We start from the raw sequence: 72089 nt of genomic DNA on the forward strand, positions 1-72089 counted from the left end.
GCCCAGAAGATGATATAACACTCGGTGCAATTCGATTGTGGCCTCCGCGATTGAACCCAAGCAGAGAGTGCAATTTCAAAGCATGTTGAAACTATTCAAAACACCAGTGTCCCGTTAACGGCCCAGGATAATGAATTCCATGGTGGTGAGGGCCTCAATGTGTGGGAGACTCGGAGCTTAGCTAAATAAACCTTGTCTGGCTGAGTGGCCCCACTGGTGCCCGGCCCTGTGGGGACCAGAGCCTCTCACAGGTCACTGGAGGGGCTCAGTGTTAATAACAGCCTCATCTAGCCTCAGCTCACCGTCACATCCACAAGCAACATCCCACAAGCCACACCTCGACTGTGGCACAAAGGATAGGCTACTGTCAGCGAGGGCATTGTCAGTGGCTCAGCTTGAAATGACAAACTGCGTCTACAGAGGGTTCACGTGAGTTGTGCTGCTCGGAGCTGATAGCAGAGATCACTGGTCTCCCCGTGGTGGGAGTGACAGGCTCTGATTTTTTCTCTCTTCATTAACTATTCACATTTGCACCTTATGTGCAGATCACCATCGCCCCTCCACGTGAGTCTTCGCAGTTCAAAGGCAGCGTTGCTTGGAAGTGTGCACGACACCCCGAGAGTCGCCGGCCTCGGACACCTGCAGGGCGCCGGGTGCTGAGAGCTTGGGCGTGTTTGGATCAGGGACTGAACTTTTCCTCTGAAGATGAAGAAAAGGTTTATGGCACGCTCCCGTGAGAGTGTCTCTGCTCTTTGAAGCTCCTGTCTTGGTGGCTGCTCTTATCTTGGGAAAGGATTATTTTATCTGTCTCTTCTTCTTCTTTCCATCAACCTCAGGTTTATCTGAAAACCTTTGAGGAGATCTTCTCCTTGCCCTTGCGCTTTCACTCCACTCAATTCCAGTTCTCCCCCTTTTCAGGGTGCACCCATCCCTGTGTTCACCCCCACTCTCCTCTCTGCTGCACCCCACTCTCTTTTCTCTTTTTCCCCGATCTCCTCTATTCTACCCTTCCAACACATGACAGACTGTGTAATTAATGAGCATCATAAACCTCTCTTTCTATTAGCTACCCATTAGTAAACCTGGCAAGCCTGTCATTTTGGACAAAAACACACAGCTCCTTCATTTGATCCCCACATCAAAGGGGGAACCCCACTGTTTTCGGCTGAATACACTAATTGTGTCCTCGTTCTGGATGGGGCTACACCCCCACCGCTTCAAAAAGGCAGCCAGTGCCGAGTGCAGATAGTAAAGAGAATTACAGAAGCATAAAGTATTGATTCAGGCCTACATTTGGAGAAAATGAACAGTCATTCAGCGGCGCGCCTGAAAGTCTGCACGAGTGTGTGTTTATTTTCCGCACTTCACTTGCTCTGCTCAGCTTTACCGTAGACACATTTAGCAAAAGAAGAAATGTCAGTGGGCTTAAGGCCTGTTATGAGGGTTTGACATGCTGCGGTTGAGATGAAAAGGCATTTTTAAGTGGGGTTCTCCTATTTTACACAACAAACCAATAATATAAAGTACGGGATCAGCGATATTATTTCGGAAATCTTAAGATAAATCTAACCAAGGAAGACTTTTTTTTTACTCTCATGTTTGCATATGTAGTCTTCGATTTAATGTTGTGTTTATGTGATAAAAGATAACAACACACTTAAAAGTCCTCCTTTAACTTGCCTATGAGTTTTAGTTTGATGCTTATGTGTAAACAGCACAGTTTCACACACACACACACACACACACCCAATCATTTTGAAGATTTAAATGTGTGTTTTAAAAATAAAATTAGTAACAATTTCCAATTTAGAATTGTTAACCACATCCTCTCTGCCTTTCATGTGGATACATGCAACATTGATTTGGAATACAATGCCATTAACAACGACTGGGGCATCCAATGCTCTCAAAGGAAGGAGCTGCTTCCTGTTAGTATAAAAACATCAAAGGTGTCATTCGCCGTATATGGTTGCATGTGCTTTGACAATGGTTTTACTCCACTTAGCAACTAAGAGAGCATCATTGTTAAGCTGATCATTGCAGCCCAAAATGTGTCCTGGAATATAGTATTTCCAGGTTGTTTCCATCACCTCCAGTGTGCAGAATGGCAAACGCATGCCAAGCTGTCTTTCCCTCCCCAAAGACCCTCTCGCCCGACACATCTCACGCTGGGCCACCACAATGGGCGAGTCACCGGCGCTGCAGGAATCACCACTGTACTTCAGTCACGATTGTCTTCTGCCCTTTATAACATATATGCCCTTTTGTTCCTCAAGATAAAGGCAACAGTCACATGTTGGAGCTCCGAGCGCCCAGCAGCTGCTCCTCTCTCCCGCTTCAGGCTACACATCCCCCTCCTCACCACCAGGCATCATTCCCTCCGGTGGGCTCTCCAGGCATCAGGCCCCTAACATTGTTACAAGGACATAAACACAGACAAACCATTAGATCCCCGTCTCAATGCCCCCCCATTATGCCTGAATGGCGGGTTTTATGGAGGAATGAGCTATTGGCCACCAAGGTAGGAGCCCCCCCAGGTCAATAAATACCTACATCAATCAGGCAGGTGCCTAAAGAATTTAGCTTTTGTTCTATGAAGCTTCACCAGCACAAAGGAAGAATTTCCAATGGATTTGATGAATGCCTTAATAACAGGCAAATATTTCCCTCATTTATCCCAGATTTGATGAGGTGTCAAGCTTTAATAACCATGTCGAAGATAAATGGAGATTGATTGAAGGTTTGGTGGTCTATGAGATGGAAGTCTTGCTTTAAACCCCCGCCACCTCCTCTCTCGCAGGCATCAAAGGCGAAGCTTGGAAATAGGGCCCGCAAAGCCATCTCTCCGTTGGCCTCTTCAAAGGACAGGAAGTGTGTCACAGGGACAGGCCTTCTTTCCCAGCAAATTCGGGCGAGTTGCTATAATAACAAGCTCATCTGTGTGTCTGTGGCAAACTAGTTCAAAGGGGAGTCTGATTCCTCTTGGTAATACTTGTGATGATAGAGTCAGGATGCGGAAACCTCTGTTTAGTGGAAACGCATCTGGAGGGATGCATTAAAGACGTGTGTCCAGTGAATAGTCACGTCCCTGAAGATGGGAAAATCCTTCACTGAAATTGGGGCCAGGTTACGTTTTTGATCTTGACTTCCCCGGAAATCAACCCAACTCAGAAATATTTGCATATCCCACCTTTGGCTATTAGCTGCCTCTAAATATGTAGGAATTTAGAGGCCTTCCTCTGTAGATGGTGGAGGAAGTCTCCGGCTGGTTTTGCAGTTTTTTTGATAAGCGATAATACATAGTTTTGAAGTTAGAAAGTCAGTTTTTATACCAGAACATCATTATTTCTAAGCAACACTACTGAAATAGTTTAACGTTTGACATTACAGTAGTTAATAAGTGTGGCAAAATACATCAAAAGGCTGTATCTGTACCTATTAAATTACATTTTTAAGAATTCAATACATAACACTTAAATATAGGGTGGACGCAGTGGACTAGTGCGTTGGTGTTCGGATCAGAGGGGCACAGGTTCAAACCCCACTGCAGTCAGCATGTCGACACTTCACCCCAAATTGCTCCTGTAAGTTGCTTTGGATAAAAGCGTCTAACAAGTAACATGTAATGTAATACACTTAAAATATGAGGGTTTTATGTAAAGCATTCAGATAGGCAAACATAGATGAATATTGCTTTCTGTTCATGGCTTAAGGGTTACAATATTATGAGTCATTTTGATGTTGTAACTCTAATATCAATATGTATTTTTTTGCTAGGATGTTAGAGAGAATTTCACTTGTCATATTGTACATTATTTTTAAAATGATTTGTTCATCCCCAAGCCTATAGTGTCCTGTATGTCAAAGGCTTTCTTTTTTGACGCTGTCAGACACACTGTAACTGACGTGTGCCTCCTGAACAATGGTGGAACAGTGTGGGAACTACAGGAACTGTGATTGGTCAGCATGGGCTGCTTGTTTGTTGTCCTACAAGTCTCTGATGCATGTAGAGATTGCTGAGGTACCGCAGCACACTGACAGATTCTGCTTTTAGTCTTTTGTGAAGGAACCACAAATGGCTGAGGTTTACCAGCAGGGGAATTTTACACTGCTTTGCATTCATCGAATTACAGAATTTCCCCCAGTGTTCGTGCCTAAGACAGGGACACTTTTAGGGTTTTTAGGGGGTATATTGGTTGTTTTCTTTCTACTGAAGAAGATTTAAAGATATTGTATTAGGTTCTACGTTGGCAAAGTGCTGCTGTGACTTATTTCACTTTAATGCTGTTTGCATGTGATGCCAAAATGGATAATTGCTTAAAGTGCATGTCGTAAAATGCATTGAAGAAAAGGTAAATTATATAGAAATGTCACACACACAATAAAATCAGCTTCCCTTCTACAGACAGATGGACAGATTAACAGATAGCCATCTACTAATGTGATATATGTTGCTATTTAAGCAGTTCTTAAACTAATCCACTTGCTTTTACAGGTGTTGGGTTTTGAGATTATGTTCTATAATCAAACAAATCCTCCCCTAAAATTTAATCTGCCGCTTTTAGACATAAAAGGAAAAGATACACCATGACACAGAAAGGACAAGAAGAGGGTTTTGATCTAAAATTAGAAAAGCCAGCATTTGAAAAACATGTTTTTTCGCAACTTGATTGCTATCACAGAAAGCACTTCCTTCTTAGCGATACTATCAACCTGCACCAGCTGACAGTCCTCAGAAAACCTTTGTGATGAAAATGTGTTTTATCTCATTTGAATGTACTGTATTTGAAGATGTTCTGTCTGTTGCACTGTAATGTCAAACATGTGCAGTTCTATTATAAAAACCTACAGTACATCAACGACACACACTTTTCGTGTTGTGTAATTTATTGGATTATTGGAGATTTAAAGACGATTCGAAAGTACAAACCAAAAGACCTTTAGGAAACGCTGAACAGAAAGGTTAAAAGGTTCTATACTTTCTCATTTTAATACACTGAAATTAGGATTCATTGTGTGCTAATCATTAAGGAAAGACATGATTATTCTTTTCCTTTGTTGTGTTTCTTCAGGGTTGGTTTTCATTGCACTTAGGGTTTCTTATCTGGGATCATTCAACAGTCACAGTTTGAAGATAATAACCAAGACAAAATGTGCATGGAAAAGTGTTAAACTTAATTAATGTTGGGTCCATGGATTGATAGATGCCCACTGTGCGAATGTATCACCGTCACATTGAGCCAATGACAGCATGACATGGCACAGTTGCTTCTCTGTCTTTTATTATATAGCAAATACTTCAAAAGAATATTAGCCTGTGTTGATCTCCTGCCTCAGTCCAATAAGACTGTGATGTCTAAACCTTATTCTCATGCCAAAGACCTCAAACAGACGGACTCACGCTGACCGCAAACATGTTCGATTATTCTGTCCCCAGGAAGCCTGTCTGAGAGGATTATTGCTGCAGTTTATTACAAAGAAATAGATATCGAGGGCCCAAAAAGTGATTTACATACTGTACACCATGTGGCTCTATCAGGTTTATTCATTTTCAATTATAGAAAAACCCTTGAAGCTAATAATTAGTGACATTGGATGTGTAATTTAATCAATCACAGAAGAGCCATGCTCCATTGAAGCAACTTTTTACATCTTATTTCTACGTTTTTGTGGCATATTTTAAAGGTCCCCTATCATACTGTTTTTCATCAATATATTACAGGTCTCAGATACAAAACATGTCTCTGAAGTGTTTGGCTCCAAACACCAAACAGATCATTGCAGCATTACCCATAATCCCCTCTGTTTCAGCCCTGTTTCCAAAGTGCTGATTCTCTGTCTGTTACTTTAGATGAAAATAAGGAGCCCCTCCCCACGCCCCTCTGAGAGAGATTTGGTTACAAAGAACACAATGGTGCTCTAGGAGGAGATTCAGGTGATAAGGGGGGGGGGGGGGGGGGGTTACCTTGGTTGGTGATTGGCTAATGGTTACTCAAGCCAAAACATCGTTATGACATCATAAAGTGGCCAAAATCTGATCAGCTCATTTTCAGACAGGTTTTTTATAGAAATGGATCAAAAAGAGAGAGAATCTTTGTTCCTGAAACTTTCAGAGTCTCTTTCCACAGAGGGGACACATGTTGATGTAGAAGAGACATGAAGAAGAGGGGACACATGTTGATGTAGAAGAGACATGAAGAAGAGGGGACACATGTCGATGTAGAAGAGACATGAAGAAGAGGGGACACATGTTGATGTAGAAGAGACATGAAGAAGAGGGGACACATGTTGATGTAGAAGAGACATGAAGAAGAGGGGACACATGTTGATGAAGAAGAGACATGAAGAAGAGGGGACACATGTTGATGTAGAAGAGACATGGAGAAGAGGGGACACATGTTGATGTAGAAGAGACATGAAGAAGAGGGGACACATGTTGATGTAGAAGAGACATGAAGAAGAGGGGACACATGTTGATGTAGAAGAGACATGAAGAAGAGGGGGACACATGTTGATGTAGAAGAGACATGAAGAAGAGGGGACACATGTTGATGTAGAAGAGACATGAAGAAGAGGGGACACATGTTGATGTAGAAGAGACATGAAGAAGAGGGGACACATGTTGATGTAGAAGAGACATGAAGAAGAGGGGACACATGCTGATGTAGAAGAGACATGAAGAAGAGGGGACACATGTTGATGTAGAAGAGACATGAAGAAGAGGGGACACATGCTGATGTAGAAGAGACATGAAGAAGAGGGGACACATGTTGAGAGAAGATATGAACAAGTGGATTTTGCATAATAGGTGACCTAAATTGAAGTTAAAGTCTTGGGACCCCTTCAGGAACCTCAGTTTTGGGAAACACTGAGTGAGTTTACATGCATTAGTTTACAGTGTGGGCTGAGGTGTAAATCCTGATCTTCTGTGAAGTGGAATTAAGGTTTTATTGATGCTTCATCTGCGCTTTGAACAGAGAGGGACCATCATCAAGTCAACCAGAAAAAGACGCGGCGTACCGGAAGTCTCTACACCAATTTTCAAAACAAAATCAAGAAATTAAAAGAATTCACAACAAATGGGCTGATGTGGAGTTATTTCTAGAAGGTTAGTTTAGCTTACTAGGACTTAGGTTTACAGTTAATTAAAATGTGCAATGATTAAATAGTAGGAGTTTAAATATAGGCTTTGTGGACTAGTATTTTCTAGTTTATCATTACATTACAAGTTACTTGTTAGACGCTTTTATCCAAAGCGACTTACATACTCAGTACTGTGGACAATCCCCACAGGAGCAATTTGGGGTGAAGTGTCTCAGGGACACAACAACATGCTGACTGCAGTGGGGTTTGAACCTGTGACCCCCTGAGCCCAACACTAACGCACAAACCACTTTGCCACACGCCTCCTTACATTCATTAAACAGATTTGAAGGTGTATTGTCACATGCAAAAAAGATTCAGCTTAGTGGTTGGCAATACAAATATTTAGTCTCAAACTTCTCCAACAATGCCACACACACTATACTTAATACATATAAACAGATAATGAAACAACACAGTGCAAGTGACAGAAAGTTGCAATAAAATGCAGGAATAAGTAGGCTAAGCTATACATCAAATTCATGTTCATTGAAAAGTAGCCAGTATTACATATATAAGAAATTGGCTTTTGTGTATAATGATATCACCACAATAAGAGGAATCATGCTGCAATAAAGGAACACATATGAAACTATTTTAAAGACAGTTTTAAAAACGATTAAGAAATAATAAAGACACGCAAAGCCTACAAGGAATATACATACACAAACATCAAGAATATGAGAATATAATATATGCAGTATATCAGAGTTAAGTGGCAGAGCTGTGCAGGTATTAAAGATGTACTATATGGCTAAAACCGATTTAATATTGGATTATTTTCATAAAAATGTGTGAGTATTTGGCCACATGTGTATTTCAGTTATGCTAATCATTGCTTTGTGAAGCCAGTGTCTTAATCAATTAAGTGTTTTATTGTGAAAGCGTAGACCGGAAGTTCTATATAGTCCTGTGTGTGTGTCTTCTCTCCGGATCAAAGGCTCGTTTGGCTCTCAGTCTTGCGGTCCTGAAGCTTCTCTGAGCGCAGTCTTCTGACTCTCCTCTGTCTGGATATTTGTAGCAGGTTTTCCATTTTTCTCCTCTGGATTATATTCTTCTGATGGTTTTCAACTCCATCTCGATGCATAGAAATGGGTAAACTGCACTCGAAACATGGTAAGGTTTCTTATTCCTGAAACAAATCACAGTTCTTGTGCTGCTGCGATACTTTCCAGTATTCATTGTCTGACTTTCTTTCTCTCTAAAGCCGCTATTTGTAAACCGAGGGAGAGCCCAGAAGGTAAGCGCTCTTATATTTCCCTTTTATTATCATAAATTCTCACATTTCGGTCAGTTTTGTGACATTTAAAAAAAAAGTGTCAGCTCATTAGAGAAGCATTACAGCGAAGACTCTCTGCAGATACCGCTTGTGGAAAACACGAGTGTAGCGCGAACAAAAAACATACTTTATAGCTGCTAAATAATACGCTTCTTTGTTTTCAGGCGACAGTTTTGTAGTCAATGCCTGTTTGGCGAGAAAGGGAATCGACGACTGGCTCGTGAAGCAGAAATACTACTGCACGAGCTCTCGCCTCGAGCCGCGGGACTGTCACCACAAGAATAACTGCGGTCTGACTGCACGGGTGAGTCCACGAGGTTCACGGATTTATAGTGAAGTAGCATAACAGAAACGTGTGAAATTGTGCATGTTTGTGACATTTATCATAAGGACTGGATTTATTTTGTGCATCAAAATGTGCGTTTGAATGCTTCTCACTTTATCTGCAGTTTTGCATGGGGAGGCTACACTTAGTCTTGAACTAATGTGTCTGTTACTTCACTAAAAGTCTTAACACTTTCTGTTTTGTTGGACAAACTTTAAGCAATGTTGAAGAGGGTGGATATATGTTCATGTTTTCAGGTGGAAGAAGTACTCAGATATTGTACCATAGCGTAGGAAGACTGTTACAAGTAAACATCCTGCATTCAAAATGTTACTCAAGTAAAAGTACAAGTGTATGAGCATCAACATATACTTAAAGTACCAAAAGTAGTAGTACACATTATGCAGATTGGCTTATAATACATGCTCTGATTTGAGTTATTGATGCATTCATGTGTTTATCAAATCTTGCAAAGGGGAAGCAAGTTTTGCAAAAGTAAAACTATGAACCTCTGATTCATAGTGGGGTAGAAGTACAAAGTAGCAAAACAAGTATCTTAAAAGTCTACTGAAGTACAGTACTTGAGTAAATGTACTTAGTTACTTTACACCACTGCATGCAGCTACAGTTAGTCTCAAACTAATGTGTGACTTACTTCACTAAAAGTCTTGAAAACGTTCTTCTTGTTGGACACACTTGTAGCAATGGAGAAGAGGGTGGGTATATATTTATGTTGCTGATTTTAGACATTGAATTAGTTGACATTCTGCAAGTCAGTGACACACTTTAAGTTGACAGTTCACACATAGCTGCAAAAACCACAAGCTTGTAACTCTTATTTGAGTATCCTAAGGACTCAAAAGCTTTATTGTCATATGCACAATATGTACAGCTTTGTTGTTTGCATTGAGCAGCTGTAGTGCCAGGATCTAACAACAGTGCAGCATTAAGATATACAAGAATCAAAGACATTAAATGCAAGAAATATGTGCAATTGGTGCAAGTAAAAGTGCACGTTATATTAGAACAAAACAGCTGGTCCCATATCTGTTGTTTTTGTGTTTATTTTTGTCCAAATGGACGTTACCTCTCTCTCGGGCCCTCATGTAAGGAACACATGTTGGTGCCATCCTATGCACTGATCTGAGGTTTCTTATTGTAGGGAACAATAGATCAAGACTGAGTTGAAAGCATTGCAGTGTGACAGTCTGGTGACAAGTGTGGATTGCAAATGCTGGAGAGAAATGTTGGAGGTCACGCTTGTTTTGTATTTTGGCATTGCCGTAAACACCGTGCTGTTGTTGTCGAGTGGGGAAATCCTTTGGAATGGCTTCAGAGGAGCCTTAAGCCTCTTTGGTTAGCGAGGCCTTCATCAAAGGCAGCATGTTTGAGGAATTGAAGCCCATCAAGAAAAAAAAAAGAAATCAGTTTCTCCACCCACGATCCAGACACTTTGAGCAGAAATGCAATCATCCATTTAATGCAACCCAGAATCCAGGATCTCTTGCATTTGGACACATCAGAGCAGCCATTATGTTGGGACTCTGATTTGATTTGACATCTTGTGGCGTGATTGTCTTTTCCAAATGTCCTTTAGGTGCGTACCAGTTTTTAGAATCCTGTTCATTTGCATGTAGCTGCTTGTTGAAATACTCTTATTTTCCCCTTTCTTTCCTTCTCATTTGCTTTTTCATGACTTTTGCTCATTCAGCATGCAGCAGTTCTTGTGGAAAGGTCATGTTACACCATGCATTTAAAGTGATTATCATGCGTGCAAAGCAAGACACAACTGCACATGCTGGGTTGAAGAAAGAAATTAGCCTTTGGTTTGGGGAATTCCTTGCATGGATCAAACTTGAGGAAGTTAAAGGCAACAGAAATAAACTCATTCTTTGGACCCAAGTCAGGTCCAAAGTCCTCCATGGTTTTGTCTTTTGCAGCCAGGGGGTTTTGATAGCAGCCATGGTGTTGCAGGGTGTGTTAGTAATGAGAGATGTTGCGGTGTTTTTGCGACTGCCAATTAAGTGTGCATGACGTGCGAGCGATGGAGTGTGGTACATGTGTTGGAACTTTTCAACTGGCTTTACATGTTGCACCCACATGGTGTCAAAGTTACTAATCCTGACATGTGCCCAAAGCTGCAATAAACGTCTTCATGTAGTAATAGGATCCGACTGACTTCAGGCTTTGTGTCTCCGGGCCATTCTTTGGAGATTGGCTTTATGAAAAACACCTGAATCTGTGTTTACTTTATACAGCGGAGAAGCCGTGCCATTGGTTGCTTATATGTCGAGTCGGCTGCATACGCTTTGGGCGATTTAAGCATGTAAAACCACATCATTAGCATACATTATTACCCCAAAAAACTAATATTCATTACTTTGTTCCTGGAAAGGTTCTGCTTTTCCAGTGGTGTGTACAGTTTTGGCTCAGGAGCCCCTGCTGAAATGGTAAAAATGTGGAGTTAGTAGAGCTCAGTTTCTATTAATAATTCAAGTGTTGGTGCATAAGGGCTTTTGAAGCTTAGAGGGAAAATGAATAAAAGACGAAAGGTGTTTCCACCATAAATATGTATTTGGTGGTTTTTCCTTTGTTGTTTAGCAATTATTAAAACTAAATCCAAAAACTTTAATATTTAATGTACTAGTTCAAACCGTGTGTTTGCTTCTTGCTGTACTTCTTGTGTTAAAGAACATATTCATGAAGTCGTGGTTTGTAATGAGTGGAGGGTAGCAGAAGCATTTACACATGGTGCATTTGACATTGAACCATTCAAACATCCAGGACTTTGGCATTCAGACTTTAATTGAAAAGGACAACTCCATGTTCAGTGTAGACACACATGGCATGAGAATTGGTGATAGATGATATTTCCTCTCGTGCCACCATTACTGCAGGGTCATGTTGAGCTGTTAAACATAGACATCAAGAAGTGTTGTTGGTGTCAGATCTCACAGTCTGCTTATTCTGTGGTTAGATGGGACATTTTAATTTTGGTGGTCTAATGGATAGTGAGGTGGGCTGATGATCGGAAGGTTGCGAGTTCAAATCCCGCCTTGAACACCACTACTAGTGTGCCCTTGAGTAAGGCACTTAGCCCTCAGTTACTCCAGGGAGAATGTCCCTGTGATTGGTCATTGTAAGTCGCTTTGGAATAAGGCATCTGCTAAATTGTAAATTATATTTTTGGGAGAATAAACCCCACAGATCCTCAACTCCGGTGTGTCTCACTCATTAACAACGCAACACAGGGCAACAAGAACGTTGTCTACAGTAGCCATTTTCTTATTTGAGGGGGGGGTGGATGCGTGGGCCACCCGAATAGGTTAAGGGGCCTTTGGCTTTTCTTGCTGGGGGGTTAGGGGTGCGGTGCCCCCACAAATAGAATCACATTCTGTGGGAAACACTGCATTCAATGTGTCGGAAGATGCCAATTTTGCACAAAAAAGGTCAAACCAATAATGAATTATCGAAATATTTTTCTGTTGATGGAATTATTGATTAGTTGAGTAATTGCTCCGTGTCCTGATGTAGAATTTTTACATTTTGTTCAAGTTAGAGTTCTTGAAGAAGATGTACACACATGTTAAGAGCTCCCAAAGTTTCCACAGTATTGATGAAACCATTTCATTTTTCAAAGGATTATAAGTAACCAAACTTATCCCTGATTTTAATGAATTTAAGCCTCAATTACTCCCCGTGTCACATTCGTTAGCCGTATTAAAAGTCTTAACGCTCTGTAAGAAGAAGTTTAAAAGCTCGACCCCACGGTGCTTTCAAATAAAAACAGAAGCTAGAATGTGAGTCAACTCTATGAGCTTTAAAAGCTGTCCATTTTCTAAAGAATACCTGGTGAGATAGTTATTTATAGCCGCTGTTCTTTGAGCCCCCCCTCCCAGCTGAACCAGGGTCTGGGAGAATGTGGGTCGGGTGTCAACAGTGGGGAGTCCACGCTTGGAATTCTTTTGATGTGAACTTTTCCAAACCATATTCCCAGTCTGATACGAGTCACTTTGAAGGGCTGCTAAGAGTTCGTCTTCATTAATGGTTTTAAAATAGTGGCACAGATAGATGGAGACGTAAAGATTAACTGGAGTTCTTTGATGATGTTTCCATGCAGTCAGATGTTTGAGTGGTGTGGGCAGGTGGGTCTCTCAACACATGAGATCCAGGTCATGTGAGCCTTGGCACACTTTCTCCCCTGTGTGCAGCATCGTGTCTACACCTACCCATAAATGTGATATGTTATGAAGTATTATGTCGCTGATGTGGGCACTGATAGGCTTCTGACTTTGGAGTTCTGACATTAGATGCTTCTCTTGGCAACAGATGAATGATCGGACGTGTAATTAAATAATGTCTTTTAATGGTTAAAACTCACAGTTACCCCCTTTTCTATTCTTAAAACTCCCCTCCCCCCTCCATCTGTTTCTAGCGTTCACCCTGTGGCCTTGTGTCGGTTGTGGCTGATGAAACGAGACTGCATTTTAAGTGGGCCACGTTGGGAGGTGTTTGTAGTGACAGTGATGGCTCCTCCTCTGTCAAGCCCTACCCTTTTTTGTTGTAAAGAAAGCTACCTCTAGTCACCCCAAGCCGCTGCTCTTACAATTCCAACGCTTGTGTATATTTTTTCAAACTTGTATGGAAGCGCAGACAAAAAAGGTACGACAGAATTCAACTCGACAGTGAAACTTCTGCCCCCAACCCCCTTGTCTCCCCGTCTGTTGCAAGCCCTTTGATTATTATTTTTTTGAACATTTTTTTTTTTTAAGGCCTCAAGCTTTTAAACGCATTCCCTCAGCCTCCAAGACTGATAAAAGACATGGCAGGTTTTTGCGCCCCCTTCGTCTTTTTCGCTTCTGCTTTTTCTCTCCTTGTCGTTTCCACAAAGCGAAAGGCTCTTGTCTGGAAGCTGAAAGCACCTTTCAAATGCAGACTCCTCTTCCTCTTTCTCTACTTCTTTCTATCCTCTCCCCGTGCGTTTTCTTTTCCCACCGGCTGGCCTCTTGTGTGACGTATGCCCCTCTCCCACCGGGCTCTACCTCCTCTGTGCTCCCAAGGGACAGGAGGGCCTGTTGTTGGTCTTTGAAGAGGCTGGGAGAAAAGTTTGGAGCCACACTCTAAAGAGAAGAAAAGCCTCAGCCTATGGAGAGGAGGGGTAGCACCTGGCTGTGTGATTTCTTTTTTGGTTTTCCCATGAGAAGATGGCGTGGAAGGGGCTGACGTCAACATAGCCGAGGGTCCGGGACGTTCAGGTGGCTTTAATGTCACATCCGGCATCGTGTGTCACATAGATTACTTAAACCTGGAGGAGAGTCTCCTGTGGGACAAAGCACAGCGGATGATTTGGTTTCTGTGAAAGGCGCCTTTCGGAAATGTTTCCTGTGAAAGAATGGCTGGTTTAGAGTAAGTTAAAGCCCCAGTGGCACGTTGACATTTGATCAGGTTTATCCACTTCCTTTTTGGTGCTAAAGCATCTCCTCTCTGTCTGTCTTATGTGTTTCACAACGGCCAGATTACATCACGTACTTTTTTTCTGATTTGAGTAAGAAGCGCAGTGTCAGTCAGTGTTTCTGTTGGAGAACATTGGTGCTGGGGAAGATTTCAATGTCCTTTCAACAGACTTGTGCATAAAGAAGATATTACCCAAACCTCATATTTAACCCTCCATATTCTTATATAAAATAAATAAAAACCAATCCAAACACGACATCATAATATCGTAGACGTCATACCCTGATATCAATATTGAGACGATTTTGTTGGTTTGACTATTGGTGAATAAAATACAGACAAAATGAGATGTTTGATAAACAATCAGTAATGTGAAGATAATTACTTAAAACGAAAATACAGTTTTGAAAATGACATCACTTTGCTGTATTGTTGCCTTTACCAGGAAAAGAACACTACGATATTTCATATTCAAAATCCAAGACAACATCTAGTCTCATTTTGAAATATTGATATTTCCCCCAGCCCTAGTTTAGTTGTAGAGTTCTATAAAGTACCATAGCTTGTTTAAAGTTTGTAAAGCAATGACTACCCATCACTTGTAGGTGTAGGAATAAAACCATGTGTTTGGCATCTGAAATGAAATGGGGCTCATGTACGTGCAAATCTGTTTGTGCATGTGCAGTATGTCTGGAATCAGCTGTCCGGATGCACTCCAGAGATCAAAGGATTCTGGGGGAATGTGCTCTAAATCTCAGGGGATTAGCAGCTCAGATTGTGCTTTGTTTCCCAAAATATATGCTCGCTATACGGATAGCTGTTGATCAAAGTGTCTCTCGACACCCTGTCACAGATACATTCAGGCTGGAGGGGTTTGTTTCACGCTTGAGGGTGGCATTTATTTCACAGCTCTAAGAAACGGTTTGATTTTCAGGACGTTTGGCTGTTTAGTCCTCCTTTGTTTTGAAATCGGACTCAGATTGAAATGGCTTGCAATTAAGAAGCATATGCCCCGTGTGTTGTATAAACAGTGAGATATTCTTGAACTCATAATCAACCTGAATAAAGAGTTCAATCTTAATGCTTATGTATTTCAGCCTTTGAGGTGTGTATACTCTAGACATGCTAATTCCTTTTGCTTCAGGAAACTGTTCCTTTCCACGTTTGTCTTGAAATATGAAAGGAGAGAGAAACATTTCATTGTTCTAGAAAGTACATGATAGATAACGGATGGTTTCATGCAGCTAGTATGGTAGAGCATAGACATCTGCAACAAGGCAAATAGGTTTTATATAAAGTATAACATTGATAGAATAATTTAGATTCTTTAAAAGTTGTTTGGGGCTTTTTGCCTTTATAAGAGTGATGGGACAGATGGACTAGAACATGGGGAAAGACACATAGATAATGATGATAGTTAGATATGGTGATCATCAGTGTTTCCGCCAGACCAGGGCTGAGAGGGCGGTGGGGGGGTGGGGGGTGTGACGTCGTGTCACGTGACTTGAATTGAGCCGTCCCTTATAGATACTGTCTCTTTACGTATGCACACACACATCATTTTGAATTGCGCCGTCCCTTATCTTATCTCTTTACCGTATCCCCTGCCGACAGGGACACCCCTCCTGGCACGTCCTTGGAAGATGCGGCGGTGTTTTGTTTTTTTCCGTCACAGGAACGCGCTTTGCTGGCGGCGAAAATAATCCCATCAGACTCCTTTGCCCCTCCAACAGAGCGATGTCCTTTTTCCTTTTCGTCATTTCAAGCGATAAAAACTCTCGATCTTCTCTCAAATTATAATTGTTTTGGACGCCCTCGGCTCGAGTTCAGGGCGTTCCGAGCTGAATAAGACAAGACGCCCCCCTGGCGGAAACGCTGGTGATCATTATTTTAGCACATGTGTAAAATGTTATAGTATTTCAGGACTTTAAACGGGTGTTCAGTTGCTGCATATTTTAAAACATAACATTTTTAATAAAAGCCTTTTTTAAATTTGTAACTTTAATGTTGCTTTAGTTTGTTGTCTCGGATTTGCCTCACTACTTTTACTTTTAGTTATTTACCTTTTTTTGTTTGTTATTTGTGAAAGAAACTTGTTTAGATAAGTGCTCGTAAGATCAAGTTTATGTAACGCGGATACCCTTAAAAGTAACAAACTCAGGACCCAACCCTAGTTATGACAGAATTGCTGTGTGAAAAGTCAAACATCTTACGTTGTTATGTTATGTAAAACAAACAATAGTCTGTAATAGGTTGGATATTTTGTGCGTCGTATTAGAAAAAGCTCACCCGGGCTCCTGTCGTGACGCTGAGCTCCTCTTTCCATTTAAATCACCCACTTGGAAGGCTCTGCTGAAGTGGGTGTTTAAGTGTTTAAACCCTGGATAATTCTCTCTTGTTTGTTTATCAGATCTCCTTGCGGGCTGCGCTCTGGCCCTTGCAGTAAGTGCTGAATAATTTGTCTGAGCGCCTCTTAAACAAGACGTGATCAACATCTGCATAAGCTCTCATGAGATCGGCACATGCACGTAGGGCTGCTCAATTCATCGTATTTTAATCGCAATTATGATTATGGCTTGCAACGATTACGAAAACAACGTAATCGAAATAAAACGATTATTTTTTTCAGTTGAATTATACTTAAAGTTCAGGGTAATCAACTGTTAAAACATACTGTTCACATTTTTTTTCTCCAATAAATGATGTTTTTAAAGTAAATGGATAATCGTTTTTAATAATCGTGATATCAATTATTGACCCAAATAATCGAGATTATGATTCGAGCAGCCCTACGTGCACGGGATGTGCCACGAAGCACACAGACACATTACACATTTGTTTACCCTAATATGGGAATCCATTCATCACGGCGAGCAGAGGCCACAGCGTGATTCCCCTTCACTTGTTGTTCTTGCGAACGGGTCGTATGGGAACCACCAGTGCTGGACCTATCACGATCCTGCTGTTGTATTTATCCTCCTTGTGTTTGAGCGCTTTGGTGACCAGGGCAGTAAGGCCACCTGAGGAGGAGCAAACGCAGGAAGTGGATTTAGGTAAACAGAGGTGGGAGGGCATTGTGCCTCCCACCGACACAGGTTTCAGGACTCTTCAGCTCTTCCTGTGGCGCCAGGGCTGGAGGAGGTCTGGATTGTCTGTTAGGGGATGTTTTTGGTGGGAGGAAAGCCAAACAGAGGAGCGGCCTTGCTGAAAGGAAAGCTGTCCTACCCCGATGTGTTTACGCTCCACAGGTGCCGCAGCCTAAAGAGGACCTCACCCTGTAGACTCTCAGTGAAGCAGGACAACCCTTTGCTCCTTTAAGGGCCATTTGCCCCACACACTCCCCCAAACAATTCCTTGCTCAAGTTTGAAAAAATAGCATCCTTGAGTCAAGATGTATGAAGTTTTAGAAGAGTGCTTCGACATAGGCCTCTATTAAAGTGCTCTTGTCCTTAAGCATAATCACTTAGTCTTTTACTTTTCTTTTCTCGTAAGCTTTTGTCTAGGGTTTTTCGACTTTGTGTCTTCTAACCAGCCACCAAAATAACTGGTGATTGCTGACGTATTTGTGCAGATGTGTGTGAGAGAGGGATGGCTTCGTAATACACACTTCCTTCAAACTTGACAGAAACAAAATGAAGCCTAAACCATCTTTCCCGCTTGTCTAACAATCACCAAATCACAGAGTGACAATAAACCCTTAATTCTACTGAGTTAGATGTGAACATGTGCGGCTCTACACAATATTTATCCTCACTCTCTATCCTTGCACAAAACGGATCGACTCGCTCTTTGGGGGAAAACCATTAATCCACAAATACAATGACAAAAATTGCCCAAAGACCAATCACCAATAGCTCAGATTTACTTGTACCTTTCTTTTCATCCCAAATGGTTTACAGAGAGCCGCTTCCTGAATGCTGATGACATGTCATTCACTTATATTCAAGACCAATAGAAGTGATAGTCGTTGAATGGATCATTGTATGCCTTAGCTTTCTCCTGTTTCCTAGTTTCTGGATTGTGTGTATTTCTTTTGATCCTGAGAGTTACTGTGTGTATGAGCATCAGTAAAATGATTTTGTAGGAGCTGAGGAACTTCTCTGCGCTGCAAGTTCATTATGGTGAGCTGTGACACAAGCCACTAATTCCAGAGAGCTATGAATAGCAACCGGCCCCTGGCATCAGCGCACTTGTATATAGTTGAAGTGTCTATTTCTGCTGCTATGTTTACTCGCAAAGTTGAAACACTCTCTGTAATTACAGAGATTTTAGGTCTACAGTTAAAAGGTCAGATGTGAGGGATGTTTAGAGGTAGTGGCTTGTGGCTCGCAAGATGTCTGCTCCAACAGCGTGTGTGTAAAGGCTTGAGTGTATGGATATGTGTGTGTGTGTGTAGGCAGAGAGGAACAACGGCCACCTAGGTGTTGAGGTCGGTGACATCTGGTCAGGTTTTCATCTTCATGCCACTCGACTCAACCACATGGAGCTCCGCTGTTTATTGAAGTAGTAACTGGCACTGAATGAAACAGGAGGGTTGAGATGTTGTTACTTTGCAGGAATAGTAAGGATCTGATTATAATATCACCTTTATGACGAATCAATAGTTGGTTTTTCACTGTGTGTACCAAGACTATATTGTGATGCATTATTAAGATTAAATGTAGCTTCTCAAGTATCACTGAATACAGCCCAAATGCACCATGGTTAGACACCTGCTGCTAAGAGCTGCTAGCTAACATTACCTAGCTTTCAACAGGCTGATTTCATCCTGGATTTTTTGTTTACTAAGAAGCATTATCAGGGAAACAACCGGCATCGTCTGAAAGTAACAGAAGTGAGTTTACTGCCTCGTAAACACATTTACTGTACCAAAGAATCGCGTGACATCCCTATCTGGTTCAGTAGATAAGATAATATAATATTAGCACAAAACAATGGCTATTATTTGCATTCCTTTGTGTAATCTTAAAGGTTATGTCTGGACCAGACCATGGTAACCACATTGAAGAGAAGACGTTGATGTCTTTAATTTAGGACCTACTCTCTACACCTTTCTCTTTAAGGGAACTTCACGTGAGCTCCTATTTTCAGGCCATCTAATCTGTTTAAAACGCAACAAAATATTGTTAAAACAAAGGATGTCCTATTTTCTCGAAGCTACTGACATGACAGGTTACAGAGGAGTTTCTCATTTGGCTGTGGTTAAAGGGTTTAAGTGGCTGTCACTTTCTAGCTACCCTCGAGGTAGACTTTCTGGCTAAAGCCTTGTTCCTCCCACACTTAGCAGCACTCGAGCCTGGCGTCTGAAGCCACCCAGACAACTGAAGGACTGTCTCTCCTCAAAGAGAGCTTTTGACTAATGACTTAGACCCTCTAAGACACAGTGGAGCACACTCACTGTTAAACACAGCACGCATGGAAGCAGGCATGTTGCCAACTAGTCGCCTTTAATGTATAATCCATCCAAATGTTGCAATAATGATTGACACACATGTACACTCTGTGAGCTCATGTCAACCTCAGCAGAACTTGTTTTTTTGCAGAGGAAGTTAAAGGTTCCAGTCAGAGCAATCTAATTTCCTTCATGGAGATGAGGTGTGTCATTTTGCATAAAACTCCCCCTTCTTCTCCTTCTCTCCTCTACTTTTCTCATTCTTTGGAACGGAGCTTCACTTTGAATTCAGAGGGCCATAATGTTGTGATTTGTTACTCTTGGCAGGCGGAGACTACCTGTAAATCAAGGCCAAGCGACAGGCTGTCTCCATTCCCCTCCAAACCATAGCTTCCTCTTGGGAATGCAAGGTCCCAATGTGGAGTTCATTGGCTGGTGGAGAATGTGTTTTGTGGATTCACCTCAAGCTCAGATTCCCCTTTAACTCTCCGACTCCCAGGGAAACTTGAGGATAAAAACAGAAATGGCTTTGCTTGTGCTGTCTGCTCACATGTTAACTTAAATGCCTTCTGGTAGAGTCCCAAATGACGTGCAGTTGTCCTCGCTTGTATCTCAAATTCTGCTGTGTTTCTGCCAATTTGACTAAACCCTAGTTTTGATTTGCCTATTAAGACATGAAATACTGACCTTTGGGAATCATTATTTTGATGTTCTCAGGGTCTTTTATTGACAAAAACCCATAATCATTCCCAACATTCGGACGCCAGATCAAGACCCTTATGCTGTCACTTTTCAACGCACTGGGAACCTTTTTGCGACCTTTCAGTTTAGACATAAAAAAAAAAAGGTTCGGCTTTAAAAAAAGTTTATTTTTGACGAACCAATCCCTATTATTATTATCACATAATAGAAACCTAAAAAGAGTGTTTCCCTCAGCCCAGCATTTGTTCAATATGCTCTGAGCTATTGTGGGAACTTTTCAAAAGGGAACATAGTATTGAGTAAGACATTAGGTCATGAGAAAATTAGTCCTTGACGGTAGAAAGCCTTTAAAAAGTTTACTTAATTTGTGTATACCAAATATTGAGCTGGGAACAAAGACACATCAGAATTGTTGATGTTGTAGTTGTTTTCCTTTGGGCCCTAACTGCTCAAAGCGACGATCAGACATCGTTGAATTTAACATTTAGGGGATTGAAATAAAACCATCCATTGCTGACATGGAGCTTGTTGTGTTACTTCAGGTACCAAGAAGAGCAGGGAGGGTAACATCCATGGATCATTGTTGCCTTACGAGATATAAAACAAGATGCTTTTGAAAGTAGTAGCCCTAACCCTAACCCTACTACTGTGTATTGATACGTTATGTATTGTACTGGAGACCACGCCCACCCCAAACTCCCTCACCCTAGCTCGCAAACTATTGCTTATTGCTCATCTGTTTTGTGCATCACTCGTGTTGTCTTTTTACAACCACTTTTACTGTAGGAGAACATTTGTGATTGAAGCCCAATGTTTTTGGTTGTCGAAAATGAAATCACTCTGCCTTTAGTGTATTGTAATGCTGGAGGGGTGATCATGCAGTCGGACTTTTGATCTTGCCACCTTGTATCCTTCTTTTCTCCGAGACAAACAAAGTGATAAATGTTAATAGCTGTTGTAACATGTTTTTTAAAAGCTAATAAAGGTTGTTACTTTGAGAAACAGGTAGGCTTTTAGCGCCCGAGGGCTGGCTGAGTCGTAAAAGCTTATCTTTGCAGGTGTAAAAGTTTTGTAAATGGGTCATTAAAGTGTTGGCCAACTCCACACATAAAACACAAAAAGGGAGAGGGAGGGAGATTACTTCAGATCAGCATGTTTCTGAAGCGTGGAGATGAAGGCTGTAAATCTTCGCTAATATTCCACTGAGCCTTTCAGGAGGCAGCCTTTGATGTGGGTGAGGTAATGTGACCAGCAGTGTTTGCAACGGTAATCTGACGTGCAGAGATAAATGGCTATGCTATCCACAAAAGGAAAGGCACACAATCACAGCACTTGTGGGTCCTGGAAAAAAATAAACAACATGTGCATGGATACACACACACACATGCACACACATTACAGACGTGTCGTTGCAACCTTTTATCCTGCAGTGTTGATTTACACTGACATGCAGTATAATTTGACTTAATATATAGTATGCAAAGAATAACTCTACTGAACCGCACCTCCTCCGAATGCAGAGCTTTTTTCCTCAACCTCTCTATCTGGTGTGTGTGTGTGTCCTGGACTAGAGTTAACACGTTAAGCCCTCTGGCATGTGCTGCCTCCTCAAACCCCTGCAGTCTCGGTGTTGCTGACCACGCACACTTTAATCATAGCTTCCTCCAACCTGCCTGGTGATGGATCCCGACTCGGCGGCTATCATTTCCTTCCTGGGGTGCAGGGAGAGGAGAGGGTGTGCCGTGACTGACTGGTGTCAGGCATGGGGCCGCAGAGTCTGGAGAGAAGGTGTCTCTCTTTGATGTTCCCTCCGAGACGTCAAATTACACGTTAGCCCTCTTCAGTTAAAGGACCTGCTTGCACCAATTATTTATCCAGTTTGTCGTCGACTTCGCTCAAGAATGACTATCTCTAGAGGTGGTGAAAAATAAAGTTAAACAAAGTGGTCAGGATGTGGAAGAGAAAGCTTTAATGGTCGGCCTACCTGTGGGTTCAGAATGACGTTGTTTTCAAATTGATGCCAATTTACATCTGATCAACACTTGAATTGGGATTTGTTGGGGAAACTAACGCTGCTAAGCTGTGTAGTATTTCTGTATGTTACAACGTGTACTAAATGTACAGCGAGGTGCTCCAGATTAAAAGCATCCACCAGATATCTGTTGTTGTGTTAATCGGCATGTCAAGGACTCAAAATCAAACGCTATACATTGGGTGACCTCAAAGGCATTGAGTTTCTTATCAAAGCCATAACACTGCCTTGTAAAACACAGCAGATATGACTACCTCTTGGCACTGCGTCTGAGCTTAGTTTTGTTCCTTTGTTTGGTTTTTGTAAGGCTCTGACCCAAGCATCGGTTGTAATGGAGCACATTTAACAAACTGTGTGTGCTGATAAGCCTGATGGTCAGGAAAAAAAACCTGATTAATCCTGTTTGGCTAGAGAGAAATGCAGAGAGATATTCATTTTCCACGGCTCTCAGTCGGTAGGTGTTGTATGAAAACGGGCCTCGTCTCCCCTCGTTCCATAAATGGGACCGTCTCGCGTCACGCTATTATCTGAGATCTTTATTTCATGTGTGAAAAGTGATCCCCTTTGAAGCCTCACTCAGAGGCAGTGCAGCGCTTCACTACCTCACATCAACACTCTATCTTGGCTCCATCTCGAGGCGTCATGTTTTACTGCTGCGCGGGGCTTTGAATGGGGCTGTTTAATGCTTCTGGAAGGTGAGGAGCACTCCAGCGTAACGAAAGGCAAAAAAAATAACTGGACCGGAGTTTAAACTGCTGTCTGATGACGACCGGTGGTCCGTTTAGTGTTTTTTTTCGTCCTCCCTCCACCACACGTACCTCACATTGCAGGATAGGCACCGCTCCAGATTCCAGGAGTTGTGCTTCGGTGCTTTGAAACGGCCTCCGGTGTATCTCAGTTTACTCTGCGGGATGGTGGAGAAGGACGGGTATTTCCTCTCCTGAGGTCCTCCGAGAGTAACACTACACCTATAAGCTCATTTGCAGCTCTAAAGCTAATACCGCTTTTTTGTTGTTTTACTTCTGGGTTTTCAACATCGAGGCCATGTGTGATGTCTATAAATTCCCATGCTATACGGCTGTTTTCGTCATTAGTAATTCATAAACCTCAGCTAATGGCTGCTATCCAGGCGAGGCAATCATTTTATTTGCCAACTAACTACGTGTATCTTGGTGCAAAGACATTAAGGCATTGTCCAGTACTGTCCCTTTTTATCGTTTGATGCTAATCATCGTTTACTATACCTATCAATCTACACATACGTAAAGATATTGGACATGGTGTAGCTGTGATGAATATGACACAAGTGAGGATAATCACCTCTCGCTTTCTGTAATGCTCCACTCCCCCCGCTCCACTGCTGTGCGGCTTTAATGTGAGTGTCAGTGACCTCAGCCGTCTCCTGTTTGAAAGACCCAGGGGGAAGCAGACGTGTCCTCGGAGAAGCACCGCCGTTATTCCCCACATCCTCCCTTGTCTTTGTCACTTTTCCTGTCTCGCCCACTTGGCTAAACGCTCTTTCATGTCGGCACCACTGCTCCAAACGTTGCAATCCTGAAGGTGTTTTTCTTGCGATGGGTGAGGGGCAGAGCAGGAGGCACCGAGGCACCGAAGCGCAGTCCTAATGAGATTTTTCCTGGGTTTTGATGGAGCGCCAGTAGCGCTGCCATTGCCCCAGAGGCCTGCCTCCACTGAGCCTTGGCGCGCGATCAGGGGGAGCTGTCGTTGGCCGCATAAATTGTCCGCCTGTGTGGTTGGTCGAGGAGGCAGACAGCGTAGAGACCAAGAGGCCTTGTGGGACTTTCCCACAATCACATACAAGTACATATTACTTGCACTTTAATGTACCCTTTTACTTTCAAACACTCACAGCAGGAAAATTGGCCCAGTGGGTCCATGTCTGCAGTGCCAGAGAAAGGATGAGGCAACTTTCTGCCTTTACTCGCATGCACTCACTGTCTTTTTAACTTTCCCTCTTGCTCTCTTATCACCGTACAATATGGACCCTGCGATGCAAAATGAAATGGCAAAAGCTTGTTTCAAACTTTTCAAAACTGACTTTATTCAGAGTATCTCAGCCGTTCAGAGTTCTCATTTCAGCTGCTCTACATTATTTCCAGAAACACTCGATCAATATTATCAGTATTCACCTGGGTTATTCAACATTATCACACTATTTGAAAGAACATAACGGTGGTCAAACTGCTGACAAGGTGTCTGCGAATACCTTTTTAAGGCTGTCAAATCCAACTTGTGAAAAGCAACGTTGTTAAATATGGAATTTTCACTTAATTTCCTTAAGAATGTGGCCTCAGACCGCCTGGATCTATGGACATACATTTATTAGGGTTTCTGCCTTTATATCAGCAACACTGCATGCTGGATAGTCACAATACATTGTTGTTAAGTTTACTGCATTGTTATATCTTTTGGCTACATATATTACAAGAAGACATGTTTGCTTTCGTAAGCTATCATAATTACATTGCACCTTTATCTAAGTGTATCAGATTTCTGTGCTTTATTGTTGAGAAAATACTTTGGTCTAATGCATTTTGAAAGTGTGTGACATGCAAGTAATCGTCAAAATTGACATGCAAGTATTCGTCAAAAAGATGCAAGTGTTAATGTGTTTAATGTCCATAACTATGTAAATGTATCCTGTAAATATAATGTATGATGTCCTTTATTGTTTTATGTTTCATGTGGAACCTATATGCTGCAGGTCTCCCTTGAAAAAGAGATCTATGATCTCAAGGGACCAATCTGATTAAATAAAGGTTTGAAATGAAATGAAGTGTTCCTCGATCAAGAAGAATTGCAGATCAAGTGCTTCTTCTCTTATTTACAACTGTACACCAAGATGAATTTTAAACTATTATTGATTATAGGTTCACTATAGTTGACATTATTCAACCCAAAAGCCTGGTGTAGATTGAGTTTTCCTTGCTACACTATTTTCGAGCTGACATTTTCATTAGTAAGGAAAACATACTAGAGTGGTCACTCTGGTGCTTGTTCTGTAATATTATTATTCTTATATACGCTGTCTTTGGTAGATCCAAATTCATTTTTATAGAGTGCGCCATGGAAGACGTTTGCCAAACAGTTCTTATGGCCAAACCAAACAGGCCGTTAAATGGGCGAGCACAGTGGATGGGATGTTGTCATGGGGCAGGCACACTGTGTTCTGTGTTATAGCCAAGCAATAAATCACTTTATGTGGAGTTTAAAACACTCGGGGGACATACAAGCCCCTTGTCCTAAAATCCCCCGAAGAAGCTCCCAAGGACCTGGCTCTCGTTGAAAGCAGAACGCTTTACGCAGCGGTCTCCACAGAACATTTAACATCATGTCTGGAAAATTGTTTTATTCGGTCCCGGGTGCAGCAGAAAAATGCATGTTTGTGTCCTGAAGCCAACAAATCTGACCAAATCTGCAGAAATAAGTGGAGGTGACACTTTGCTGTATAATTTATAAAAACAGTTTGGGCTAGAGCCGGGCAACACATCGATTATGATATGAGACTATATCCTGGGAGATTTAGGGTTTCTTAATAGCGTAAGTGTTGTCTTTCACTGGGTTTAAAGGCAGCTTTACAGCAAAGCAATGTCATTTTTTTTTTAAATGTATCTGAATTCTGAATTTTTTAATTATTTGACTTTACTCACTTTACCAAATCCATTTACTCAAGATTATTTCTTTCAAATATCATTGTGTAAATCATCAAATGTTGAGAAAGCGTCTCTGTTCAACCCTATAGTGTCAAAATATAAATATCAAAGTGTTTGGTAAAAAAAATAATTGTTGATCTTGACACCAAGCAATATATAGATTATAAATTGCAGCAAAATTATCAAATTATTCAACACCCAATGTAAAGCAGGCTTGATAAGCAATCAAATGACAAAGATGATTTTATAGCACAGATATTATCAGTTGTGAGGGTACCACTTTATTTTGTTATGTTTAAAGGTGGGGTAGGTAATTTTGGAGAAACCAGCTCGAGTGCGCTAGAATTTGAAAATACACAGCCGGAAAAAATCTGCCACTTCCTCACAGAGCCCCTCCTCCAACACACACGAACGCGCACATGGCCAATGAGGGCACGAGATAAGTTTGTGCACAGATGGAAGGCTGACAGGCAGGTAGGCCATCCAGTTACTTTAGCCGGGCCGGCTCAGATAATTGGTCGTGCTTTTTACAGCGCCACGGCTTCCACAGATGAAATGTTTTTATGTATTTATTGTCAAAGCATTTAATATATTCATTGCTATCGGGATGTTAAGAGCATTCCATGGAATATAACAAAAAGTGTATCTCGAGCCGGTTTCTCAAAATGACCTACCCCACCTTTAAGCTGTGGTTGAGCCAATAGGCTGGGGCCCCTTTGACCTCAAAATGCTCTCCTACAGTGACCTCTGACTTTTAAATTAGCAAAGGGTGGAGAAGCCCATCATTGCTACCTTACTTCACCAAAAATATGAATGGCTCTTTTGTTGATACCGTTTTACATTCATATAGGTAAACATTTCCCCAGCTGAAATCAATGAAGTGTATCTAATCTGATCTAGTGGTCAACATGCACGTACACCAGGAGTGCCAGAAATAAATGAGACCTGGTCTTTGATTCCACTAACTCGTAGCAAATGTTGCATCAGATGAGCTTCGTCTGAACTCATTAGTGGAGAAATCACTTTGGAGGGGGAGATGACCAGCTTCCCAGTCTTAGGGAAATCCACTCTGAGCCCTTTCATTTCAAATCAAACTGAAGTGAGGGAGTTCACGCCTTTATCCTCTCTGGATTACTTTCTTGTTCAACAACAGCTGCATCTTCTACTGTCACTGAACGGCTACTTCTGTAACTGTAACATAATAATGTATGTACACACTGCAAAAACCCTATTGCAGTGTGTCAGTAGGGCTGCTCAATTAATCATATTTTCGCGATTATGGCTTGCAACGATTACGAAAACAACGTAATTGAAATAAAACGATTATTTTTTTATTATTATTATTACTTCTTTTTTTTTTTTTTTTTCAGTTGAATTATACTTAAAGTTCAGGGTAATCAACTGTTAAAAACATACTGTTCAAATTGTTTTTCTCCAATAAATTGATGTTTTCAAAGTAAATGGATAATCGTTTTTAATAATCGTGATATCAATTATTGACCCAAATAATCGAGATTATGATTTTTGCCATAATCGAGCAGCCCTATGTGTCAGTGTGTCACGGTCTTTAACTGACCAATAACCATAACAAAGACGTCCCACGCATCACGCTGTCGTACGAACATAAAATGGCCACTGAAGTCGGTGTTTGCAGTTTAATATACAAGTTCATGTGCAGGGAAACCATCAAATTCCCAAACCTATGATAACATGGTTGAGAAGAAAGATATTTTTAAATAATGGCTGCTTCTTCTGTACAGAGGTGTGTGTGTGTGGTTGTGAAATTGGAGCCTGGACTGGTGGGATTGTAAAGTGAATATCTTGACTGAAACAGATTTTAAGAGCTTCTATGAAGACATCTGATATGTCTGTTTGGACTGGGGTCACATTGCAAAAAGCCCTGTATCAGATTGAGGATAATGTATTAAAGTGGGCCTACTCCGAAGTGGAGAGATCAGATTCCATGTGCTGTTCGCACCGTTATGAAAAGGCAGATAATAGTCACATTTACACAAACCAATTTATCAGATTTTGGACACTTTGGCTTGCACCCTGAACATAGTCCTATTCATAAGACCAAGAATGTTGTCAATCCTTCTTTATCAGGAGTGAAGTGTGTCATTCGTGTGATTGAATGTTCGGGTTAAGACACTTTTCTTTCACATAGGTCTAAATGGTGCGGCTAGTAATGTTACTTCTGCCTTTTTCTGGAGCAGGGCAGATAAATGTTCCCCATTGTTCCTCTGACCAATCGGCTGGTGGAAACACAGGAAACTCAGATACCAACATTCCTTATTTTTTATGTTATCTTTTGACCCATACAGCCAAAGCCAAAATCTAGAGATCTTAGACTGAAACGGTGTTTCAGGGCCGGTTCGAAGCTGGATCTTGAAAAAGCACCGGGTTTTCCTGTTCACACCGCAGCGGAGCAGCCTCTTAGCTCCGGAATCCGGTTAATTTCGAGCACCAAACAATTGTCCGGCCAGAGCAAAAGCACCACATACGTCACGCTTACGTCGAGGCGGGGCAGGGGCGGGATCAACTCCTGAACAACAACAAAAAGCCGGCATTTTATCCAGTTTGTACACAACGATGGAGAAACTTAACAAGCAGCAGTGGTCCACTGAAGAGACCAGCTTCCTACTGGGAATCTGGTCTTCCGAAGAGGTACAGAGGAAGCTGGAGCACAATCGGCCATTGTTGTTGTTGTCGGTGTCAGCTGTGAGGGGTTTCCGTTGGCTTTATGAAGCAGGCACGCAAACGGTTACGTCATGATGCAAACGATGACGCAATGACGCAGCACCAGTCGGACTCTGGGCGGTGTGAAAAGAGCCGGAGCTAAACCGAAGAACCGGTTCTGAACCTGAAAAGCTCTAGCACGGAGCTTGAACCGGAGTTGCGTTGGTGTGAATGAGGTATTAGTGGGTCAGTTTTAGCCTTTGCAGAGCGAAGACCGCTATATAACACACATTTAAGAAAGGGAAAACCCCCAAAATCATAATAGGACCACTTTTAGGGTTGTATCCGAGTATTCGGTCGTTGGTCTACTATTCGGTTTTCAACTTCGTTATTCGGATATTCGTTTAAAAAAACAAAAACGTTACAGACTTAGGTCGCATTCACACCAGCCTTGTTTAGTCCGGTTGAATCGAACCCTGGTGCGTTCAGCCGCTTGGTGCGGTTCGTTTGGGTCGGTGTGAATGTCCGAGACCTCTGGTGTGAACTAAACAACCGGACTCTGGTCCGCTTAAAAGAGGTGGTCTCGGACCGCTTGCTAGTGAACTCTGGAGCGGTTCATCTCTGGCGTGAACGCAGTCCGCACCAAAACATAGGAAGCGTAGTATTTACGCGTCACAAGAACGCGGATGTCTTCAAAATCTTTATCGAAAGAGTGAAGCAAAGTGAAGTGTTGAACAGTGTCGTGTAAAGTAAAAATGCTCCGTCAACTATACATAAAAGTCAGAGCCACCGGTCGTCGGTGAAACGCCCCTCCTTACTGCAGAACGTCTCTCATATGGGTTATGTTTTTTATCGCACGTTGTCTGATTGTATAATCATACGCCCCGTCCACTAGAATCTGTTGATATGATGTCCAGATTAACAGCAGCATGAAAATAACCCGCAGATGCTCCATGGTGGAGGCTACGGTAGAAAATGCCGGGATTTGCGTTTTTACCCCCCCTTAATGTCTGACCAATGGTTGAACAGCATTTCCGTGCACATGACTTGTGTTTAAAGCTTATAGTCCGTTTGCCCACCGAATATCCGCTGCTGATTACTACCGAATATCCGGAGCCCGAAAAATGGTATTCGGGACAGCCCTAGCCACTTTTAGCAAATATGTCCAAGTATTTTGATGTACATATTTGGGCTGTATACCTGACATAACACCCGTTAAGTTCCTTTATGAGGCTGCATGGAGAAATGTTAGATACATCACACGGTAAATAAAAATAACATAGGGAATAAATACGTTTTGCCCCGTGAATACATCTCTATTTAGCCTTGAACGACTTTGCATGGAAGGAAAAAAGGAAGTTTGTGTGAAGTAAAAAAAGCATGTGGTGTTTTTTCTTTACACTGACCAGAGCAACTCCCAGAGTAACCCTAGCGGACTAATAATACGGCTCCCATCCATCACCACAGACAACAACCAATTAGTACATTCCTTTTCCCTCGTTTTCTCATGTTCTTGGTTAACCCCTCATGATTTTGGAACATTCATCAAAACAACAGTAAAACATTCAAGATGCTGTGTGTGTACGTGCCTGCATGGATGTGTCTTTGTGTGTGAGGTATCGAAGGAATGTTAATTGTGGTGTGATTTTATTTTTCTTTGAGGATACATGGGGGAAAAACCCAATGTAATATTTTCCCTGTTGGTAAATGAGGCTACAGTTGCCAAAACGACGCTTCGTGTAACTTTATCTCGTGTCTTTTTATTGTCACTGTGTAATTTGATATGGTTTTATCAGTGAAATATGTGGAATTGTTCTGTTAGTGGGGACAACCAGTGATTAACCTGTGACAGCTGTCTCATATGAAAGGGTCCAAAGCAGGTTGAATGATTTCAAACAAACTGAAACACACAATCTTCTGTCCACTTCGTATCAGAAATAAAAAAATAATCACTTAGTAAACACGAGACTGTTGTTTAGTAGCCAAATATCTGACCAGACTAATGTGCCAAGGTACTACAGGGTCACTCAGCAGCCACCCATTACCCATTGTTACCATTACACTGCTTTCCTTCTGATGTCTTGGTTATTTGAACCATCAATTTAGCTGAAAAATGTGCAAAATTGGTTCGTTCTGGTAAAATAACGCAGTCATATAAATTTAAGTTTGAAAGGTTTGATAATTATTATTATTAATATGAAGACTTTTTTAGTTTTTTTGTTGAATATACAAATATTACCATGAATGTGGATAAATACTGTATTATAACAATACGGTATTCTGTTTTTCACATTTGTTATTTTTTATTTGTTATTTTTTAATCTGTTCGAAATAAAGACTGAAAATGAAAAGAAAAAAAATGAAAGGTTTGTCGTTTATCTCTTTTTTGTTTGTTAACTTTGTAAAAAACGACAACTGGGTCATGGGGCTTTTGTTTGCACCATTTGCCACTTCAAATATATTGTTTAAAGGAGTCTGGTAGATTCTTAAAAAGTCTTTAAAGAATCTGCATTTAAATACGTTAAGAAAATATGAATAAAGCTTTTATTGGTATTAAATGTCTCTAATGAATGTTTCAAAGGTTTTAACAAAGATTACATTACATTGCATTTAGCTGACGCTTTTATCCAAAGCGACTTACAATAAGTGCGTTCGACCAACAAAATACAAACTTGAAGAAAACAGAATCATATAAGTACATCAGGTTTCATAGAGCCAAACATTTCAAGTGCTACTCAACTGGCTTTAGATAAGCCAGTCCTTTATTAGTATAAAAGTGCTTTGTTAATAATTCTATCGCTCGAAGTGGAGTCGAAAGAGATGAGTTTTCAGTTTGCGCCGGAAGGTGTGCAAGCTATCTGCCGTCCTGATGTCAATGGGGAGCTCATTCCACCATCTTGGAGCCAGGATAGCAAACCCACGTGTTTTCGCCGATGGGAACTTGGGTCCCCCTCGCAGCGAGTCGTTTGGCTGATGCAGAGCGTAGTGCACGCGCTGGGGTGTACGGTTTAACCATGTCCTGGATGTAGGAAGGGCCAGATCCATTCGCAGCACGGTAAGCAAGTACCAGTGTCTTGAAGTGGATATTAGCAGTTACCGGAAGCCAGTGAAGGGAGCGGAGGAGCGGAGTGGTGTGGGAGAATTTAGGAAGGTTGAAGACCAGACGAGCCGCTGCATTCTGGGTGAGCTGCAGAGGTCGGATGGCACATGCAGGTAGACCAGCCAGGAGGGAGTTGCAGTAGTCTAGGCGTGAGATGACGAGAGCCTGGACCAGAACCTGAGTCGCTTTCTGAGTCAGCTGGGGACGTATCTTCCTGATGTTGTAAAGCGTGTATCTGCAGCAACGGGTTGTAGCAGCGATGTTTGCAGTGAAGGACAGATTGTTATCTAGGGTCACACCCAGATTCCTTGCAGTCTGAGTCGGGGAAACAACTGAGGTGCCGATGTTGATTGTTAGGTCAAGAGTGGGACAATCTTTTCCCGGAAGGAAGAGCAGCTCAGTCTTGTCAAGGGAACAATAATTGTGTTCTTACTTTACAACACACACACACACACACACACACACACACACACACACACACACACACACACACACACACACACACACACACACACACACACACACACACACACACACACACACACAGTTAGTCCAGCGGTTGGCTGTATTCTCATCTTTAGGCCACACACAGCGTTGTGTCCGTCTGAGGAGGGTAGGATCACACCATCTGACCTTCTACCTCTCTGGATTACACAGAAATCCCCACTCACGCTGTCACAGCCTCACATCTAACACACACACACACACACACATACACACACACACACACACACACATTAACACAAAAGCTACTATGCTCAGATCAGATATTTTATGAGCATCAATCATCAATATTAGTGTTAAACTACCCCTTTGATAAGAATGCTGTTAATATGTCCCGTCTCAGAGTCTGTGTGAATTTGATCTAGTTTTTAATGACTGACAGAAACATTTTGTGGTAGTTTGGGCGCATGAAAAGCTTTGAAATGAAGCCAGGCCTGGGTCTTTAAATGTGTGTGTGTGTATGTGTTGGACTACATGCAAGCGGATGTGTGCATGTATGTGTGGTTGTCAGCCGGTGAGTAATGGTTTTTCGGCCAGATGACTGTAATGCCGCATGGATACCTGAGCCGGACTTTTCCATAGTGAAGCCCGGGATCACATGTCTCCAGCCTCCGTGGTATGCACTAACAGAACGAGAGGGGGCCCGCGTGAAAACAGTTAAAAACAAGTCTATGAACGCATCACTGCAATGATATCCAACCACCAATATAACCCTACTACCGTCCGTCTTTCCCAGAATTCCCTGCTGGACGGCGGCGATTTAGATATTTCTTTTTTACAATCATTCTGTCTGCCGCTCTCATGCTCGTTTTGTTTCAGTCCTACAATTACCATCCTCTTAGAACTTTCCGCTGCTGTCTAGGCTCAGCGTACAGTTGTCAAACTTCATATATAGATTTATAAACGCTATAATTTTGATTTCGAGGGCATGTCAATTCGTGTTGGAAAGCCTTGCTGTGGATTTGCATCGTTAAAGAGGTTTATTTTTATGTGACAAAAATATGATGCTTCTCTGTTATATGACTTGAAAAAGTGATTTATGTCTTCTGTATTTTTCTCTCTAGGACTCTATGGGTGAAGCATGTGCACAGAGGATTGGTGATGAACACTACCGTCTAGAAGGTAAGACTATCACGAAAGCTAAGAAAATCTTTCAGAATGTAGCTTTTATTTTTGTTTTATTTGAATAAAAAACATTGTTTGCAGTTGCCCTCCTGGTGCTTTTTGCAGTCCTTTCCCCTCTGCTCCACACCCATGCTCTAAGCCCCAACAATGTGCTGATGAAGTCCCTTTACCTTCCCTCCCGCCTCTCCACCTCCTCATCCTTTCATCCGCCCCTTCCCCCCGTGGTGCTCGGCAAAGTGCCTCCATTCCCCCATGTTTTTTCCCCCGATGTGATGTGATCCTGGATTAAAGAGCTCCAGGAGGAGAAAGTCTCTCCCTCCCATTCAAAGGCAGGATTGAACGTGAGGCGAAGGCAGACATGAAGAGTTGCAAGAGATCAGCCTAGAATTTGGAAGTGCGGCAAAAAATAACTTCACTTGGTAGTAGACAAAGTAGAGAGACAAGAGATAACGCGACGGAAAAATTGAGTATAATATCATTTTAAGTCTGGAACAAGGTTTTCCTCCCTTAAAGACAGATTGTATTTATTCTCAGTGATTAAAAGACAAATCTCTTTATTGGAAACACCACATTTTCCACGATATCTACTTTCTAAATAAAACTCAAATGTTCACGTTTAAGTATCCACGGCAAACTTGTTCTCTAAAAGCTAGCAAGGCGAGCAAGACAAATGTGACAATACCAGAACTCTAAAGAGGGCGAAATAAAGGTTTTTGTGAGAGGGAATGCGACACAATGTTGCTATCCAACTTTTGAAATTGTTGACAAAGTTGAGTGACATTGAAGTTGATCAGCAGTTCTTGATTCATCAGGCTGTATTCAGGCTACAGTAGTTTACTTTAGAGGTATATAAATACATGCTATTTTGTCTTTTAAACCTTCAGAAATTCTGACATTTCTTTTAATTCCCTGTTTTACATCATAATGAAGTATTATACACATTTGGGATTTGGATTGACAAAAAATACATGTAAAGGAATAACCTTGGAATGTAGTCTATAAAATGTCATGTCTATCCGTATCTCCAAAAATAAATGGATTGATCAAAAACCCTATTTACATTTGGGCCACAAGGCAGAGTCTCATGCTGCCAGTCAGGAAGTGGCAACATGAGTATTGATATAAGTGCCTTGCTCAGAAAGTAAATATTGAATGAAAGTCATTTGTAAAATGTCCCCTCAAAGCGTTTTACATTCGTCTGCATTCAACAATTCAAACACATGAATGAAGATGCCGACATACAGTACAAGGTGCCGCCTGCTCAGAAACTCAAACACTCGTTGACTTGTGGTGTAATATCTTGCCCAAGGATACATATACCTGCAGAAGAAAAAAAAAACATCACCCCAAAATCAGGCCACTTTTGTGTAAAACAGTAGCCTAGCTAAGCTGAGTGTGATAGCTCACAGTGTGGCAGCTTTCCCATGCTGACTACGTTCCACCGTATGTGTACAAGTGTGTGTGTGTTTGTGTGTGTGTGTTTGTGTGTTGCTGCCCTCGTCTCGCCCCTCAGATCTGATGTTCAGCCAATCCGCTCGGCTCGTCTCATAAAGAGTCGGCTTATGTCTGTGTTGGGGGGGGGGGGCAAAGGGAGAGGAGGGTGATAGCAGATTACTGTTACTCCTCCCGGCATTTCATTAGCTCCGAGATAAGCATCTCTCCACCATATTGAGCCTGCTACCGAACAGATTTGCCCTCGCACACAATGTTCCCTTTGAGCACCTCCGATGATCAAACAGCGGGACCCCGAATGCTGCTCCTCTCCAAAAAGTTGGTAAAAGCTCCCTGGGATGATGCCTTTCATTTTTGGCATTTTGGATGAGACAGGTCGGCTTTGATCTGCTTTGGATCGGGAGGAAAGAAATTGGGCTGTTGTGTCTGCTGCGTTGGCGAGCAAACAAACAGTGTTTCAGATTTGACTCGGCTTAATTAATTAGTGATTCTGTTTTATAGCCGGTCTGATCTGCTTCCAAAAGGTTTGAGATGGAAACTTCAAAGTGTGGCGGAGGAGGGGTATGGTCTGTGTGTGTGTTCATGGGTGTGTGTGCGGCTTGCAGGACTGTGATTGGATGAGGAAGAAGTGGGGGGGATGCTCATCCGAAACTAAAAAAGGCACATTTATAGTATATGAGGATAAAGCATGGAGGTGGCTGAGTAAATTACATTACATTACATTGCATTTAGCTGACGCTTTTATCCAAAGCGACTTACAATAAGTACATTCGACCAGGAAGACACAACCTTGAAGAAAACAGAATCATATAAGTACATCAGGTTTCATAGAGCCAAACATTTCAAGTGCTACTCAACTGGCTTTAGATGATGCAGGTGCGCCAGAACCCGCAGTTTTCTAAATAAATATATGCGGCTCAAATACACTGAGCTTAAAGGGAGTATTTAGAGTATTTGTGAGTATACTTTATGTAATACTATACTAAATTAAAGCACAGTTTGAAACTCAAAACTAAATGCTGCTCTTTGGACCAAATTGGCATTTTGATTAAAAAAAAATTGAGTTGTGTCCAACAGATTTGTACTCAAGTAAAAGTACTAATACCACACTGTAACAATACTGTCTTACAAGTTAAAGTCCTGCATTGTCAAAGTTATGAAGTATATTTAGCAAAATGTACTTAAAGTACTAAACGTAAAAGTAGCTAATGTGGACAAATATAAAATAAATTAAAATGTAAGTTACTCCAAACTATTAGAAAATTATTTTTAATTTTTAAAGATTCAATGATACCAACTCTTAAAAAGCTGTTCTTGTATAAACTGTTTGAAAGAAACCGTAATATTTGATAAACTGAGACACAGTACTCAAAGTACTAGTGCAAGACAATTAAGAAATAATCAAATATCAACAAATATTTAAGCAAATCCCTTGAGCGACAATATTTATTGCTTTCACAGAATATCTTCACAAAACGAAAACACACTTACGACCTCATGTTTCTACATAAGGTATAGGTCAAAACAAATTCAATATCAATACTGATGAATAATATGGATATAATGACCAAGTGCATCTGCAGATTGACTGTGATTGTATGAGGTGGATCATTCTTTCACACACACATACGGGTATTGGGCCGAGCGCGACACCGTACTTCCGGTCTGCGCCGTTTTACGCGAGGTGCAAGCAGCCGTACACCGTCTAGGTGTTATTAAGCTTCCTGTACTGAATATCATAGTCTATTGCCTTAATCAATATCTAGTCAACTCTAAAATACCACATATATGCAATGGCAGGATAATATTATTGTGACAAGCGGGGTATTCACCTGGTGTTTCCAGAAATTAGACGTAGATGCAGCCAAAATCGACGAAGGCCACTGTCGTTTTTCCATACATCTGCAGGCAGTCTGTAAGGGCAATCGGACAACCCACAGACACAGCTCTAGTTTACGCTGGTAACGACCTAGAGCACACCCCTCAAGTCCAGAGATGTAATCCGAAGACATGCAGCGATTTCTTCGGTCGTTAATTCAGAAAAAAAACCTAGTGCGCTCTGCCTGGCTACGTTAGCTAGCTGTTTATATTTGCACTTCCAGGATATTAGCACCTCCAGGAAAATGGCGCATTTCTATATATTTATATGGCGCGTGTTGCATTGTGGGTAGCTCGTGACGTCACTGTGTGTGAAAGAATACAGGGTTTGTGGTTGCGTAAAGTCTGTAACACGCTTCTGAAAATAAACATAAATATAGGGTTGAAGCAGGGAGGTGTCTGGGTCACTGTAACTGATCGAAGCTTGCAAAGGAGCCGACGTGTTCCTCTCCTAAATCTCACTTTCATGTCGTGTGTATCCGCGGTTTCAGGTGTCAAACAAACGCTGGATTTCAAAGCAGAGGAGGATATCCGGTGGCGTTAAGTCTGGGCCGACATCCAGCGCTGAAACTAAAACATCGAAGCAGACGTTGTGTTATTTCTGTCCACCAGGTTAGACTACCCTAAATAAAGTGCAATCCAAAAATACACCTCCATTAACTGAGGCATTAACATACTGTTGAATTAACCCCTCACGACACAGTGTAGTAGAGTAACTCTGATTGTATACAAATACAGGGCTGTGAAATCCAGCGGTGATGCTTTCTCATCAGTGGCACACATAGGTAGGGCTGGGCTTATAAAATAGATTTTCCACCCTTACTTCCAACCCTAAAGGCAAATGCCTCGCTGCAGAGAAGAAAGTACACAACTGAGAAGATCATATACTGAATATATACACAAGTGCATTATTGTAACTGCTTTGGGGCTCAATTCTTTATGTTAACATTTGATTATAAACCAGGTTTACTTACAGTCCTCTAATAATCTTGTTCATGTCCAAGCAATATTGGTATTGTAACTTGAATATCCTTCAATTAATTGATATCAAATCATGTATCTTATCGGGAAATCAGTGCAATAGCCAGCATCCTTTCACATGTTTCCTTGGCTTATAAAATGTAGTGTTAAGTATTCAGTTCTTCACCAGTGAGGGAACGATCACTCAGACGTTTTGCTTGAGTAAAAGTAGAAACACTTCATTGTAAAGACAGAAATACTACACACATGCAAAGGACCTATACACATAAGGTACTGTATGAATACACATGCACAGGCTTTTTTTATGGAGAGGTATATTAAGAAGCACAACTCCCATCGTTTGCAAAAAAAACGGTGTGGTAAAGTAATTCAAGCTGCTGTCATAGCCGACGTGTTCAATATTGGCCTCCAAGATGTAGTGGAATAGATGTATAAAGTAGAGTCAAATGAAAAAACTAAAGTACTAGTACCTCGAAGTGAGTAATTGAATGTATTACTTTACATCACTGCCTGTCACCAGGATGTTCTCAGGTTGAATCCTGAATCTGTGTTTTAAAGAGTAAAACAGCTAATTGACTTGTATGGAATAGGAAGTCAGTCGTCTCGTCTCTGAGAGTAAGTCAATGTGACGGATTAGTCCTCCCTCCGGACCGTCTGACTTTACCGTGCGTCTGGATGGTAATTTACGCTGAATGTCATTCCATAACGTGATGAGCTCTCAGAGGTTTCCATAAGCCTTTTGATGTTCACACGCTGTTTCCAATCCACCATTTATATCCCAATGCCACCTCATATTCATGTTCAGTTTCATGTTTCACATCCCCTCTCAGTGTGAACACACTTGGTTGTATTCTATATAATGGTGAAAGAAGTATATAGATCCTACACTTAAAAAAGTACTTATACCACACCGTAAAAACTCTGTTACAAGTCCTGCTTTGTTAAAGTTATTAAGTATAATTAGCTAAATGTACTCAAGAATGACATGTAAGGATATCATTTGTCATCATTACCTGGTTTTACAAGCTGCATAAGTCACGCATTTAGTCGTTATATGGATATTACTGATGATTATCGATCAAAGATATCATCGTGAAGGCACCAAGAGTCAACCCCTACTATATATCGTCCAGACTTAATTTAAGTGCAGTTTCTGCCAACTCGAAAAGGTCTAAAAAGAGACAAAGTGGCACATTTTTAGATCAGTGTCAAATTTGACAATTGTTTTGTTCACCTTTTGGGTGTTCTCATAATCACAAACACTTGAAGTACTTCCTACAAGCTTAGCACACTTGAGCAGCCTACAAATATAGACATTTGCAAGTTTCAATATTTGACAGAACAGAGCCTTTGCTGCCTTTTGAGAATATATACTTTGCATTCATACGGGTGATATTAATATAAAAATATGTTGTCAGACAAAAGCTGAGAAGTTTGACTGTGGGTTCATTTCCAACCTGCAGCACTTGAATGTGTGACACATCTTAATTGCGGCTGCCGAACTGGGAAGTAGAAGCTTACAAGAAACACTTGAAGGCGACGACATACTGTATCCTCAGGTTACGACTGCGCCCAACGTTCCCATCCTCAGGCTCTGACTTTTATCTTTGTGTGTGTGTCTGTGTGTGTCTGTGTGTGTCTGTGTGTGTGTCGCTGCAGTGGCTTTACCCCCGGAGAAGACAGGCAGCTGCTGTGTGGAGGAGAAGATGCAGCAGAGGGGCAGCCAATCCCCCGCAGGGCTGCAGAAACAGATCCAGTTTGAAGTGAGTGTCGACAGCCAACAGGACGTTTATTACCTCTCCTCTGGATGAAACTGGGGCGATGGGACACACACACACACACACACACACACACACACACACACACACACACACACACACACACACACACACACACACACACACTGGATGATACTGATAGTTGATGTCTGTGCTGTTTCAGGAGTTGGAGTGTGCGGTGTCTGTGGAGGAGGATAACCGGCAGGAGTGGACCTTCACCCTCTACGACTTTGACAACAACGGCAAAGTCACCAGAGAGGTAAGGACCTGGATTTACCTGTGTATATAAACCTTTGATGGATAAATGATCACACAGATAAGTATACAGACAAGGGTATAAGGTATAAGAAACTTTGTACAGACAACGGACATTTTTGGTTTACCCATTTTTTTTTTATTGTTCTTCTCTTAAGTCAAAATTAGAACGAGCAACCATTATTCAGCACACATGGTTCAAATCTGATATCATTTGTTGAGAGAGTTCATCTGGAGTTGATTTCACCCAAACATTGTAAGTAGAGTAATTTAAGAGCAGGTTGCCTCCAATAAATAAACAAAACATTTAAACATCTCAAAACATCAGTTTATCATATCCATATCGTGTAATATCATAAAAGCTGTTGATTTGATTGCATCAACAAACGTTCTCAAATAGCAGCTCACAGCTACAAAACACCCTCCTTTTTTGGTATAAGAACGAATCAATACCTAAATGTATTACCAACAATTAAACAATATACAACATTTTGGATTATTAGCTCAAAGCTAGAAAACACCCCTCTGTTTGGGTACAGAAATGAATCAATAACGTCCCCCTGGATCGCAAATGCTCCCATCCCCACACCCCCAAAAGAAAGCGAGTACAGACGTGCCTCTAACGTAACCTCCCTCCTCAGAACTGAATCCAGCGACATGTCTCTGCTCCTGAGAGTTACCGTGTGACTCTGCCTGATACAGATCTGAGAGAACATCCAGAAAGGCCCGTGTTTTTTGAGCTCCACTTGAAACAGCGCAAAGAGACTGGAGCTGTCCTCTGTGCTTTTGGAGCTGCCGTGTTTTTGGCACTGCCTGTGGCTTCATGGCTCGTGAGGCAGCGGCTTGGAGGGGGAAAGAAAAGCTTTCTTCTCCAAATAAAAAAAAGAGCAGTGAACCAGAAATGACACGGGAAGCTTTTATTGTATATATTTTTTAAACCAATAAGTGGAACCGGTCCCTAAGAATTCAGTGCAAATCATGCTGTTAGGGTTTCTGTGTGCTAAGCTTAATTCAGCAGTTCTGTCAAAGCAGCTTTTATGGTGAAGCTGTGTTACTTTCTAAAGTAAAGCACTAATGAGATTTAGGATACTGCATCCACGCCTGGTGACATTTTTAAGGGACAATTAGGTTTTGGTTTGCTAGAAAAACATCCAGCACAGTTGCTATTACCCAAAAGGGAGTCATTATCTCAGTATGGGGTAGAACAACATTTCATTTCAAACCTTTATTTATCCAGATTGGTCCCAACAACATCCATACGTGCAAAAAAAGAGTATTGAATGTGCAAATAAATCCAAATATGGCAAGTTAGCTTGTTTAAAAAGTGAGCAAGGTATCACTTTTTTGCATGTGAATGTGCTTTTAAGTGTGGTTGAGTTGATATATACATGTATTTGAAGGTGTAGACATGTGCAGGTGTAATTTCACTCATTTGGGAGACATCGAGGAATAAGGGAAGTGCAGTGTGTAGCAGGATTAGCATCAGGCTTGACATCTCCATTAATCTCTGCCGCTACCACCAAGACAACGTTCCTTTTTATGAATTTCTAACTCTTCTTTAAACCCCGTCTGAACGCTTCAACTTGGAAAGCCGACCTAAAACCTCTGACTTCAGTGAGTTTCTCCGTTTGCTGTTGACGGAGGCACTTGTTTAAATTCCTCACTAGCGAGACACGTATCATAGAGTTTTAATGCACAAAAATCCAGAATTCAAGTGATAAGAATAGTCTCCAATTAGCTCATTTACTTTTTAAATATGCACCAACGTCACATATTTACACTACATATGATTCTGATCAAGTTATGATTAAACCGTCTTGTTTTCACAGTTCCCAAACAGTACACCGAACGGCATGAATAGCATCTTAATATCATATTTAGATTATTATATGTGCTAATAATAATAAGCATTCTATGATGAGGCTTTACGTCGAACATTAGCCACCTTTAGCTTATCGGTGGCAGTTTTAGTTTTAGCCAAATGTTAGATTTTTATCTCTGAAAATGTAATTTATGCTTTAAAAAATCATAAAAGTGGTGTTAATATGTGAAGATGATACTGCGTTACTAAAAGTGTTTGTATCATAATCATGTGTTCGCTGCAGATCCTTTTTTTTCTGTAATATTCCAACATTTTTGTAGCCTATCAAACACGCCATCACTCAATGGAAGCTATGCATCAAAAAGCCCAGATTGAACTCACCTCCACCTCTCCTCTCCTGCAGGACATCACCAGCCTGCTCCACACCATCTATGAGGTGGTGGACGCCTCCGTCAACCACTCCCCGAGCAGCAGCAAGACGCTCCGGGTGAAGCTGTCCGTGGCTCCAGATTCCAGCCAGCGGTGGAGGAGCTGTACTCAGGGAGCGGCAGGTAACGCTCACATCAACACAGTGGGCGGAGGCGTGGGAGGTGGGAAGTAGTGGAGTACAAATACTTCATTACTGTACTCAAGTACATTTTTCTGGTATCGGTACTTTCCTCCACTACTTATTTTTCTGACGACTTTTTACTTTGACTTCTTACATTTTGAACACAAATACAGTACCTGTACTTTCTACTTCTTACATGTTGAACTCAAATACCTGTACTTTCTACTTCTTACATGTTGAACACAAATACCTGTACTTTCTACTTCTTACATTTTGAACACAAATACCTGTACTTTCTACTTCTTACATGTTGAACTCAAATACCTGTACTTTCTACTTCTTACATGTTGAACACAAATACCTGTACTTTCTACTTCTTACATGTTGAACACAAATACCTGTACTTTCTACTTCTTACATGTTGAACACAAATACCTGTACTTTCTACTTCTTACATGTTGAACTCAAATACCTGTACTTTCTACTTCTTACATGTTGAACTCAAATACCTGTACTTTCTACTTCTTACATGTTGAACACAAATACCTGTACTTTCTACTTCTTACATTTTGAACCCAAATACCTGTACTTTCTACTTCTTACATTTTGAACCCAAATACCTGTACTTTCTACTTCTTACATTTTGAACCCAAATACCTGTACTTTCTACTTCTTACATTTTGAACCCAAATACCTGTACTTTCTACTTCTTACATGTTGAACTCAAATACCTGTACTTTCTACTTCTTACATGTTGAACACAAATACCTGTACTTTCTACTTCTTACATGTTGAACACAAATACCTGTACTTTCTACTTCTTACATGTTGAACCCAAATACCTGTACTTTCTACTTCTTACATGTTGAACTCAAATACCTGTACTTTCTACTTCTCACATTCTCCAAACAGCTGGTTCCTTTAGTCTGAATGTGTGTTTGGTGCGTGATCATTATTCTTTAGAGTCATTGCGTGCCTATTGATTTGAACACGATCCGTGTATCCATCATTTCCTGGTCTTCTCTAAAGAAGAGGGACCAATGGAAACGTTGTCATGTTGCCGTTGTTCAGCATGGAAACATTCATTAGCTAACAATGACATTATTGTTCTGTTAATATAAAGGGAGGTCAGGTACTCTTTAAAACAGCTGCTAGTTATGGGTACTTTTTACTGAAGTACATTTCAAAGCCCATACTTCTTTACTTTTACTTGAGTAAAGAAGTTTAGTCAGTACTTCTACTTTCACCAGAAACACGAGTATCTGTACTTCTACCCGAGTAAACGATGTGTGTACTTTTGCCCTCTCTGGTGGTGGGGGAGAAGAAAGGGGCGTTTTGGGGTCCCCCTTGTGTTGCGTGCTGTCAGCTCACCCTGAGATGTGTCTGTTGTCTTCAGGCCTGTCAGAGCTTTGTTCCTCTCAGTGTCGGCGTCGCTCCATCTCTCCCACTCAATGGGGTTCATTTTTAATGATGGGGGGAGTGACAGAGCTAAGAGAAGCCCCCTCCCTCAGCGCCTTTAAATACACTGAAAGAAACCTTAAGAGATGTGCCGAGTCCTATTGATAACCACAGCCATTTTTCTTTGCTCCAAAGCTCCCTTTTTACCTTTTCCCCCCCTTCGCAGAGCTGCCGGGAAAATATAGCAACTTAACTTTTCTCACTCTGTAAACAAGTAGAAAAATATCTCCTCTATATTCCTGTGTGTTTGCGTCCTTTTGTTACGGCTATAAATATCCATCAAGAGATTCAAACAGAGCAAGCTTTGAAACCATCGCCGCTTGCCTTCATGCTAATTTCAAACCGTATCAGATCTCGCGTCCTTAATAAACATTTTCTGAAGTCGGCATGTTTTTTTATTTTCTTCTCTCATTCCATGCCCTATAAGAGGAAGCATTGTTGTGTTTCCTTTTCTATAGATCTTCAAAGTAAAACCCCAAGACAAAGGTTGCTTTCTTCTGAGGCGTGTGTGACTGTTGTCGTCTTTGTGTGTGTGTGTGTGGTTGTGTGTGTGTGTCTGCTCTGTGTAGCTCTCTTTGATAATAGCCTCCTGTCTTTCACACATACACAGACATGTCCCACCCCAGAGAGAAAAATGACAAGTGCATAGAAGACCCCAAGAGTGCAGACAAGAAGACTCGAGCTCTCATAAGGTAAACATCCCCCCCCCCTCAAAGATTCAATTGTTTGGTCTTCTAAAAGAAAAATAACGATATGATGTTTATTATTTTTTGTTCAAATATATTTTAATTATGTCACTTATGTTAATGTCTGAGACACTGGCCTTGAATAACAAAAGTAATAGGTATATATATTCCACTGTGACTTTTAACTGTAATCGTACATGTCATTTTAATTAGATTTTACATTTTTCTTGCACCATTATTTCTTTTGCACTATTTGATTTAACTGTTGTATTTATTTGTATGTGTTAAGTACATTGTATGTTTCATTGTTGGAGGAGCATGGTACTTGGCCAAAACTGTGCTGTAGCTATTGTGCATACGACAAGAGAAGTCTTTTTGATTATAACATTCTAATCAAATCTAAATCTATAACACTTTTCATACACAAAATAAAGATGAATACAGTTAAAGAAATTCATTTGATATTAATAGAAACGACTAATAACAACACCAATAGTATTACAACCAAGAATAAACGCTTTTTGCCGCCCTCAGGTCTTCTAGGAAGCTGGGCCGTAATAATAAAAGACGCCTCACTGTGGGTCTTTGTTTTCACTTTAGGAATAATTAAAAAGGCAAGTACCAGAAGACCTGAGGATCTATACAGTGCATAGGTTAAGGTGATAAATAGCTAGGACCAAGACCATTAAGAGCTTTAAAAAACAATGAAGTATTTTACTTTTTTTACTTTTTACATCAGAAGATGCTCTCGTTTAAATCGGCAAATAGCAGTGTTTTTTCTAAAGTAGGGCTTCACGCTTTAGGACATGTATCAGTCCTCTACTCTTTCATTACTTCTCACCAAATGTACCTCCACAGTGCTGAGCAGGACCTGTAGAGACTTCAAATCCTCCCTCTTGAGTTTTAAAGCTGTGATTTTCCAGTCATAATCTCACTCCTAACAATCACTGTGCTGCTGCCCTGACCATAAGAAGCGCTTGTATTTGACTTTCTCCTAACACTACCATACTGAGCCTCTCTGGCCAGAACTGCCTCCTAATGATAGGTGCGGCTTTTCTCCGCAGGCGCCACCACAGCGACCATCACACCCAGCCGGGCTGCCAGCGCCACTGTGTGGACGAGAACCTGGAGCGCAGGAACCACTACTTGGACCTGGCAGGCATCGAAAACTACACATCCCGCTTTGGAGCCGGTGAGTGGACCGGGGCCAGGGGTTTAAACCGAGGAGGAGGGGGGGGGGACAGAGTACCGTAAGCCTTTGAAGATTCATCCAGAGGTCCCTCATTACTGCGGCACCTGCTTGAAGCCATTAGACTGAACTACTGCGCTCCTCTCCAGTACAAACATCTGGGAGCAGGCTGGCACAATACATCAAGTGTTCAAGGGTAAAGAACGGGCTGTTGGGACGGGAAATATTAGGCGTAATAAGCAGCAGCCTTGATCTGAGGGTCAGTGATGACATGTGATTATTTTAATGTTGCTCCTGGTAGGAAAGTGCTAACAGAAACCTGCTCCCTGTCACTTTGAGTCAGGGTTATACCCAGGAGGAGAAGCTGCCAGAGTCCTATCATGGAGCTTTTTACTAAATCTTTATTGGCATGCTTTGGGCACAGTCATTTGCACATAATGGGTTATTTTTATTCACTTGTTTTCCAGGGTGTTTAGGGCACATGTTGAGAAGCCCCGTGGAAGAATTGTTGCTCCTCTGCAACCTTGAAGTGTACATTGTTTTACTTTATTCGATTTCACATTTCTTTTTTATTGCATTACTTTATTGCACACTGTCTTTTTTCTTTTCTATATTAAATAAATTGTAGGTTACATTGTTGGAGGAGCCTTGGACTTATGATTTCCATCGCCAAAACTACGCCCCACAACTATTTCGTTTCACTGTATCCAACATTTTTAAGGGTTACAGTAAAAAGAGAAACTTTTTAAATACCTACTTCTGTGATGGTTTGGTTTTAATTGCAATAACTTTGCCGAGATTTTCCGACCCCAACAAAATGACTGGATTTTGCGGGGCTCACAGCAATTAAACTTTACTAAGACATTTAAAAGCAACATCCTTTAAAAAAAGAAAAAGCCACATTTTGCCTCACATACAGAACATTCTAATACATTTTGCCCAGAAACCGACCACTGATGCACCATTATGTCTATGGCACTGCTTTATTAGATGTATTAGTGCTGTCAATACAGTAGATTAAATCAATGCCATCGGCTTAATCACAACAATAATCATGATTTATCACAGTTTAACACGTACAGAATACACATAGTATGGTGGTGTAATAAAGAAATGCCTGAAAAACTTTATTATATCATGATATCTGAATTGTTGGCATCAAGTCCGACCATTTTGCGCCCTTAGCTAAACCACCAACAATGCTGCTGTCACGGAGAGCATCTGGCATCCCCCTCTGTGTGCTATAAATGTTTTCTTTTAACACTTTAAAGTTCCCAGATTAATTGCGAGTGTTACCGTTGACACCTCTAGTTTGTGTTTTCTTTTATTGTTATTATTTATTATTGTTATGGAGGCGTGTGGTGCAGTGGGTTGAGCGTTGGTGTTCGGATCAGGGGGTCACAGGTTCAAACCCCACTGCAGTCAGCATGTCGTTGTGTCCCTGAGACTCTTCACCCCAAATTGCTCCTGTGGGGATTGCCCACAGTATTGGGTATGTAAGTCGCTTTGGATAAAAGCGTCTAACAAGTGACATGTCATGTAATGTTGTTGGAGGAGCCTGGGACATGTGTGGATGAGTCTTTCAATATTTAAATCATGATTCTGCTTTTCTCAGTTTAAATAAAATACGTTTTCCTTACAGCCCCCACCACCACCACCACCACAGAGCCAGCGAAGGCAGAGCCTCAGGCGCGTCCATCCAACCAGACTCGCTCCCGCTCTCACGAGCCAGAGAACGGCCACGCCCACCCCCCCCACCGCCGCCTGCACCCCGCCGTGGACACCGTGTCTCCGGAGAGCCTCCACCCCTCCGCTCGTACGCGAGTTCAGGACTCGGGGAAACATGCCATCCGCTCTCCTAAAACACACAGCAGCCGGACGCCCCCCGCGCAGATCAGCAGCAGGGTGATGAGAAGCCGAGGCGCCCCCCCTCCCACGGTCCTCCCCAGCCAAACCCCCCCCCACCAATCCTCAGCACCGTACCGCAAACACAAGCAGCGCTCCAAGGAAACCTACAGGGCTTTGAGCTCTGTGGCTCCGAGACAAATGGTGGAGAAGGAGCAGGTAAGGGACCTTCCCAGTGTGCTGCTGTACGAAGGGGGGTCGACACAGGTGGTGCAGCGGCATGAGCACCACCACCACCATGAACACCATCACCACTACCACCACTTTTACCAGTCCTGAATTTACATCCTTTTACAGGAGACCTCAGCACTCCTGCAACCCCAGAAGAAGAAAAAAACACACAAGCAGGCGAACAGACTGCTGCTTCCTCCTCAGTGCATTGTGCAGTGCCTTCGTAGTGGACACAGGACAAGGGGAGGAGAGGAGCATCATGGGAAGGGTGTCCCAGTGCTGAGAGGTTATTAATCAGTATTATAAAGAGGTTGGTCAGACATGCAAAAAAGCTCGGGTGTGCAGCAGGGCAGCGATTCGGGGCCACTGCAGAGCCAGGACTGAAGATCACGGCTTCGGAGTGAAGTGATACACAGAGGGATAATATGATCAAAAATCCTCTTCCGTTGATGCTGTATTCCTCCTACCTGAAGACTGTACGGCTCCAAACAAGCACCACAACCTTCCAGACCACTAAGCCAAAAGGTTTTTAAGGAAAAGGAGGAACGAGAGGAAGAGAGACTGTGATGTAAAGATGACAATATATGAAGGAGTATAGGTGAGCAGGGCATTGTGTGTGTGTGTGTGTGTGTGTGTGTGTGTGTGTGTGTGTGTGTGTGTGTGTGTGTGTGTGTGTGTGTGTGTGTGTGTGTGTGTGTGTGTGTGTGTGTGTGTGTGTGTGTGTGGTGTGTGTGTGTGTGTGTGTGTGTGTGTGTGTGTGTGTGTGTGTGTGTGTGGTGTGTGTGTGTGTGTGTGTGTGTGTGTGTGTGTGTGTGTGTGTGTGTGTGTGTGTGTGTGTGTGTGTGTGTGTGTGTGTGTGTGTGTGTGTGTGTGTGTGTGTGTGTGTGTGTGTGTGTGTGTGTGTGTGTGTGTGTGTGTGTGTGTGTGTGTGTGTGTGTGTGTGTGTGTGTGTGTGTGTGTGTGTGTGTGTGTGTGTGTGTGTGTGTGTGTGTGTGTGTGTGTGTGTGTGTGTGTCACAGCACTGGTGTCTGTTGAAAACCACTTGAAGTGCGCTCATGGGTGCGTGAGTTTTTAAAGCAGGCGGTCAGGCTGGTTTTGTTTTTTTGAAAATGAAGATTCAGATTCAATCACGCAATACCCCGTAAGCAAAAATGGGAAGGAGAATGTTAAAAAGAACAGATCCCAAAATCTGCTGCTACCTCTAATTGTATCCTAATTGTTGTTCTGATACTTTGAATAAGCATTCAGCGGTTATTTTAAAATTACTTAAACACTTTTTTGAAATCATAATCTGCCGTACTGAAGTTTCAAAAGCTCCTTACTTGTATTAACTAACATTGACTGTACATACGGTATATATTGTTATCAATTTGATAAGCTTTATTGATAATGGAATATCTTTGTATTCACTATCTGAAGCTTTTATGTTTTGTTTTACTTCACAGCCGCATTTTATAAGACCACTAGGAGCCTCATTATGACTACAAATGTACAACTGTATCTCAAACTCTCTGTCATCCTCCATCTGTTTCCACTTCACCACCATGTGATTAGATATTTAACAGTGATCTGGTTATTTTGCCCAACTCTCAACAATGCTGTTCAGGAGCTCGACATCACATACAGATGTTTTATAGACTTTAGGCTTGACTTGACACATTGATTAAGAACATCATGTCCACAACACAGAATACAATCTCTTCTCATTCAATATGTAATGGCCATCATGCTATTCATGAAGACTAGTACTGTGGGTACTAGTGTGTGGGTTCTGCAAAAATATGAAATACTACCGAAAACAAAATGTCCAAGTCCCATGATCCTTAAAAACAGAACTAGTGCTATCTTCACATCAGGTCTCCAGTAGAGTCTCCATTTATGGATCAGGCCTTCTGTTGCATGATTATAAATCCAGTTACATCCAGTCAGTTAGAGGTTCCTTCATCAGTATGAAGTTTGTACCGCTCTGAGCACTTCAACTTGAACATATTTCAACTTTTCAGAAAAGCGCCGGTGACATTCCTGTTGGAGAATAAGGCTGTTTTTCACAGTGTCTCTTGGACGAAAACTATCATAAAAAGTACAGAAAAGGCAAATTTGTTGAAGCAGAACAACCTGAATGTTGATGTTGATCAAATTTGGATTGTCCTCCTTGCTATACGGCTGTAATATTGAGCGGTAAAGCTGATTCAGACAGTGTGAGAGCAAGCTGGTTGTATTGGTAAAAAAAACTATGTCTAACCGATATATATTACCACAAACGGGGTTGATGCTAGTTTGTCATACAACAGCTGTTATACGTTGTCAAGATATGATTGTCAGTAAAACAACAGGTGATGTCAGCAGCATCCTCCTTTGGTTAGTTATGCAGGGGAATATTTAGCTTCCTCATACTCAAACTTGCTCAGCTGATCTTGGACTTACTTCTCTAGACTTGCTCTGCCACTGAGTCGTATCCACATGTCCTCCGGCCCTCGTCCTGGCCCGGGGTCACGCCGCGTCATCTTCCCCCAGCTGTCAGCAGGTCTGTCAGCAGGTCTTTCAGCAGGTCTTTCAGCGTGCCGCCATGTGTCCTCAGAGCTCAGCCAGCAGGGCTCTGTTTGTGGCTCCTTTCAGCTGTCTCATTCCTCTGGTGCTGGATAACACTGGACCCGGCCCGCAGGCTCCACTTCACCCATAACTCACTGCTGCTGCTCGGCTGCCAGCTCCAGGGTCTGCTGGTCCTGTGACAGCGCTGCTTTAAACATGACAACAACAACAAGCTACGTGGTGGTTATCCCGCAGAATGAAACGTATAAGCATCATACTTTTTTGTTTGCCACAGAGCATTATACATATTATATTTTCAACACTATCCCTAAATCCAATAGTAAAATATAATTGCTTTTTGACGAGGAATCCCTTGCGATGCTAACTCCTGGGTCTGCGTACAAAAATACATCATAACTGCAACACTCAATGTTTACTATTGGATTTATGATTCTTCCGCAGGACCCACTGCTAGCATAACGAGACAGAGCCACTGTAAAAAGGTTATCCTTTATGAACTTAAGGATTCCATCAAAATACATCTTTATCCAAACAGAAACAATACATAATATTGGCTTGTATAATTTTTCTCTTAAGCTTGATCCATTTGTATATTGAACAATATTCAAATGTCAATTAAAAATCCCAAAAACGTAAACTACAAATAAATAGTGTCCAGATGTTCCATTTTTTTTTTTGTCAGTTAAAATTAATTAAACCAAATTTAAAAAGAAAATGAGAGTTTTTTTTCTTACAAGTTAGGAAATTCAAATGAACAGACATCACATTTTCAAATCTTTGTTTTAGGGGAATCAACTTTACAAATGTAAGGCGTTGCCGTCTGTAACTAGATGACCTATACCCTCGCTGTTTGAAAAGCCAAACCACAAACATTTGTGATAAACCCAGCTGAAATATTATGATCTTTGCCTCATCATCAGATATTGTCGACATATAATTGATTATAAAAAGATCATGAACTACACGCAGGTTTCACAAACACAAACACTGATTGTTAGCCCGCCATAAGCGCGTGTTTTGGATGAGCAGGAATGCAGTGTGTGTCGTCACAGCTGCAGGCCGTCCTGCTGATTCTCTGTCTGTTACTTTAGATGAAAACAAGGAGCCCCTCCCCACGCCCCTCAGAGAGATTTGGTTAGAAAGAACACAATGGTGCTCTAGGAGGAGATTCAGGTGATAAGGGGGTGGGGGGGGGTACCTTGGTTGCTGATTGGCTAATGCTTACACAAGACAAAACATCCTTATGACATCATAAAGTGGCCAAAATCTGATCAGCTCATTTTCAGACAGGTTTTCATATAAATGGATCAGGACAAAAAGAGAGAGAATCTTTGTTCCTGAAACTTTCAGAGTCTCTTTCCACAGAGGGGACACATGTTGATGTAGAAGAGACATGAAGAAGAGGGGACACATGTTGATGTAGAAGAGACATGAAGAAGAGGGGACACATGATGATGTAGAAGAGACATGAAGAAGAGGGGACACATGTTGATGTAGAAGAGACATGAAGAAGAAGGGACACATGTTGATGTAGAAGAGATATGAAGAAGAGGATTTTGCACAATAGGTGACCTTTAATCTCACCAGGAAACATGCCAAATACAAGAAGTGTCGAAGTGGTCGTGTGAAACAGACGGCATGCGTGTGGTCCTGCACGGTGGTCCCATTGGACGCGGTGGGCGGGGCTTCTCAAAGAATGTGGGTGGAAGCCTCAGTCAGGTTGCACGGTCTAAACATCAATTTGTTCCCATTTTATTAAGAGATAGAAATAAAGGACTCAAAAAAAGAATGAAATTACAATACAGGCTCAAACACAAAATATGTTTCAATACAAAATATTGGCCAAACAGAGTTGGTAGGATCCCTTTAACATTACAAATAATCATGTCCACAGTCTGTAACACCGTAAACCAAAATCACACACATGACATGCAGCAAATATTTAATATAATCCCACTTTTAAATAACCCAGCTAACTTTTTTTTCCATGTCATGATGTGTTGCGCCACGTTATAATGCTTTAATGGAAAAAGGCGAAAAATAACACTTATTTTACCGCAAGATAGTTTTATTCGACAGACAGAACTCCTTTGTTTTAATGCCTTGCTTCACATTCATACAAATACTTGAACCCACATCAGAAAACCACCCACTAAAAGACATTGCCAGACACAGTGATATGCCTTGCTCAAGAGCACTTTACAGTATTTGTCGAGAGTTGGGAAAGCAGATTTTTCTCAGTTTTGTCCACTTTGCTTTTGAAACCTTTGTCACATTTAGCCTACTGCTTTCTGTCTTCTACTAAACCACGGCAATGTGTCTATCATTTTTAAATCAGAAAAACAATACTAAGGTTTTCAGTCATCTCTGTAAATCTACCAAAAATGTTTTTGAAATTATTTTGGTAACAAATCATGTCACACAAGCTTTTCTCCCATTGTGTAATGTATACAATATTCACAGCCACTCCTCCTGGTTAACACCGTATGTATTGCACAGCTTTGTAAGACCAACATTACTCTTTTTAAACCTGATGTATATAGTGGGCTGCAGAAAGGATAACCAGCATCATGTAGAAAGACTATAAGGCTTATTTATAATCTATGAACTGTCAGCTGTTCTCTAATATCCACCGTGAGCAGCGGGTAGTTTTCTCACTTCAACATGTTTCTCTCTCGGCGCGCAGACACACCTTCACTTGGTGTTTGTTGTAAAGAAAGTAGTTTAGCTGTTTCCCCTCTGCCTAATGTTTTTTCATGACTTTGTTTAGTTTATATAGATTGTATTTGATTAATTGCTTTATTTATTTGATAGCAGATCTGTGCCAAGGGAAAATACCCTTTTATTAAAGTATGAACCTGTTCCTTATAAACTCTGCCTTCAGTGTACTGTTATTGTCTCTTTAACTGCCGGACCAAGGAGAAAGCTATGGAACAATTATTTGTTTGCATTTTCTCAAACAAACAATTTGTATTTTTTTGACTGACCACGCAGTTTTGTTTTTACGAGCCTCTACCAAATGGTCGAGCTGGCCTTCTATGGTAAAAGTACATTTTCAATAATCATCATATACAGTACAGTATGTGTATGCATCAAACTCAAATTAAACACAAACTCAAATACATTTGTTTCTTGTATGGAAAATGAGCAATATATACAACCAGATATATTCATAAAAGATAATAAATTACAATTGTAAAAAAAAAAAATGGAAAAAAGTAATGTAAAGTGTTTTTCATGATAAAAAGACTTGCTCATCTTACTGTATTTGCTGAATTGGCCTAACAGGAAACCACTGGCCTAACAGCAAATGTCTATATCCTGTGTTGGCCTAACTTGCTCATCTGTGTGCAACTTCGGGCTGAATGCCATGCATGAAAGGTGCTATATAAATTATTATCACTCTTTCACTCTGAGACTCATAAGGCAGTACTAGATTTAGTAATATTACCATGAATCTAGCCATTTATTTACCATATTTTATTGGAAAACATCTCTGAAACTCTGAAAAAGTCATATTGCTAGCTTACCATAAAAGGCCAATTCGACCGATTGGTTGAGCATATTTTCCAAAAAATAATTACACCCTTGTTAAAACTTTGTGCATCAAGTTATCTAATTATGTTCAGTCAGTGCCCTGCCACTAACATATGTCAAAAATGATGGTTACCTTACAAAAGCTGACCAACTTCCTCAGTGGAAGCTAGCTGAAGGGCTTTCTGTTTGAACCACAGTGACATCTAGAGGTTGTTTTGTGCATAACATGTCAACCAAAGGGTAGAGCTGGCTGAATCAGATGGAGTTCAATTTTTTTTTTTCAACAAGATATCAGGGACACAAAATGTGCTCTACCAAATGGTGGTGCTGGCAGTTAAAGGGTTAAGCACAACATGTCAATGAATTACAAACAAAAACACATATCTAATAATATACAGAAGCCAGATGAGGACCGTATGAATATGATCATGTTAACTAGAGAGTGTAATTCCACAATTGCTTTATGATTATTGATTGATTGATTGATTGATACATTTTATTTCGAACAAGTAAAATGTTGCAGTGCATATAAAATGACATTTACAACAACAACAACAACAACAGCAGCATTAGCAACATAAACAGTCCTACATCTAGTGTTCGAAAAGGAGTGAGCAGAAGTATAATTTATTTAATCTCACCCCCTTGTCCCTAAATGATTTATTTATAATCTATAATCTGCAATAATTATTATTAATTATTATTGTGATTATTATTATTAATCTATTTTACCTGTTGATTGACATACATATACACACATGTACATACACACACACATACACATATATGCACATATACACACTTACATACTCACACATATGTTGGCAATTTGAGCTAGAATTAATATGAAAATGCACATTAGCATTTTCATATGACTTCCTCTCTCATGTAGATAATATTTGATTGTTAATTTAAAATGCAAGAAAGCAATATAACCTTGCTTTTCATTTGGTGAAGCATTATTTAAGTCACAATGAAAATGAAAATGCAACTAACAAAACAAAAGAAATTGTCGATATTTCATTTTCATCTTCTGTACCTGTGGACTTCCATACACTGCCACTGGTGGATCTTTCTTTATGCACTTTTTAACCACTTATATCAGCCTTTTTAGGATGTACGTGCACATTTAATTGGTGCACGGAGTCAGTAGATGGCCTACCTACACCGTCCCTCAGTGAAAAAAAACCTATCGTTATGTTATGCATATTTTTATGATAAATATGCATAACATTTCCTAGATATTTGCTTTATAAACTTATGGCATCTATGTATCTTTTGTTAAGAAATATCTACTATGTGTGGCTTTCTATTAAAAACTGTATTACCCTGTACTGGCTTCACACACATAAACCATTTTCACACCTACAGTGCCACTTCCCATAACCCCTTTGTCATAGTCCTTTTGTATTCCTAATGTCCAGGATGTCAGCCGACTTGATGTGAAGGATAACAGAAACGTGTGACTGAAGCTTCTCAAACTGTTTCTTCACCGTCAAATTATATTAAGATAACTAAGTAGCCTAATTTTCCATTTGGTCAAGCATTTTGTCACTTTTATAATAAAAAAGGCAAGTTTCTAACAAAATGAAAACGGCATTCATCATTTTATTTTCGACTTCAGGTCCCATGGACTTCCATGCACTGCTTTCCATTGGGGAGTTAACTTGCCGAGTGCATGATGAGAGGATTGATCAGCCTCCTAAGTCATTTCCTTCCTCATTCAAACAGCTTTTTATAATGTTGTTTTGGGACATGTGTGCCTATCATATATCTGCCCTCTGTGAAAAGGTACATTATTTTTATCCTTTTTTTATAAACATATTCTTTCCTTTTCAGATGTATGTATTTCATTGTCTATTAGAAATGTGTTACTTTTAGATAACTATATGGATCAAGTCATCCGTTCACAAACAAAACATGCTCACACCTATTAAGTGAAACTCCATAGTGTGTCCTTTCCTCTGATCTCCTGATTCATCCCTAATTTCCAGGATCTCAGCTGTCTTGATGTGAAGGGTGACAGAAAGTGTGTGAGTAATGCTGTCACTGTATCTTCACCGCCGTGTCACTGAGGGCTCCCAAATATGTCCGAGCACAGCTGCTCTCCACCCACACACACACACACACACACACACACACACACACACACACACACACACACACACACACACACACACACACACACACACACTTTCTTGTGCAGCTTAGCAGCTTATCAGTGGTCGGGCGACCGCAGAGAGTCTGCCTCTTGGCAACGTGATACGCCTGCCTCTCACCAGCCGGGCTATTTGTGTAACCCACAGAACCTGTATCATCATTACAAATGGTTTCTATCGGGACACAGATTACCAGGTTATTATTACCGCTGCTTTACACACTGGAGCTATGAAAAGCATCCACATCAGAGGTGTTTTACTGTGGGTCAAATATCTAAGGAAATAATAATAACATGGTTTGCCACAGAAAAGTGATTTAAGTGCTTTTTATAAACAAAAAAAAGTACAAAAAAACAAAATCACGGCAGAAACAGAAAGAGAGAAATATACATATTTACAGCTTGCAGGAAAACAGTCTGGTCACCTGTCTGCTATAAAGACACCGTCAGACTCCCCAAAGCATTGGTGGCCAGAGGTTAAATAAATGTAAGGCCCCTCCCGCCTAGACCAACCAAATCTTTAACATAATAATTAACGTTGCGCCTAGTTTTCCTGGAGTCACCATATTATAATTATTTAGTAGCATTAACCCCCAAACAATCACATTTGTAATATAGTATTACCCCCCCTCCCCCCCCATGCTCCTGGGTAACACGGTATCTCCCAACTGAGCACACCTGCACTGGCTGATTGAGCCTCTGTTTAACGCAGCGTCCACACGGCGGCGTGCGTTGAAGCTTTCCGGTGAGCGTGTCTGAAACTCGACCAACAACCAATCACATGAATCTCCCGCCCCTGACACACAAGCACGTGGTTTGATTGGCTAGAGCTTGTACTTGCATATGATTTGATTGGCTGACGCTTCCGCCGAAGCTTCAAAAGTTGAACATTGCTCAACTTTTGAAGCGAGCAACGCGAAGCAACGCTCCCACAATGCAGTTCGGCAAAGCGTGACGTCACCCCATTCCCAAAGTGAATGGGCAGAAGCGTTGAAGCTTCAACGCACGCCGCTGTGTGCCGCCGTGTGTTGAAGCTTTCCAGTGGGCGTGTCTGAAACTCGACCAACAACCAATCACATGAATCTCCCGCCCCGGACACACAAGCACACGGTGTAATTGGCTAGAGCTTGTACTGGCATAATGATTTGAATGGGCAGAAGTGTTGAAGCTTCAACGCACGCCGCCGTGTGGACGGGCCGCTCCTCGACTGCTCAGGAGCTGCAGGTAATCAATGCACAGTTTGCTATATTTTGTCTTTTAAGTTTGACACTGAACTCTTTAAAAGTGTGATTTTAGAAATGTCAACGCCAGCTGTTTGAAACTTTCTGAAATTAGATATAACATGTTCAGCATGACCACATCACACAGCAGAGATCAGCCTCAGTGCTTGTTCACCAACAGTTTTGTGTTTGCATTGTTGAAAGTAGACAGAGACAAAACATTTGAAGGGGAGCGTCTCTCAAAGGAAGAAAAAGCACTGTTTCATAAGATGTTTGCAAATCTAGCCAACTCCATGCTCGCTCTGCATGAAACTGCTTTGCCATGATACCATGACTAATGAAACCATGGCAGCGAGAAGAAATACAGTCGTAACCTGAAGGAGGCCAAATCAATAAAGTTGAACACCCCAAGTTCTCTAAACCACAAGACAAGCAATAACCATAAACAGATTTAGAGTAAGGATCTTCTTCATTTGATGCTTTCTTCATTTAAGAAGTGATGTTATTGTTGCATGAAAGTCAGACTGGATATCTTTGTCCTCTGCAGTAATCTTTAAGAAATGCTCACACACTTCTTGCTTCATCATTGCAGTCTTGCATGCGGTACAGCCGGAGGCGGCGTTTCCTCCTGTATCCCGCTGCATCCTCTCCTCTCTCAGACTTTTCTCTTTTGACTTTGATCTGCACTCCTTTCAACTCTTCACACATGTTGGTAATAGCCTTGGTGTTCATGGAGATGTTCTCCTCCAGTGCAGCGTAACAGTTGGATAATGCATTCACGGCGCCTTTTGAAACGACAGCGCTGCAGACGGTCCTTCTTCTGTACGTCTTATATACTGTTCATGAAGTGTGTCAGGTAACAGAGTGACGGGTGTGGAACATACATTACAAGGTACAGCACACGCTTGCTTTGGAGTTTTAAAGAAAGATGATGTTCATTTGCTTACATTATATTTGAACCACACTTCATCATCGAGAGTTTTCAGGACTCTGTTTTGCTGGAAGTTCAGACCTTAGTGTACATAAAATAATGGTACTTTTCTTATTGTGTGCTACACAGCCTATGCACATCACCTTCATTCGGTTTTCTGAGAAAAATAGATACGATCATTGTTCATAAGATGGGTTTCACACAAATGGACTGTAACACAACCTGAATGTGAAAAATCTAACTGCAAATTACAAGGTTTCTTTTTTTGTTGCAGATGGTTGCATGCTAGAAGGCTAGGCTGTGGGTGTTTCTCAATGTCGAGTAAGGCTGCTCCAGAGCCACTATTTCAAGTATTACGTCATCGAGTGCCGCCGAAGGACTGTTCCAATGTCCAGCATACTTGGAATTCTACCGAGCCCGGCGTACTTCGTAGCGAGAAATTTCGAGATTGCACATGTGTAGACTCCGCGGTCTTAAAATCCCCACAATGCTTTGCGCACGGACCAATTTCCCCAAATCTGTGGCGGAAAATGTAAGGCGGGGCCTCTCACATGACGCACACCTACACACTTGCTCGCCTGTAGGAATCTTGCCTCGCTTCTGAAGCAAGTGACTCGGATGTGCTACCAAGCATTGAGAAACACCACGTATGTGACGTGATTACTTCATGATCAACAATAGTTTACTTTAAAAGAAAAAAAAAATTATATATATATATATATTACATACATATACATATTATCATTATCTCCTATCAGGCCTTATTTGGGAGGCCAACCAAAGGGTATTACATTTACACCTACATATTGTTTTGCTGTTGTAATCATGTCTATTTCCCCGTTGCTTGACAAATAAAGGATTTCTAATTCTGAAATGTACTGTCTTGTGACACAGTTATTATTTTATCATTTAGTTTATGTGTTCTTTGCTGCAGTGTAGTCCAAGCTTTTCTCTTTGGCCTCTTCTGAAAGTTAGTGACAAAGTTGAAATGCCCTCTCTGTAATCTTTTACATGTTTGAAGACCAATAGAAGTCAATGCTTAAAGTCTTATCTAAAATAAGACTAAACAGGTGATGGTGGATTGTTAAACTCTCAGAAAAGTGAACAAGGCTCAGTAGTTTACAGTCTCATTTATAGAGGAGCGCTAACACACAGAAATGAAAGAGAGTTATTACTGTGAGAAGAATCCTTCAGAGGACTTTACTCTGCGGAGAATAAAGAGCAGCACAGAGGTTTTTAAAACTGAAATATAAACATTTGTATTCACTTGATGCATTTACCAGTACCTATGAAAATACATTATTTGTTTCATAGTCAGTATAAATTGTGAAGTGTTATAAAACAATTGATCAATTAACTCGTCATGTTCTATTAGTATTTCCCTTTTGCTTTATTCATTAATATACAATGTAAACATTTTAATTTGTAATTTTATTCAAAAATATATGTTTATATATTTGAGTAGTTTAGAAATAGTTTTTACATATTAAAACAAATTATATTCATATAATAATTGATCTTACTATTTTTTTGTATGCTCCGTTACCAACGCATTTCTTTGTCTGGGAAAAGTTCAAAACTGCAGGATTTTCCTGCTTTTCATTCATAAAGGACTAAATAACATGTTTAATGTGTTAATTCCGAGAATAATAGCCTCATATCTAGATTTTAAATAATAAAAGCTATGAAGAGATGAATGACTTTTGTCGAAAAATGCAACAATAGTCGCCACTATAATGGGACAAACCTTTGCTGTGCATGTGTACCGTGTTGTGTTTGAAACAAGGGTTACAGAGAATGATCTTTTGGAAATGGAAATAAATCAATGGTATTGACTTAAACAGAGGGAAATGAGAAGCTGCCATAATATGTTGTGTGTGCTTTGTTTCCAGCAGATAGGCAGAGAGCTTTGAAGTGAGGATTGGCTCAGCAGGGGGCCAGCTTCTGTCAAGGCAAGATGCTAAACACCGGGAAGGACACGAGGAACTCTATTACCAACACGGAGCAGAGAGGGGGAGAAAAGGCAAATCCAATGATAATGTACATCTGTTCCAGTGAGTGTGTGAGCTTTGAACATTTTTTCATGTGGGATAAGTGGAGCCTCACAGAATCTCCGAACTTCAAAGCAGATTCACTTTGGATAATGCAAATGATCCCAATATGCCGGTTCCTGCCTACATGAAAAGAGAGAGGGGGGTGTAAGGGAGAATTAAAGCTAATTGGCATGGCCGTCTTTAATGTGTGACGAGAAGGGCAAAAATAAAACACTCCAATTATTGTCAAGTTCATTCAATTAGGAAACAAAATAACAGAGATACAGTTCACCGTCTCTGCAGCCGTCTGCTTCCAATGTCACTTTTTACTGTCGACATTTTATCTGATGAAATTAAAAGCAGCGTTAAATCTGTTATGAAAGAGAAGTCTTTGTTAAATTCTCATGGCCGGAGCAAACGAGTAGAAGACATTAATCTGGTGGTCTTATATTTGACTGTTTATGCACAGTGCTTATGACATAAAGCCCTACAAATATGTGTACATTTTCTTTTAAATAAATACTTCAAAACATAAATAATGCAACAGTAACTCAGTGTATCTACTCAAGTACCAAACTAAAGTACTCTTTTGACAAAATTGTAATGTATGGACATGTTATGCCTCTACCTGACTACATTTCAAGGGGCACACACTGTACGTTTTACTCCTCGTCATGTATTAATCGTTTATGTTGAGGAAATATTTCCATAACTTTGACCTAGTTTATCCGTTTCACTGCCCTCGCTGAGCACAGGCTTTGTGGTCCTGCCAGAACCAGCTAGAAACATGGGGAGAGATCTTTACATTTCATTTGTTAGACGCTTTTATCCAAAGCGACTTACATTCAGTGCTGTGGGACAATCCCCACATGAGCACTTTGTGTCTCAGGGACACAACGACATGCTGACTGCAGTGGGACTCAAACTTGGTACCCACTGATTCGAAGTCCAGCACACTATCCACTGAGCCACAGCCGCCCGTCTTCAGATTTGGTCAGATGAAGTGCTGTGTCACCTTGTGTGTCTGCAGCAAATGTCTTTGTCAATTCTCCGGCCGTTACTTCCAATCAATTCTTCAGTGTTTGCCATCACGTTCCAGCTCTCCCGTGTCTCATTGGGTTTTGACTCCATGCTCCAGAAGATTCCATCACAGTTACTATTGTGTCATATAAACACACGTGTTATATACAATGCAGTACTGTACAACTAATCAACCCATCATTTTGCGACGTATCTAAAACTGGCTCCACATTCAGAAACTACAACATCATGTATGTGTTGGTGTTAAAAACATGTTATATTCTATGATAATAAATTACTGTGAAAAGTAACACTCAAGTGACATTTTGAATTCAGGACTTTTAGTTGTAATGGAGTATTTTCAGACCCAATTATGTATACTTATACTAAAGTAAAGGATCTGAGTATTTCTTCCACCACAGCAAACACAAATCATCATTCATTCATTGCCTTGCTCAAGGGCACCTCGGCAGTGACCAGGAGGTGAACTGGCACTTACCAGTCCACACTGGTCTGATCGGGACCAATGACGTCACGTTAATGACACAGAGGTTGTATTCCGGCTCACTTCCTGCTTGTGTGAAACCTAAAAGCTGACTTAATAGTATTGACATGATGTCCCATCCCTAAACAACGTAGCTTTTTAGAAACTTTTACAAAAGTAGTTTGGATGCTCAGTTGACCACGTCTCTCAACGTTAATCACTGGAGAACTCCTATCCAGGCTGCAAGATATGACAAGAAGAGAGGAGATGCATCTTCACGATGTTAAAGTTGGTAAAATGTCGTTCTTCACTAGTTGTTCAACAACTTTACTTTGCAAAGAGCAGAGATCAACTTTATCTCTCTGCACTTCTAGAGGCTGACTCCAGACTTCTGGAGATAGCAAAAAGAATAAAACAAGGCTCCAGAAAGTTGCATTGGTTTTTAGTAGATCATTGGAGCCCTTTCTTTTTGCAGCATCAAAGGCTGCCGCGGCTCTTTGATGTGGCAGCCTGCTGTTTAAGGTACAGAGTGAATGGAGAGATGTCAAGCTGCAAGGTGCCTCTGTAGTTTACGTTGAGTGCTGCAGAGAGCTGCAGATGAAAGGAGCAAACAGAGATTGATAATGAATGTCCAACAAGTAGGACCATCTCAGACAGCGCGCGCTCAGCAGGGGGCCGCGCTAACCTTGAGCTCGGCATCCCGAACCAGACTCCTTCAACTCGGCCGCCCCCCTCTCAGAAGTGAGCTTTAATCTTCTCCTCAATTAAATCGTGATTGACACCCACACACTTGTGGTCATGTGCACGATGTCATGCACTTCCTGTGAATACCTCTCTTCCTCTGCTGGCATGGGCATCGTCTCCTGCTATCCTCTACTGCTAATGTCTCCATTAATGGAAATAGAGGTAATCCACCTTTGATTGTCTCAGACGAACGTGAGATTACAGGTTGTGAATGTCTAACTTGTTTTATTTTGGTAAAGTATTCATCAACTTCTATTTTCTGCATGTGTACAATCATAAAGGTCTCGATGCGTATATGAAGACTAGATTCATAGAAAGATATTTTTTTATTACATCCTTTCTTAGGGGAAATATCACTATCGTTTGCTCAATGTATAATTAATACGTGTTAATTCATCGAAATATTGTCTTACAATTACATTACATGTTACTTGTTAGATGCTTTATCCAAAGCGACTTCCATACTCAATACTGTGGACAATCCCCACAATTTGGGTGGAAGTGTCTCAGGGACACAACGACATGCTGACTGCAGTGGGGTTTGAACCTGTGACCCTCTGATCCCAACACCAACGCACAACCCACTGCGCCACACGCCTCCCAGAGTTGTGGCTAACTATTGCAAATCACAATATATCATCCTGGGTTGAGGAAGATGGATTGAAAATGTAAAGGTTTACAGGTTAAGTGATGTAACTTTAAGTAGTGTAACTACTAAAACATTTAAACTTCATACTTAAACCAGGCAATGTACTTAACACTGATAACCGCTTTTTTTGCTAACCCTTTCCTGAGCAAATGTGTGCCTATGCTTTATAAGATATTTGTATAGATTCTGTTAGAGTCATATGCTGTTTTGCTAACAAGGACAGATTTGTTTTGGCTTGGATGACTGACTGTGTCTTTGATTGTGTTTTAATTTATATTTGTTCAATATTAATTCTACTATGGTTGTGAATTATTTTAAAGTTTGTGACTATATCTCCTCTTGTTCTCCTTTTTCACATTTCTGTCAAATATGACCACTTAAAAAACTGCACAGCTTCTCTCTGCTGCTATATCGAATTCATTTATATTATATAATTGTTGCCCTAATTTTTCAATTTCAATGTTCTTCTCATGTGTATGTGTGCACCAATACAACAGAGCAACTTCCTTGTTGTGAAAACAACTTGGGATAAACACAATTCTGAATCTGATGTAAAACTAAAACATGATTTCTTAGCACATAGGATTAGCCTCAGAACTCACAGAATATGAGACGTGCAGATTTCCTCCTGGGGGTTTCATATCTCTGCCTCAGAGCACCTGGCCGCACACTGAGATCACCCAGGGTGACAAGTTAGGACGATTCTAAGGATCACAACAATTTTAGAACATTAAGAAAAAAATGTTTAAGCAACCAATGTGATTATCTTTTCATGGGGCCCAACATCCCTGGCGGCGCCCCTGAGATCACCACATGTGCTTTTGATATCTGCACAGGAAGAATGCACAGAGATGACGTGAGCCAAGATATTTCATCTCTATGATAGAGGGGTGGATCCATCATTGACATTCAGTTTAAAGCTGACGTGGGTGGACAAGGTTATTTAGTGCTGTACACAGTGCTGGACTTTCTCCATATGGAGCGAGACTTAATGTTCATTTAAACCAGGGGTGTCCACGCTTTTTTCACAGAGAGCTACATACAGAACAATATACGAAGGGCTGGGCCACTGAGGTGAGGTGAAGTTTATAAATGATGCTTAATACTATAACAACAGCCTCCATCACAGCTCTCAAAAGGGGTTTCATTTATTTTGTTAGCAGCTCATTCCCTAAAACAGAAGCCTCAGATTGCTCATCATAAGAGGAAATAGGAAGGGTGTCTTTCAAGCGTGTTGTGAAAATAAGTTATTGGGTTTTTTTCTTATCAACTTAGATTTGATAGAACATTTGTTCAACTTTAATTGACTGACTTTGTTTGAAAAGTGGGCTTCTTAACACATGAATACTGTGTAATATCTGTTTTAATCTATATTTAAGAAGTACAATACAAGACAAGCACAAGTTTCATTTGTGGACCATACGCATTATACTTTTTGAAATTGCTGAGGGCCGATTCTAAATGGTCGCATTTGGCCCCCGGGCCGTAGTTTGGACACCCCCGATTTAAACTGAAAGGCAACACTTCGATATGTTGACCAAGCTTAGGTCTACCTACCTGTGTGTCTGTTGTGGAAAAATAAAAATATCCCTTATGCTGCTTGTCTGTAAAGTGATTTAGAGGAACACATCTTGATCAAAAAACCCAGATGTTGAAAACTGGAAGAACAACAAACCAAAAACAACCTTAATGTTTGATGCCAATTATTCAGTCAAACTTCAATCTAAGGCTGCATCTTACATTATTTTAATTTGTATATTAATTTTCTAGATTAATGGATATATCATTTGGTATAAACCAGATCATTACATTACTTTAGATTACCTTTAATTCAGCTGATGCTTTTAAGATACAAACTGAAAAGCAAGAATCGTGCAGGTACATCTAAGCCCGACCAGATTTAACTGCTACTGCATTCGCTTCACTTAAAGCCAGACAGAAAGTGCTACGTACAGAAGAGAGATTTTTTACTTTTAGTACAAATGTATAAAGTTGAATGGGATACAAACAGCAAATCTACATTTTGCAGAATCTGAAAGCAGCATTTTTGGCGATGTTTGCATGAAAAACAAAAATAAAAGCGGTCTGTCAATGAACTAATCAATTAGTAGTTTAGTTGTTGCAACTTGAGTTCAATCAAGACTAAGCACAGTATGACAAGGCACTGCAGCCTCTGCCATCACAATGCTAAAACATTTGTTTTGCTTAAAAAAAATGGCACTCTCTAAATCCATCTTATTAAATTAATTTGTATTATTGCTAGATAGTAGAATCTTTGGGGATATAAGGTTTAAAGCAGGGGTGTCAAACTCAAATACACAGTGGGCCAAAATAAAAAAATGGGTACTAGTCGAGGGCCCGACTGGTTCAATGTTTATCGCAAAACGTATTGAAATGAACTTATTGCACATATTAAACCTGGAACTAACAAAGTTTAATCTGCAGAATCATTTCTTATGATTACATTTTTCCACAAGCCAACAACAGCTTAAAAAAAACTATTTCCCTCAAAGAAAAAACCAAACATGCCCTGTTGTCTCAAGAGACAAAGTGCAGAAGGAAACATCCATGTAAACTCAGTGATGCTAGTTCAAGCCAGATACTTGACATCTCATCTTGGGTGTAAGGTCATCAATGTTTGGGGTCAGGCTCTGAGCTGAGGAGACCCTCAGGATGGAGTGAAGGTGTGCGTGTAATATACCGGCGGGCCAGATCTAATAGTAATTAAAAATTATCCTGCGGGCCGAAATTAAATCCACCATGGGCCTGATTTGGCCCCCGGGCCTTGAGTTTGACACATGTGGTTTAAAGCTAGATAAGAGACTATCCAAAAATACTAGCTCAGACTTTTTCAAATAATGATTAGTCAGTAATCCCAATGAGTTTACAGAATCTCTAAAAAGCTTGTGTTTCCTAGCTGAAGAAAATTAGGATAAAGTTTGAGCCGCCTACAGTATTCACCTTGCAGTGACACAAGGGAAGAGTTGCAACTGAAGATAGAAAAGTCTTTTGGGACCATATCTCTTTATGCCTTTATTGGCAATTTCGTACCTTCTCTGTTACCCATCCAAACTTGTCTGGACCCCCTACTGTGTTTTGGATGGCAGAAAGTTAGCGTTGGATGCCTGACGGAGAGCACTCTGCGTTTCACTCCCTTTGGTGGCGTTGCCTGCTTCTCAGAGGAAGAAGAGAGGAAAGAAACTCACTTTAAAAAGTTTTATTCCAGGCCGTGTTTGATTACACTGCCTTTGTGCGTGTTTTTTCCCCACAGGACACAGTGAAGAAACACAGTCAAGAAGATCCGTCTGAAGAGAATTGACTTTGGAAGCAGAGGGTCACCGGTTCAAGCCCCGATTGGACAGAGTGTGTCCTTGAGCAAAGCACATAACCCCCAACATCGCAGCCCCTTCACCTCTCCATGGATGCATGTGTAAGTCAAGGTTGTGCATGCATGTATTTATTTATGTAATGTAATAAAACTGGAGGGACATTTTAATTTCCCTCGCTTGGATTAATAGAGTAAGTCCTAAACTAATCATGGTACTCTAGAAGGGGCTATGATATCAGTGAAAGAGTACAAAAGGCAATGACAATATGAACAAGCACAACAAAGCATTTTACTCTGGGCTCATTTGGCACCCCCACTATAACTTTGTCCAAGTCGTACTCCAACCAAAATCACACTGCTGTTTGCTGTCCCCCCTCTAATAGAGAATAGATAACAACTACTCTTTGAACAGAGGAGGGAGAGCAGTAAAGATGCTTAAGGCGGAGAAAAGCCCACACCTATCATATTACTCTTAAAGGTCCCATGTCATGGCCATTTCTACTGATCATAATTCCATTGTTGAGGTCTACTAGAATAGATTTATATTGTGCAATTCTCCAAACTCACATTGGTTTCTCAAACAGCATCTCTGTATAGTATGTGTATTCACTCTCTGTCCTACACGGCTTGTTGGAGCTCCTGCCCCCCCCCCCCCCTTATGAGCCCAGTGGCAGCGAGACAAAGCGAAACCCAGCCCGAACACACACACACACCCGCAGCCTGACTGGGAGTTTGTGTGTGTGCTCACACACCGACTCGCAGCCTCGCCGCGTCCCACCGTCTCAGGGAGGAGAAATCTGCGGAGCTGCAGCTGAGAAAAGATTGAGTGTGTGTGCTCCGTGGACGTAACGTAATGGCTCCACGGATTGGTCCATTTGGACCAATGGGTCCATTTGGGTATGGGCACGTCACTGTACCCAGGTAGAAAACAATGGAAAAAGAGAAATCTCCAACGAGGTGTTCTGGGGCAGTATATAGGTATTTTCTGTGTTAGAGTTGTACTCGCTACAGCAGCGTTTCTCAAAGTGTGGGGCGCGCACTGGTGGGGCGCAGAGATGTGATAGGTGGGTCACGAAATACAAATTAAAAAAATAAATAAAAAAAGATTATTATTCTTTTTTTTTCACACTGGTGGAATATCAAAACAACGGCCCGGGGTGCAAAACGCATCAATGAAAGCGACCCTCTACCACACAAAACAACACCTGTAAATAACCCAATTTGTGTTCTTTGAAATTGAAAAGGATATTGCATTGTGTTTGTTACTTTCGTTGCAGTTGTATGTCTTGAGTGTAATTTGGCATGCTTTTATTTTTGAAGGCGAGTTTACGCTGTTGACAGTTGTTGTTGCTATGGAAACAAGAAACTGAAAAACCTATTTAAAAAAATAAATAAATTGTTTTATTTCGATTATGTTGTTTTCATAATCGTTGCAAGCCAAAATCGTAATTGCGATTAAAATACGATTAATTGAGCAGCCCTAGCTCAAAGTGCATCAGATTGATGCATTTAACTTCAACATTTAAAAAAAATCTTCCTGGGGGTGCATGCCCCCGGACCCAGAGGATGTGACGTCCACCACCAAATAAAGCAGGTTAAAATAATTAAATTGCATACATTTTATTTTAGTAAACACTGAAAACGGGTCCCACAGACCCTAAACAGCACTTAAAGGTTAAAGGTAGCATATAATAATGTTAAAATGTGCTAAATATATACACAAAATGCAAAAAAACAAAAAGCGGAGTAAAAGTAGCTCACGACTTGTTTTATTTTTTAATAGTAGCCCTCATCCTAAAAAAGGTTGGAGACCCCTGTTATAGAACGATACATTTGACAATTTTAAGCTTGGCCTACCATTTTATTGGAGCGATGAGGAACAGGTGGGGCTTGAAAAGGCCCACCTGTTCAAAGTGGGGAATGACAGAAAAAGTTTGAGAACCACTGCTCTACAGGGTGTACTTTGAGGGTTTGTGACTCTGCAGACCGTTTACGTGCAGACAAACCTTCATAACTCACAAGGGGACGGGTAATAACCGGAAAAGCATGACATGGGACCTTTAAATACAGATAATAGTATCTTCATTTTCAAAGTTATGCAAGAAAATACATTAGGCTACCACATTTCCATACGGGACGGGGTCAGGGATCATAGGCTGATTAAGTCTCTGTGACCTCTGGAGGTAGAGTCTGTTCAGAGGAGAAAGACACAATGTAGGCTTTGAATTGATGCACTTCTTTTTATTAAAATAAAGTTAATGTACATTTGCGAATGATTAAGGTTCAGCAAGTTCAGACAAATGGTTGAAGAGTTTATTCACAATCAGTATACTTTTTTTCATACCGGGGGAAGATGGTTTCATTATAGATTCAAACGTGTTCACTCACTTGGCCAAAGCTCATTTTGATTTACCCCAAATAAAAAATGAATCTTGTTGCAAATATTCGCACAGATGATTTGTTTATGCTGCAAAATGAACTTTAAGTGAATACAGTTAATGGATGTTAATTCACGCCATTCATATTTAAGAGGAATAAAGATATCTATAAAAAAGGGAAGAAAGTTAAACGTCCTCTCGAACTCACCAGGTTTATCTATGCAATAGTTCCACCTAGTGGTTGCTTGAGCAAATTGCAATCTGTAAGGGTCTTCAACCTGGACCTGCAGTTTTCCCCTTATTTCTGTCGCTTTAACGTAATTGCCTCAAAATAACCACAATAGGGCCAGAGCTTCAGCTTAAAAACAAAAAATGTAATTCCCTTTTTTTGTTAACAAAGCCCAAAAATTGAAAAACATTAGAATGTATTTTTTTGACCTTTCAGATGTTGTTGTTGTAGGGAGCCTCTGGAGCAGAAATGAAAGAGTTTTCACATTTTGGTAAGTTTTTAGCGGAATGTTGTAATATTGCAACGTTGGGCTGGTGGGAGCAGAATTCATGTATTTCTACTCACATCGTCTGAATAAATATATTGAACAACTAAGGGTTGATTTGCAGGATTGATTGCTTACTTAGCCCTACATCAATATGAATAATAATCACACATCAGTCATATTTTTTATGAATAGTCGTTTATTAAATATGAATACCATGGTAGTCCCAAAAACAGTTCGTATCGTCAGAAAAGCAGAGACGGGCGTCACACTTGGTGTGTTTGTGTACCCTTTACTGCAGTGAGAAGAACATGTGCCACTTGGTCCTTGAGTACGTCCAGTGGAGGCTGTGATCTCTTGGATGGGGCCCCGTTTGGTGGACTCCCATCACCTGAGGATGGTCTCTTCTGAGCATTCAACGGGCTCCTTGACGTCACCGTCGCTGCTGGGCTCCCGTTGCCTGAAGAGGGTCATCCTCTCTTTGGTGTTTTCAGAGGAGTTGTGTTCACCTGATTATAACATAATCAATCAAGATACATGTCAAAAATACATTAGGATACAAGTCAAAATATTACAGTGAAATATAAAAATAATATTACAAACGGCAAATAGCAGAAATGCATTCTTACCAGCTGAGAAAGGATGCTAGATCTGCCTGAAACTGTCTCCTGGTTAGGGTTGCAAAGGGGCGGAACATTTCCGGAAAGTTTCCATGGGAAGTTAAGCTGGGGAATTTTGGAAATATTCGATGCAAAATTAAACAAAAAACATGACATTTCAACAGATTTTAATTTTAATTTATTTAAAAAAATGTTAAGAACATAACAAGTTTTAATTATTTTATTGAACAATTATTTGTTTCATTGAAGAACGAAAACAGGAATGTTGAGTTAAATATTACTCATCCCCCCCCAACCCCACTCATTAAAAAATGAACAAAAATGCACCCCCCATCCAAAAATCCCCACAAAGTCCCATTCAAAATGTTAAATGAAAAGATGTGGCTTAATTTGTTTTGTGCTTTGGGCTCAAAAGTGTGATCCAGTCTTCTCGAAATCATCTGTGCATGTGATGGAGGAATGCACAGTGCCTGTAGGGCAGTGGTTCTCAAAGTGGGGGGCGCGCCCCCCCAGGGGGGCGCAGAGGCATGACAGGGGGGGCGCGAGAGACCAGGAGGAAAAATGGTTATTAAAAAATTATTGATTGAAAATAATATGATACAGTACAGTACTATTACGTCTGGCTCTCTGTGTTTCATTAAAGCTCGGCTCTGTGTGTGTTTGGAACGAGCCATTTTGTGTGTGTGCGAGAGCGAGAGAGAGAGAGCGCACCGGTACCGGAGATCGTTGTTGTTAGCTTCTGGTGCTAGCGAGCTACGCTAACGGATATAAGGTGTCTTTTCAACAACAAAGTGGAGGAGAGTCCTCTCCTGTCAGACTGAGAGGCTCAGTGAGCTAAAGGACTCCTTCAGTGTTATCTCAGTGGGTCTCAAACGTTTTGGTCACCATTAATGTAAACAATTATTTCCGAGGCACACGTTTATATGATCATTATAGTTATAAAAAAATAAGAGAACAAATTAAAAGCAGGTATGAAATACTATATGGCAGTAAAAAAAGGATCAAGTTTAAAAGGGGAGTGATTTGTAAAATATCCATAAAGAATTAGTAAATCTGTTTACAGTTCTGTTTCATCTGGGTGTTGAGAGGTGTATCCATAGATCTCTTCATTTTGCTCTCAAAGTGCACCAGATTGATGCATTTAACTTCAATATTTAAAAATCTTCCCGGGGGAGCTTGCCCCCGGACCCCCCTATGTGAGGTCCACACACCATCAATTAAAAATAGCACTTTACCCCTGCTTACACCTATATGACGTGAGCTGAATATCGAGCCTTCATTGTAACAGTCGCGGGTACACTTTGTATTTGCGTGGGGATTGTTGCAGTAGAAAATTCCACTGTAGCGAATGGGAAACCCTAAATGTTTGAGCACCCTCTATGAAACGTCAAGCTACCCCACAGCACCCCCAAAAATAAATCTCTGGCGCCGCCACTGAGCCTGACTATTTGTGTTGGGGGGGGCCCGACTTTGGGGGGGGGCCCGACTTTTTCCTCCAAAGGGGGGGCCTGACAGAAAAAGTTTGAGAACCACTGCTGTAGGGGGTGTGGTCTCAATAGCCATGCAGTAAGCAGTGCTGGCATCGATATTCAAGTGTACTTGAATGGCATCTGTTTGTTTTAGTCAAGATTATGCTAAAATATACTTTCCCCAACTATATTTAAGTTCCCTATGAAGAGCCAACCTTCAATTTAGAAAATTCCAGTTTATTCCCATAAATTCCCGTTTATTCCCATGGAAAGTTTCCATCTTTGAAAATACCTGGAATTTTGCAACCCTTATCCTGGTCAGGATCTCCTGCTTTGTCATCTTTAGAGCTCTGCAGTCCCGCTTGTAGAGGAGCCAGGCGTTGATCACAGCAAGGATGATGGTGTGCCAGAAGATGTACTCGTACCAGCGTCGGGACTTCTTGGGGAACTTATATTTGGCCGTAAACGAGTCCAACAAATCCACACCTCCCATGTACTTGTTGTACGTAGCCACAATGGAAGGCCTCTCAACTTCTACGTAGGTTTTGTTGGCTTTGTCCCAGCGTTTAAAGGTCCCATGTCATGCTTTTCTGGTTAGTACCCGTCCCCTTGTGTGTTATGAAGGTTTTTATGCATGTAAACGGTGTGCAGAGTCAAAACCCTCAAAGTAAACCCTGTAGCGAGTAAAACTCTAAAACAGAAAATACCTCCCCAAAACGCCTCGTTGGAGATACGTCATTGTCCATTTGATTCTTCCGGGTACGCATGATGTCAACCGTACCCGGAACGAAATGGACCAATCCGTGGAGCCGTTACGTTACGTCCGCGGAGCCGTTACGTTAAGCCCCCGCTGATTGGTCCAAATTGACCAATCCACAGACTTCCTCACACACACACTCGGTGCAGGCAGCTCTGCTGATTTCTCCTCCCTGGCTGCAGG

The 72089-nt window shown here is 41.1% G+C and overlaps 1 protein-coding gene across 2 annotated transcripts; it reads left to right on the forward strand.

The window, feature by feature from the left end:
- The first annotated feature begins 8090 nt into the window (after positions 1–8090).
- On the forward strand, positions 8091–48247 carry nkd1 (NKD inhibitor of WNT signaling pathway 1). Of its 2 annotated transcripts, none has more exons than XM_034220772.1 (10): positions 8091–8259; positions 8351–8383; positions 8587–8726; positions 33349–33406; positions 39380–39483; positions 39662–39757; positions 41979–42126; positions 44194–44275; positions 45334–45461; positions 47101–48247. In XM_034220772.1, the coding sequence occupies exons 1-10, from the start codon at positions 8235–8237 to the stop codon at positions 47640–47642; spliced, it is 1356 nt and encodes a 451-aa protein (XP_034076663.1). In that variant the 5' UTR covers positions 8091–8234; the 3' UTR covers positions 47643–48247. The 2 variants fall into 2 exon arrangements, with proteins under 2 accessions (XP_034076663.1, XP_034076664.1); XM_034220773.1 differs by having other exon boundaries at positions 45346–45461.
- Positions 48248–72089: the final 23842 nt, after the last annotated feature.

The sequence above is a fragment of the Gymnodraco acuticeps genome, unplaced genomic scaffold, assembly GCF_902827175.1.
Source record: "Gymnodraco acuticeps unplaced genomic scaffold, fGymAcu1.1, whole genome shotgun sequence".
Classification (NCBI taxonomy): Eukaryota; Metazoa; Chordata; class Actinopteri; order Perciformes; family Bathydraconidae; genus Gymnodraco; species Gymnodraco acuticeps.

Bases quoted from the DNA above. Each gene is read 5' to 3' on its own strand.
- nkd1 (XM_034220772.1), top strand. From the start codon at position 8,235: ATGGGTAAACTGCACTCGAAACATG. The intron at 8,260-8,350 runs GTAAGGTTTCTT...TTCTCTCTAAAG, and splicing joins TAAACTGCACTCGAAACATG to CCGCTATTTGTAAACCGAGG. The intron at 45,462-47,100 runs GTGAGTGGACCG...TTTTCCTTACAG, and splicing joins CACATCCCGCTTTGGAGCCG to CCCCCACCACCACCACCACC.